Here is a 72,089-nt window from a genome sequence, read left to right on the forward strand (position 1 = left end):
GTCTTCTTGTAATGGTGAGTATGGTACCCCCCTGTGTGGCTTATATCATATGGAATATTAGTTTAAGGGACCAGCTGGGTCAGCGTGCCTAGCGGGTTGGCGTGGAGAGCATCAGTAATAACTACATCCAACATTGCAGCGTTGAAACGCCGGACAATACACCAAGCGTTGTCTCCCTTTAACTGCTACTCAACAGCAAGGCTAAAATATGCGTGTGTGAGTATGGTTTTACGCGAGGACACCAGAAATGGGCTTCACAAAAGTGTACCATGTGGGGAATCGAACCCGGGTCTTCAGCGTGACGAGCGAACGCTTTAACCACCAGGCTACCCCACCGCCTCCCGGTGAATTGGGACTGATGCAGGAAACGCTGTGACAAGCACTATGCCGATTATATCAATGTGGATACCTTATGCAAATCAGTTAGGCTAAAGCCATATTTGCCGAGCGGTCAGACTGAAGTGATTAAGTGAATAAGTGATTGTGCGAATAATTATTTTGGAGGAAAAGCTGGCCTTGGAGTCTAAACCGCTAAACTTCGCTTTTGCAGAGACTTAAACCTTTCATACATGAAGGACATTTGTCTCAAATCGATGAACATCAAGTCACTGGAGCACATTGGTTGAAAGATTGGTTGAATATTTGTGAAATGTCTGTAATCGATCGAAGTCTGCACGACGATCGCCATGTTGTTTAGGAACCAGATGTTAAACGTTAAGCGGTTTTGACTGGTGTATGCTAGTCTGTCTCACATTCCCTGAAACACATTATTTTCGCTACTGCCTAGTTTTCCTTGCAATGCTAAAGCCCTTAATGAAGCAAGTCTAGATTTCCTCAGGTTCTCTTCCATCTGGCAGGGGCTCCTATTCAATTTAAATGGGTTGTTGTTGTTTTTGTTACTATCAAATTTATATAAGCGTTAGTCTAGGTCTATGCATATACCCGTCAGTCCAGTCGAAATATAACTAAGAAATTCCAGCCTAGTTCGACAAGGATGGAAATTGGGCTATAATCCGTTAACTCCCTTGAATCGAGAGGACTGGCAAGACTACGAATACCTATAATAATCTGTTTGGGTCAAATGAAACCGATGAAGAACACTCTAACGCCTAATCGGTTCAGGATCAAACATTCATTTCAACGCAGAATGTAAGGAAAACATCAGGCCAACTCTGGAAAAATGTTTCATAACTTTTGTCTCCAAAATTTACTCAACAAACTATCATCATTTTCCGTGTGAAGTTTTACGAGGGTAGAGTAACTATAGTACTGTTGTAGGAACAGCCTCAAGGGCGGGAAGCACGTGCAATTGTGACATCACATCAAGCATAGCCAATTCCTAAACCCATTTGGAGTTAGATTGTGATTCATCAGTATGGCTGACTGGATTATAGGACTTAGGCTTGATTTTTTACTTCCACCGTCATACAGTTGGAACATTGCGGCGTTAAAAACGGTTTACCCTAAACTCACTCACTCACTAGTCACAACACTTTAGCGTACCCAGCTGGCCATGATGTTACATTTTACAGACGCTTCAGTTGTATTTTTAAAAGCTGCTATTCTGCGAATCTAGTCAAAAGGCAAATGATCGCATCAGGCAAGTACTAGTATCAGAATTCAGTTACAGACTGTGTAATTGCAACATTGATCGTCTCTTTTCAAGTACTAATGCGTAAGTTTAACTCTATATAACTCAGTAGCATTTTGACCCATACAGACTGTAGTCATCTTTGAATATGTTTTATAAAGATAAAACATACTCGTCGTTGGAAAAGTCTTCTACATTACATACAAAACATAGAGTTAAATTTACGCACTAGTACTTGAAAAGATAAGATCATTGTTGCAATTTCACATTCTGTATCTGAATTCTAATATATACTTCTGAAAAAGTTGCCTGATGCGATCAACACCGTTAGTGCTCCTTGATGGTAGCTCCTTGCGGGCTGCCAAGTCAGACTTGAATCACACCGTCAGTGCGCCAACCTGGTAACAACGTGCGACAAGTGGTGATATGTTACACTCACTACAACACTCAGCAAACCGAAAGGGGGCATCGTCATGATGCCTCGCTACAGCATTCAGCAAACCGAAACGGGGCATCGTCATGATGCCTCACTACAACATTCAGTACATGGTTACAGACACTACGCCAAGCTACAACATCATTCAAGAGACCGAAACGGAGTATTAGCCACGCTACAGCATTCAGGACATGGTAACGAGGCACTGTGACACACCACAGCATTCAGGATACGGCAACGGGACACTGTGACACACTACAGCATTCAGGACATGGTAACGGGGCACTGTGACACACCACAGCATTCAGGACATGGTAACGGGGCACTATGACACACTTCAGCATTCAGGACATGGTAACGGGGCACTGTTACACACCACAACATTCAGGACATGGTAACGGGGCACTGTGACACACCACAGCATTCAGGACATGGTAACGGGGCACTATGACACACTACAGCATTCAGGACATGGTAACGGGGAACTATGACACACTACAGCATTCAGGAGACGGTAACGGGGAACTATGACACACTTCAGCATTCAGGACACGGTAACGGGGAACTATGACACACTACAGCATTCAGGACATGGTAACGGAGCACTATGACACACTACAGCATTCAGGACACGGTAACGGGGCACTATGACACACTACAGCATTCAGGACATGGTAACGGGGCACTATGACACACTCCAGCATTCAGGACATGGTAACGGGGCACTATGACACACTCCAGCATTCAGGACATGGTAACGGGGAACTATGACACACTTCAGCATTCAGGACATGGTAACGGGGAACTATGACACACTCCAGCATTCAGGACATGGTAACGGGGAACTATGACACACTTCAGCATTCAGGACATGGTAACGGGGCACTATGACACACTTCAGCATTCAGGACATGGTAACGGGGAACTATGACACACTACAGCATTCAGGACATGGTAACGGGGAACTATGACACACTTCAGCATTCAGGACATGGTAACGGAGCACTATGACACACTTCAGCATTCAGGACACGGTAACGGGGAACTATGACACACTTCAGCATTCAGGACATGGTAACGGGGAACTATGACACACTACAGCATTCAGGACATGGTAACGGGGAACTATGACACACTTCAGCATTCAGGACATGGTAACGGGGAACTATGACACACTTCAGCATTCAGGACATGGTAACGGGGAACTATGACACACTTCAGCATTCAGGACATGGTAACGGGGAACTATGACACACTACAGCATTCAGGACATGGTAACGGGGAACTATGACACACTACAGCATTCAGGACATGGTAACGGGGAACTATGACACACTACAGCATTCAGGACATGGTAACGGGGCACTATGACACACTCCAGCATTCAGGACATGGTAACGGGGAACTATGACACACTACAGCATTCAGGACACGGTAACGGGGCACTATGACACACTCCAGCATTCAGGACATGGTAACGGGGACACACTAGCATTCAGGACATGGTAACGGGGAACTACAGCATTCAGGACATGGTAACGGGGAACTATGACACACTACAGCATTCAGGACACGGTAACGGGGAACTATGACACGGGGGCACTACAGCATTCAGGACACGGTAACGGGGCACTATGACACACCCAGCATGGACATAACGGGGTACTATGACACACTTCAGCATTCAGGACATGGTAACGGGGAACTATGACACACTACAGCATTCAGGACACGGTAACGGGGTACTATGACACACTACAGCATTCAGGACACGGTAACGGGGCACTATGACACACTACAACATTCAGGACACGGTAACGGGGTACTATGACACACTACATCATTCAGGACACGGTAACGGGGCACGATGACACACTACAGCATTCAGGACATGGTAACGGGGCACTATGACACACCACAACATTCAGGATCCGTGTAACACATCTTGCGCTGTTCAACAACACGAGTCGTTGTAGCGTACAAAGGGTGTGAGGTAGGGTGTACAATTTACACACATAGCCCGACAGATGCTATACCGGGGAAAGGCGGCGAAGTCAGGATGACACGTATTTATTATAATATAATAAATACCCCGTTTACACATGGACACATTTGCATACGTGAGTAAATTTACACACACGTGTATATTACAGTACAACCAGACATTATTGAGAATTTAAGATTGCAAAAAAATTAAAATTTTCACTCATTACTCACGTATTATTAAATGTGAATATTAGCAGAACATAACTCCAGATTCAAAGACAGGTGAACAGTTAATATTTTGTCAAGTCACCATGGGCAGCAATGCAGGCTTCAATGCGGCGGGGCATACTACTGATCAAAGAAGTTAGAAAGTCGTGGCCCATGCTGTCCCAGTATCGGACCACCTCTTCTTTCATTTCAGCAATATTTGTCAGATTTTTCTTATTGACACTTTCCTTCATAAGTCCCCAAACATTTACTATTGGATTGAGGTCAGGGCTATAGCTTGGCCAATCTAATAATGTCATATTTTGGGTCCGAAACCAGGCCTGTAAATGCTTTGAACGATGTTTTGGGTCGTTGTCCTGCTGGAAAATCCAAACATTTCCATAGAACACGTGAGCAGATGGAAGTAAATGTCCCTCGAGAATATCTGTGTACCGCTCACTGTTCATATGCCCTTCAAATACACAGAGGGGCGTTGCCCCTAACACAGATATGCCACCCACACGTTAAATTTCGGACTGTTCTTTGGGCGCTGATACAAAGGTTTTTCAGTTTGTTTGGTCCAGAATTTCAGTGTATTAGGAAACAGCCACACAGAACTTTCATCTGAGAAAATCACATTGTCCCAGTTAAAATGTCTATGCTGTAAGCACCAGTTAAACCTTCGCTCCTTTTGTTCAGGTTTCATGATCGGTGATGGAATTCCTCGACTTTTCTGCCAACCCATTGCATGCAGCTCAGTTCTAATTGTCTCCTTACAGACAGCCACAGTTCCTCTATCAATCATATCCAGCCTTAAGTTTTCTAAATTCCTTCGCCTACCTGCGCCTCCCTGGTGCTCAATGCCATATCCAATTGCAATATGTTTCAAAACATGATAAACAGTACTGGACAAAGGGATGCCTGTTCTACTTGAAATCACTTTAGCTGATCTGATGTCCTTGTTATAATACTGTAAAATCAACTTCCTCTTCTCTAAATCATCCATACTGAGGATCACTGAAAATGTCGTCTGCTAGCAAGTAAACAAAGGGGAAAACACTTCACAAACTAATGAAAAGAATTAATTTGAATGAAACCAAGCACTTGAAAGCTGGTCAAGGTTGTTGATACTAGAAATCCAATTAAACATATTCCTAAAATTCTCAATAATTTCTGGTCGTACTATATAACACATGTATGCAAATGCGTCCATGTAACTACTTGTAGGAGTAAATCTGTACTACCTCTAGAGGTGCAAAAGTATTTGTGAATATACATGTATGTAACTTTGTACCCTATGTAAATGTGTCCATGTAAATTATACACCTATGGCAAGTTTGTTGTCAACATCAAGGCGTTCCCTCACTGGAGTTGAGTCTTCATGCAGAAAGGGGTGAAGTTCTTCACAGAGAAGGTCAGATGTAACTTCAGACATTTGAAATTTCAATCCATTCAGTTTCTGAAAATGTCATTTTGACAGTGTTTTTCTACCGTTGACTTGATCTTCCAAACAATTATGTGTTTTCATAAAGCCAAAATAGGTAGAGAGTTCAGAAGCATATTTGGACGAGTTTGAAATATCTCGGACAAGTGTATACTATACGACAAATACTGTTTCACACTACAACATCCAGGAGACGGTAACGGGACACTATGACATACAATAACATTCAGGTCATAAGGATGGGGCTCCAGGCCACACCACATTTCTGACACTATGGCGAAATATTGTGACAATTCACAACAGACTTCACATCTTTAGTACCTTTCACCAGTTAATACCCTCCAAAACGCAACAGGAACTGTAACTTACCAGAATCAAGATATTCTGAAATGTGTTTAGGGATATATTTTTCTGTGAACATGTTTTAACTCTGTGTCATGTCGACAACTCAAACCCGCCATATTATACAATGCATCCAGGAGGACGTACTGGTGGGTAGCGGGGATATCACGAATATCATTTGAGTGTGTGCTCATCACACCTTCGCCAGACAGACATGAGTCACTGTGATTTGTATGCTGCTATGGCGGATCCAACTACGTGTACATACTTGATATCCCGGATTTGCCCCAATACTCCATGTGTTTGTTTGTGTTTCTTTCCAGTTGAAATGTTTTTATGTCATTACGATAGTATTTTTGTGTAATACATCCTGGATTCCTTAGCAGGGATGATCTTTCACCCAGCAAATTTCTAGCATTCTCCTTGACACCTCATCGTATTGATGAGAAATCTCAAATTCACTCACCACTTTGATGAGCTATCTCATCTCCTAGAGGAATTCACTCATGGTATTGATGAGCTATCTCGACTCCTTTAGGAATTCACTCAACGTATTGATGAGCAATCTCGACTCCTTGAGGAATTCACTCAACATATTGATGAGCTGTCTCATCCCCTTGAGAAATTCACTCAACGTATTGATGACCTGTGTCATCGCCTTGAGGAATTCATTCAACGTTTTGATGAGCTATCTCGTCTCATTGAGGAATTCACTCAATGTATTGATGAGCTATCAAATCTCCTTGAGGAATTCACTCAACGTATTGATGAGCTATCTCATCGCCTTGAGGAAATCACTCACATATTGATGAGATATCTCATCGCCTTGAGGAATTCACTCAACATATTCATGAGATATCTCCTTGCCTTCAGGAATTCACTCATTGTATTGATGAGCTATCTCATCGCCTTGAAGAAATCACTCACATATTGATGAGATATCTCATCTCCTTGAGGAATTCACTCATGGTATTGATGAGCTATCTCATCTCCTTGAGGAATTCACTCATGGTATTGATGAGCTATCTTATCTCCTTGAGGAATTCACTCAACATATTGATGAGCTATCTCATCGCCTTGAGGAATTCACTCATGGTATTGATGAGATATCTCATCTCCTTCAGGAATTCACTCATTGTATTGATGAGCTATCTCATCGCCTTGAAGAAATCACTCACATATTGATGAGATATCTTATCTCCTTGAGGAATTCACTCAACGTATTGATGAGATATCTTATCTCCTTGAGGAATTCACTCATGGTATTGATGAGCTATCTTATCTCCTTGAGGAATTCACTCATGGTATTGATGAGCTATCTCATCGCCTTGAGGAATTCACTCAATGGTATTGATGAGCTATCTTCATCGCCTTGAGGAATTCACTCATGGTATTGATGAGCTATCTTATCTCCTTGAGGAATTCACTCATGGTATTGATGAGCTATCTTATCTCCTTGAGGAATTCACTCATGGTATTGATGAGCTATCTCATCTCCTTCAGGAATTCACTCATTGTATTGATGAGCTATCTTATCTCCTTGAGGAATTCACTCATGGTATTGATGAGCTATCTCATCGCCTTGAGGAATTCACTCATTGTATTGATGAGCTATCTCTCCTATCTCCTTGTATTGATGAGCTATCTCATCGCCTTGAGGAATTCACTCATGGTATTGATGAGCTATCTTATCTCCTTGAGGAATTCACTCATTGTATTGATGAGCTATCTCATCGCCTTGAAGAAATCACTCACATATTGATGAGATATCTTATCTCCTTGAGGAATTCACTCATGGTATTGATGAGCTATCTTATCTCCTTGAGGAATTCACTCATGGTATTGATGAGCTATCTCATCGCCTTGAAGAATTCACTCATGGTATTGATGAGATATCTTATCTCCTTGAGGAATTCACTCATGGTATTGATGAGCTATCTTATCTCCTTGAGGAATTCACTCATGGTATTGATGAGCTATCTCATCGCCTTGAGGAATTCACTCATGGTATTGATGAGCTATCTCATCGCCTTGAGGAATTCACTCATGGTATTGATGAGCTATCTCATCTGCCTTGAGGAATTCACTCATGGTATTGATGAGCTATCTCATCGCCTTGAGGAATTCACTCATGGTATTGATGAACTATCTCATCGCCTTGAGGAATTCACACATCGTATTGATGAGCTATCTCATCGCCTTGAGGAATTCACTCATGGTATTGATGAGCTATCTCATCTCCTTGAGGAATTCACTCATGGTATTGATGAGCTATCTCATCTCCTTGAGGAATTCACTCATGGTATTGATGAGCTATCTCATCTCCTTGAGGAATTCACTCATGGTATTGATGAGCTATCTCATCGCCTTGAGGAATTCACTCATGGTATTGATGAGCTATCTCATCGAGGAATTCACTCATGGTATTGATGAGCTATCTCATCGCCTTGAGGAATTCACTCATGGTATTGATGAGCTATCTTATCTCCTTGAGGGAATTCACTCATGGTATTGATGAGCTATCTCATCTCCTTGAGGAATTCACTCATGATATTGATGAGCTATCTTATCTCCTTGAGGAATTCACTCATGGTATTGATGAGCTATCTTATCTCCTTGAGGAATTCACTCAACATATTGATGAGCTATCTCATCTCCTTGAGGAATTCACTCATGGTATTGATGAGCTATCTTATCTCCTTGAGGAATTCACTCAACATATTGATGAGCTATCTCATCGCCTTGAGGAATTCACTCATGGTATTGATGAGCCATCTCATCTCCTTGAGGAATTCACTCATGATATTGATGAGCTATCTCATCTCCTTGAGGAATTCACTCATGGTATTGATGAGCTATCTTATCTCCTTGAGGAATTCACTCATGGTATTGATGAGCTATCTCATCTCCTTGAGGAATTCACTCATGGTATTGATGAGCTATCTCATCTCCTTGAGGAATTCACTCATGGTATTGATGAGCTATCTTATCTCCTATCTATCTCATCTCCTTGAGGAATTCACTCATGGTATTGATGAGCTATCTCATCGCCTTGAGGAATTCACTCATGGTATTGATGAGCTATCTCATCGCCTTGAGGAATTCACTCATGGTATTGATGAGCTATCTTATCTCCTTGGAATTCACTCATGGTATTGATGATTATCTTATCTCCTTGAGGAATTCACTCATATTGATGAGAGTATCTCATCGCCTTGAGGAATTCACTCATGGTATTGATGAGCTATCTCATCGCCTTGAGGAATTCACTCATGGTATTGATGAGCTATCTCATCTCCCTTGAAGAAATTCAGGAATCATGGTATTGATGAGCTATCTCATCGCCTTGAGGAATTCACTCATGGTATTGATGAGCTATCTTATCTCCTTGAGGAATTCACTCATGGTATTGATGAGCTATCTCATCTCCTTGAGGAATTCACTCATTGATGAGCTATCTGATGAGCTATCTCATCTCCTTGAGGAATTCACTCATGGTATTGATGAGCTATCTTATCTCCTTGAGGAATTCACTCAACGTATTGATGAGCTATCTCATCGCCTTGAGGAATTCACTCATGGTATTGATGAGCTATCTCATCGCCTTGAGGAATTCATTCACATCATGGTTCACTCATGGTATTGATGAGCTATCTTATCTCCTTTGAGGAATTCACTCATGGTATTGATGAGCTATCTCATCTCCTTGAGGAATTCACTCATATATTGATGAGCTATCTCATCGCCTTGAGGAATTCACTCATGGTATTGATGAGCTATCTCATCGCCTTGAGGAATTCACTCATGGTATTGATGAGCTATCTCATCGCCTTGAGGAATTCACTCATGGTATTGATGAGCTATCTTATCTCCTTGAGGAATTCACTCAACATATTGATGAGCTATCTTATCTCCTTGAGGAATTCACTCATGGTATTGATGAGCTATCTCATCTCCTTGAGGAATTCACTCAACACTCATGGTATTGATGAGCTATCTCATCTCCTTGAGGAATTCACTCATGGTATTGATGAGCTATCTCATCTCCTTGAGGAATTCACTCAACTATTGATGAGCTATCTTATCTCCTTGAGGAATTCACTCATAGTATTGATGAGCTATCTCATCGCCTTGAGGAATTCACTCATGGTATTGATGAGCTATCTCATCGCCTAGAGGAATTCACTCAACGTATTGATGAGCTATCTTATCTCCTTGAGGAATTCACTGATCGTATTCATGAGATATCTCATCTCCGTGTGGAATTCACTTATCGTATTGATCGCCTTTGGAAATTTACTAATGTGTGTGCGTGTGCGTGCGTGCGTGTGTGTGTGCGTGCGTGCGTGCGTGCGTGCGTGCGTGTGTGTGTGTGCGTGCGTGCGTGCATGATCGCGTGTGTGCTAGCGTCAATATATGCATGTTTGTTCGCCGGAGATATTTATTCTACATTTATAGGTTCAGGTATGGTTTTGTTGTACTGATTATGTCCCTCTAACCAGAGATCATCTATTATATGCTAGCTGCCTGAGTGTAAACAAAGGCTGGGTTAAGTTTCACCACGTCCTCTGTCACAGCGAGCTTCCCCACATGTTGAAAGTGACACACATGGTTACCACACTTGACATCAGTAACACATTACAAGTAGCGGTCAAGTCGACGTGATTCATACACCCACGTGCTTGCTGGATTTGACCAATGGCTAGGCAGCTGGCCGCTGACACATTGTACACAAATTACGCAGCTTCCTGACACAATAACAACCTCAAACATTCTGATTGGACGAAAACAGAGACGCCATGTTGATTGGCGATACGCAGTTGTTGCACACCGTTTGAATAACTGATTCGTGTTGCTCGCCTTCCTAGTTGACCTTGTGCCCCGTCACTCTACTAGCTACAGGAACATGACACTTACCGTTTGTATACATAACTACAGCCAGAGGACCTTACAAGGATGTCGATAGGATCAACCATAGGTAAGCGTCTCAACAACGTTCTCTTTTTCGGAGAATTGTATAAGATAGGTTCTTATTATGTTACATAACAATATATGTATAATTATCTAATATCCCTATATTATGTCGATGTCATGATTATCATTTGACCTAAACATAAATATGACTGTGGTCTCTATAAACTTTCATGTGGTCGATGTACAACGTTATGCTGTCGTTTAAAGTAAGATCTTACCAACATTCAGTTTGGCAGATCTTTTTTCCATCACTTTATAAAAATGATAATTTTACACATATTTATTCACGTGTGTTGGTGAGAGTTATTGTGTGCACATGTGTGTGTATATTCATTCTTGTACATTTATAAAGTTATTTATAAGTACGTACGTCTGGATACGTATATAAGTTTATATATGGATATAGGTAACCAGTGATATGTATTGTGAGATGCCCTTAAGTTAAACGTGGCATTAAAAACTTAATTAATGCTGAATTCCTGAATTTGTGGGCCTCTTTTTTCACGCATTGTTGTTGTATGCCCTGCTTTTTCAACTGAGGGTCATTTACTAGGCATACAAAATGATTATTATGCTTATGTAGATGAAATCTGTCATTCTGTTTTGTATACTGCACTAAAAGGGCCTACATCTATTCCCAGCAACGATTAAACGTTATGTATGCCATTGGGGAAAGATTGCATGCATTTACTGCCAACTCCTATGAATATAGGAATGACAATAGGGTCTCTGTGTTCCAGTTAATTTCAGGAAAATTAGGTAAGTATTTAACCTCACCACTATTAATTATTAACGTAACCTAGGCATTGTATCCCTTATTGAACGCCTGAACTGGTCTGTTGTGTTGGTCAGACACAGACGAGGTCAGGTTGTACTGGTCTGTTGTGTTGGTCAGACACAGACGAGGTCAGGTTGTACTGGTCTGTTGTGTTGGTCAGACAAGGCATATTTTAACTTCTTATCAAGACGAAATGAAAATAAAAATAATATGGTGATTTCTTTATACATGTATTATACACGTTCTGTATTACATGAGTTTCACTGGACGAAGTCATTTCATGTTAGACATGTCTTTGAGTGCCAAATGTTTCAGAGATAGATCCTCTCGGAGAAATATGTGTCCAATATATAGATATATATATATAAATATTTGTCAGGGTTGAGATTGCGATCTGATCGGAGATTCTACCAGTAGAGACTTCGCAGTCTTTACCAGTATCCTACTAGTAGAGATTGAAATCGGATCCTACCTGTCAGATCCGATTCTACCTGTACAATTTCCAATTCAACTGGTAGAAACCCTGATTGTTCTGTAGGCAAACAGCACTTTATTTGCTGAACAATAATATTCATTTGTTATGCATGTTATTTTAATATGTGAAAAATGTAAAGAAATTCAAATAATTCCATATCAATGTATCTCACTTTAATACAAATTGCATTAATTGATAATGTCCTAATCATGACCATTTTGTTGATACAAACTATGGTTCAACATTCACATATGAAAAAATCATATGTAGGATCAGAATGGAGCTTCCACTGGTAGAGATTACAATTGCATAGGTTATTCTATATAATAAGTTTCTACCACTACAGACTCCGCTTGCAATCTACCCTGGCATATACATGTATATCATCTCTCTATATTTACATTGTATATAGTTTAGTTGAATGAATTCATGTATTCAAATCATTGAAGGCTTATTATTAGCATATATTCTGAACAACATGAAAAACCCTCAGTCTTTTCCTATAAATATAAATACATTCAATATGTTTGGACACATACTAGATACATAATAACAATGTTTGATCATTTACATATTCCTAGAAATGCATCCATCAACACGCTCAACATGACCAGTGTACCGAACTGAGATGATAAACAATACCTAAGCGACAATGTATCACTGTTCAAAGTGACAATACCCGAGAAAATCTAATTGTTTTCACACCTGATAATTGGTTGTTTATGGGCTGTCCATATAAGCGGCCACCGTCCCGGTTCGGTTGTCCCTGGTGGCTGCAGCAATTAACAATTGCGTAATCCAGAGAGCGGCCACTCAGGGAAAACACCAAAACAATGTCGGGCGGTGCCGCGTGGACAATACACGTCTTTTGGGTTCTATCCAGTACGTTTTGTCGGTTCAGTTAAACACCAGATGATGATATTTTGTTGATTGTAGGAAGACATTAACAGAGAATTTTGTAATGAAACATACATTGGGCCCGCACATTTAATTTTCACAAGTTATAACTTAATAAATATTCTCTTTCATGTAATCAAAATACTTTTTTTTCTAAACGATGCATAGTTTGATAATTTATCCATGTATATTGTGGTATTACACATATATGATATTAAGCAGCATGCGCAAACATATTTAAGTCATATGTCTGCACCCCCAAGTACTTACAATGTCGTATCGGAAATATTCATTGTCCTGCAGCAACAACAGGTGTGCATTGTCTGCCGATTTCAAATAACAATATCAACCGGCATACCATGCAGATTTTATGTGGTACAGGAAAAGGTAGGCAACGGCTCAGTGTCCAAGCAAATATTTGTTGTCACAAAAATTTCACGTGACTGAAATAACTAAGATACGAAAAAAAAAGAATTATATGCATGAATGGGAGGCTGGGTGATCTACGATAAGGGTTACTTTAATTCATTGCAAATGACAAAACTCTATTAGAGAGGGGGTAATCATAATTATCAAAAGGAGCAGGTGCAGGTGTCTGCACAGATTAGACTTTACAGGGATTAAGTAAAACAACATGTAGGCGTGCATCAAAGGGATTAACAGCAACAACTATAGGATAGTGGTAATAAAGCAGTGACAACAGGAGGAAGTCAAATGTCCAAGAGGTAGAAAATATACATGGCTGGAATGCTCCGCTAAGTTGTTGCTATCAGTTCATTGTATTACCTGAAGAGATATTTTCATAAGCAAGTTTTTCTCTTTTACTGATCCAATTTATAGGTTGTTTATTGCAACGACAGTGTTAGGTAAACAAGAGATGTGGATGAATGAATCATTAGGACTGGTATATTTTCAAACAATTTAACACGATATTTTGTAGGAATCCTGGGTGACTAACATCATTAAAAAAAATCAGTGGCGACTCGACATTCACAATTGTCTCTAATTTCCCAGGAATGCCAGGACAGCATAATTGCTAATAAAGCATACGGTCTTTTTGATAGCAACTTGTTAATTGCATAGAGCAACGTTTCTGTGTAGGTTCTCACACCATGTTCAAGCTAAGGTGACAAAAACCAAGTGATTAGAATGATCGAATGCTGTGACATTCACATCGTGTACTTAAACAACAAGGGGTAGATAATTGGACGAGGCCAGGTGGGAAGTAAGAACAATAAATAGCACAGCCATGAAGCCAACAAGCAGGACGGATTAAGTTGTAAAACAGTCATAAAAAACGGGTGCTGATTGAAGTAGTACCCTTCGTCAGTCACTACATTCACAGCGCTCGTCACACGTTGCTTTATGCAATGAACAAGACGTTGCTATTAAGAAGCCGCATGCTAGAATGCCAATGAAACATACAATCATAATTGCTGTTCATAACGTTGTTGTATAATTTGTATATATATACAACCTACTTTATCTGACCTCGTACACCTGAAACATAGTGTATCGAATAGGTCCAACACAGAACTGAACCAAAACATCTAATGTCATGTCTAATGTCATGATGATATGAATTGTATAAATTCCTCAAACCGGTCTTGGAGGTAATAACAGAAGTGTATATAGTTTAGTTTCCTGATCATGAATCAGTTATTGTCATTCTGATGCAAATACCCCAAACCCAACAAGATCAGATCCAGATCAGTTGATCACACTGATTGTTAATTACCTAGAATAAACAAGAAGTGGCCCACACGCAGGTGTCTCATAAATTATCTGATACAGGTGAAAGGACGTCAAATACACACTCTCCCAAATAATTAGCCATTACGAATATTTACACAGGATGGTATTTGTCGGGATCGTTTATTACTGCTGTCTAGAACACATGTTTTCTACACGCATTACGTTATTACACAAACTTTTCACAACATAATGCAGGATTTGAAGAAGTGAAACATTTATACAATTTTATACAATATGTATATACATGCATCCCTGTCTCAGTTCACAACATTAAAATATTGTAATCTGAACCCTTGACCTGAACAATCACCACTTGCCTACTACCTATGGAAGATTCGTTCTGTTAGTTCATTCCCAGAATGTTGTACTGGTCTGTTGTGTTTGCAGACACAGGCAACAGAGTAGCCGTTACAGACAAGGTAAGGTTGTACTGGTCTGTTGTGTTGGTCAGACATAGGCGACACAGTAGCCGTTACAGACAAGGTGAGGTTGTACTGGTCTGTTGTGTTTGTTAGGCACAGACGAGGTAAGGTTGTACTGGTCTGTTGTGTTGGTCAGACACAGACAAGGTCAGGTTGTACTGGTCTGTTGTGTTAGACAGACACAGGCAACACAGAAGCCGTCACAGACAAGGTCAGGTTGTACTGGACTGTTGTGTTGGTCAGACACAGGCGACACAGTAGCCGTTACAGACAAGGTCAGGTTGTACTGGACTGTTGTGTTGGTCAGACACAGGCGACACAGTAGCCGTTACAGACAAGGTCAGGTTGTACTGGTCTGTTGGTCAGACACAGGCAACAGAATAGCAATTACAGACAAGGTCAGGTTGTACTGGTCTGTTGTGTTGGTCAGACACAGACGAGGTCAGGTTGTACTGGTCTGTTGTGTTGGTCAGACACAAACGAGGTCAGGTTGTACTGGTGTGTTGTGTTGGTCAGACACAGGCAACACAGTGGCCGTAACAGACAAGGTCAGGTACAGACAAGGTCAGACACAGGCAACAGAGTAGCCACTACAGACAAGCAACAGAGTACACAGACAGACAAGGTCAGGTTGTACTGGTCTGTTGTGTTGGTCAGACACAGACAAGGTCAGGTTGTACTGGTCTGTTGTGTTGGTCAGACACAGGCAACACAGTGGCCGTTACAGACAAGGTCAGGTTGTACTGGTCTGTTGTGTTGGTCAGACACAGGCAACACAGTAGCCGTTACAGACAAGGTCAGGTTGTACTGGTCTGTTGTGTTGGTCAGACACACGCAACAGAGTAGCCGTTACAGACATGGTCAGGTTGTACTGGTCTGTTGTGTTGGTCAGACACACGCAACAGAGTAGCCGTTACAGACAAGGTCAGGTTGTACTGGTCTGTTGTGTTGGTCAGACACAGGCATCGCAGTAGCCGTTACAGACAAGATTAGGTTGTACAAACATTCTGAGGAGGCTTGCTCCTTGGTAAATAAGGTTAGTCTGCTTTCACTTTAAAATCTAGACTATAAGGCAACAACACTAACAGTGACGTTAATTACGTCCGTTATGTAAAAGTATTTGCCGGTTCGGACTTGTCAATGAGGGTCGCGTTTGTTCATGGCATAGACATTGTATAACAATTCAAATATTCAGGGCTTATTTGTTGTTTTGCTATTTATGCTGGTCAGGAGCCAAAATCGGTGAACAGAAAGGGTCAGATTCGTTGGATCCTTGTCTCTGCACGGCTACATGATATTGCAATCGGATAAAGTTTGAATACTTAATAATTTGTCATATGTTGCTGTCATACAAGTCGGAATATATGTTACACACTGCAGTGTGTGTGTTAAGATGTACCTGTACTGTAATGCAAAGACATCCCGAGCGATAAAGTCATCAATGAATTACTCCTAATCCCGACATTCCCACATCCTGAACACGGATAAAGCCAACTGAAAAGATGTAACCAGTAATAACCTCCCAGACTGTGGATTTCGCGGATTAACTGAGTTCGGACTGAGGAATCATCGCTGATGAAACTGACAATAGTGTAATTATCGTACGATAAGATATTAATACCTTGTGGTGATATTATTATAAAAGCATTTTATAACTCTAGTGTTATAGCATGGTTCGTGTTTGTGTCATAAATCAGTGCTGACGACTGCTCCTTGAGGAAGGGCGCTCGTGACAGGTACGAGTGAATCAGACATTCATATACAGTATTCTTTAAAAATATCAAGATTTGCACCCACTCTCTGATTGTATATAGCCCCTGCTACATTTTTGAGTTCTATCCAGTACGTTTTGTCGGTTCAGTTAAACACCAGATGATGATATTTTGTTGATTGTAGGAAGACATTAACAGAGAATTTTGTGATGAAACATACATTGGGCCCGCACATTTAATTTTCACAAGTTATAACTTAATAAATATTCTCTTTCATGTAATCAAAATACTTTTTTTTCTAAACGATGCATAGTTTGATAATTTTATCCATGTATATTGTGGTATTACACATATATGATATTAAGCAGCATGCGCAAACATATTTAAGTCATATGTCTGCACCCCCAAGTACTTACAATGTCGTATCGGAAATATTCATTGTCCTGCAGCAACAACAGGTGTGCATTGTCTGCCGATTTCAAATAACAATATCAACCGGCATACCATGCAGATTTTATGTGGTACAGGAAAAGGTAGGCAACGGCTCAGTGTCCAAGCAAATATTTGTTGTCACAAAAAAAAATTCACGTGACTGAAATAACTAAGATACGAAAAAAAAAGAATTATATGCATGAATGGGAGGCTGGGTGATCTACGATAAGGGTTACTTTAATTCATTGCAAATGACAAAACTCTATTAAGTAAAACAACATGTAGGCGTGCATCAAAGGGATTAACAGCAACAACTATAGGATAGTGGTAATAAAGCAGTGACAACAGGAGGAAGTCAAATGTCCAAGAGGTAGAAAATATACATGGCTGGAATGCTCCGCTAAGTTGTTGCTATCAGTTCATTGTATTGCCTGAAGAGATATTTTCATAAGCAAGTTTTTCTCTTTTACTGATCCAATTTATAGGTTGTTTATTGCAACGACAGTGTTAGGTAAACAAGAGATGTGGATGAATGAATCATTAGGACTGGTATATTTTCAAACAATTTAACACGATATTTTGTAGGAATCCTGGGTGACTAACATCATTAAACAAAATCAGTGGCGACTCGACATTCACAATTGTCTCTAATTTCCCAGGAATGCGACAGCATAATTGCTAATAAAGCATACGGTCTTTTTTGATAGCAACTTGTTAATTGCATAGAGCAACGTTTCTGTGTAGGTTCTCACACCATGTTCAAGCTAAGGTGACAAAAACCAAGTGATTAGAATGATCGAATGCTGTGACATTCACATCGTGTACTTAAACAACAAGGGGTAGATAATTGGACGAAGTACGAACAATAAATAGCACAGCCATGAAGCCAACAAGCAGGACGGATTAAGTTGTAAAACAGTCATAAAAAACGGGTGCTGATTGAAGTAGTACCCTTCGTCAGTCACTACATTCACAGCGCTCGTCACACGTTGCTTTATGCAATGAACAAGACGTTGCTATTAAGAAGCCGCATGCTAGAATGCCAATGAAACCTACAATCATAATTGCTGTTCATAACGTTGTTGTATAATTTGTATATATATACAACCTACTTTATCTGACCTCGTACACCTGAAACATAGTGTATCGAATAGGTCCAACACAGAACTGAACCAAAACATCTAATGTCATGTCTAATGTCATGATGATATGAATTGTTTAAATTCCTCAAACCGGTCTTGGAGGTAATAACAGAAGTGTATATAGTTTAGTTTCCTGATCATGAATCAGTTATTGTCATTCTGATGCAAATACCCCAAACCCAACAAGATCAGATCCAGATCAGTTGATCACACTGATTGTTAATTACCTAGAATAAACAAGAAGTGACCCAAACGCAGGTGTCTCATAAATTATCTGATACAGGTGAAAGGACGTCAAATACACACTCTCCCAAATAATTAGCCATAACGAATATTTACACAGGATGGTATTTGTCGGGATCGTTTATTACTGCTGTCTAGAACACATGTTTTCTACACGCATTACGTTATTACACTTTTCACAACATAATACAGGATTTGAAGAAGTGAAACATTTATACAATTTAATACAATATGTATATACATGCATCCCTGTCTCAGTTCACAACATTATACTCTGAACCCTTGACCTGAACAATCACCACTTGCCTACTACCTATGGAAGATTCGTTCTGTTAGTTCATTCCCGGGAAGACGACAACTGTGATGTTTAAAGCAACAAATCAGTGGAGCATGCAAGGATTTTCAAGTCGACTGCCCCTGGAGAACAACGGAGGTTCTGTGTGATTTTAAGCAGATGGATGATACTAAATTGTTAACCGGTAAATAAATGAAATACTCCCACGAACCATTATTTACACCCCTTAAAATACATATGACATTTTTATCCGTGACCAGTTTATCGATAAAAAATAATTTATATACATTTGAATGTCATCATTCAACTGTAGAAATAGTTTAAGTGCAGTTCCTATCTAGGCACATCCATGATATCCGCGATGCAGCATTGCGTTTGCGACTCACTCTAAACATGTATCCATCTATACAGAGATACCTTCCTCCGTGAAGTTGGAATGAACTTGTACTCTAACTGCTGATTTGCCATTTCGAAAGTGATGCATTGGATTGCGGATAAGCAGGATATATACCCATAATAACTAGTGAGTAAATATCAACAAATAATATAGTGAATTAAAATCAGTGTCAAAGGCAATCAGTAGTAGTGAGTTGAAATCAATCAATGTCAATCAATAAGCAGTGAGCTGAAATCAATCAATGTCAATCAATTAGCAGTGAGCTGAAATCAATCAATGTCAGTCAATAAGCAGTGAGTTGATACCAATGGAAATCAACAACCAGTGAGTTGATATCATGTTCATATTACAATGTGAGTTGATATCATGAAAATGAACACCGATTTCGTTGTGCAGTTCAGTTTATAGTATAACCCACCTCACTAATCCATTAAAACAACATGAGTCTACCTCGGCGAAACATCAAAGGATTTTCACTGTAATACCAAATGTCGTCTTAAGGGGAAGACACCTAGTCCTGATTGGATTATTGCAAGACTGTTTGAAAAATGGCTTCATTGTGGTTTCAAGAGTACACATCTGCCATATACAATTCAGTGTTCCACTGTACAGTTCGAGTGACTATACAAACACTAGAGATACATAAACCATACCAAAGGGACAACGGGACTCATGTCAGAGATAACATTACTGCAACTTAGCGCAATGAAACTCATGTAATACAGAGTGTGAATAAACGATGTATTAAGAAATCACCAAATTATTTTTATTTTCATTTCGTCTTGATAAGATGTTAATATGCCTTGTAAGATTTGTGCGGCTATCTACTTCTGGGAACCATTTCCCCTCCCACTTGAAGTTGTTTACAGGAGAAAACAACATCATTTGAAGAAAGTCCATATTGAATTATCCTAAAATGGTGTCTAATCATTTTCAATTAAGACAATTCTGGTAGTGAAATGAAAAGTTCTGCCAGAAATTTCTGCGGGAAAAAAACATTCTGCCAGAAATTTCTGCGTTAAAAAAAAATCTGCCAGAAATTTCTGCGGTAAAAAAAAAATCTGCCAGAAATTTCTGCAGAAATGCATTTTCAGAGCCCATTTGTGAGCTTATGAACACGTGCGCGCACTGGCACACGAACTTTTTGGGTTCATCTCCTCGAGATCTTTCCAATGATATAAATTATGTCTTTGTAGCTCGCTTCCTTCTGTGTGTCAAGTTGTGTTGGTCAGACACAGGCAACATCCTGATCCAGAATTAGGCTAGGTTGTAGTGATTTAAAAGCACACCTATTTGACAGATTCCTGATTGATGATCCCACTTGTCCATGTGGCCATAACAGAGAAGATGCTATCCATTTTTTTCTGTCATGTCCCCGCTATGCCCAGTTTAGACCCGACAAATACTTTGTCCTTAACCACCTCAGCATATATACCATACTTCACGGCAATGACGACTTATCTCCTCTAGACAATGAAAACCTAATAAAATCCGTACAGAATTATATAACTGAAACTAACCGCTTTACGGAATTCAAGTAACAACCTATAAACATAAAATGCACTTGGTATCTTGTTCTTTATTTTCTTTTCTTTATTTTTATTTTGTTTTGATTCATTCATTAATGTTCTATTGTCTGCTCCATACAATTAAGTCACGGTAATAATGAATTATATGCGGAGAAGCATTGACATAGGCCATATGGCCTGTTTGCTGATCCTATTTCCATTTTCTTATGTTGTGTACTCTGAAAAATGTAAACATTATTGGAAATAAAATACTGTTTAAATCACACAGGCAACATAGTAGCCGTTACAGACAACGTCAGGTTGTACTGGTCTGTTGTGTTGGTCAGACAACGTCAGGTTGTACTGGTCTGTTGTGTTGGTGAGACACAGGCGACACAGTAGCCGTTACAGACAAGGTCAGGTTGTACTGGTCTGTTGTGTTTGCACAGACAAGGTAGCCGTTACAGACAAGGTCAGGTTGTACTGGTCTGTTGTGTTTGCAGACACAGGCAACACAGTAGCCGTTACAGACAAGGTGAGGTTGTACTGGTCTGTTGTGTTGGTCAGACACAGACAAGGTCAGGTTGTACTGGTCTGTTGTGTTAGACAGACACAACCAACACAGTAGCCGCGACACAGTAGCCGTTACAGACAAGATTACTGGTGTTGGTCACACAGGCGACACAGTAGCCGTTACAGACAAGGTCAGGGTGTACTCTGTTGTGTTGGTCAGACACAGGCAACACAGTAGCCGTCACAGACAAGGTCAGGTTGTACTGGACTGTTGTGTTGGTCAGACACAGGCGACACAGTAGCCGTTACAGACAAGGTCAGGTTGTACTGGACTGTTGTGTTGGTCAGTCAGACACAGGTTGTACTGGTCTGTTGTGTTGGTCAGTAGCCGTTACAGACACAGACGAGGTCAGGTCAGGTTGTACTGGTCTGTTGTGTTGGTCAGAACACGCAACAGAGTAGCCGTAACAGACAACAGAGTCAGGTTGTACTGGTCTGTTGTGTTGGTCAGAACACTGGCAACAGAGTAGCCGTTACAGACAAGGTCAGGTTGTACTGGTCTGTTGTGTTGGTCAGACACAGGCATCGCAGTAGCCGTTACAGACAAGATTAGACAAGTTGTACAAACATTCTGAGGAGGCTTGCTCCTTGGTAAATAAGGTTAGTCTGCTTTCACTTTAAAATCTAGACTATAAGGCAACAACACTAACAGTGACGTTAATTACGTCCGTTATGTAAAAGTATTTGCCGGTTCGGACTTGTCAATGAGGGTCGCGTTTGTTCATGGCATAGACATTGTATAACAATTCAAATATTCAGGGCTTATTTGTTGTTTTGCTATTTATGCTGGTCAGGAGCCAAAATCGGTGAACAGAAAGGGTCAGATTCGTTGGATCCATGTCTCTGCACGGCTACATGATATTGCAATCGGATAAAGTTTGAATACTTAATAATTTGTCATATGTTGCTGTCATACAAGTCGGAATATATGTTACACACTGCAGTGTGTGTGTTAAGATATACCTGTACTGTAATGCAAAGACATCCCGAGCGATAAAGTCATCAATGAATTACTCCTGATCCCGAAATTCCCACATCCTGAACACGGATAAAGCCAACTGAAAAGATGTAACCAGTAATAACCTCCCAGACTGTGGATTTCGCGGATTAACTGAGTTCGGACTGAGGAATCATCGCTGATGAAACTGACAATAGTGTAATTATCGTACGATAAGATATTAATACCTTGTGGTGATATTATTATAAAAGCATTTTATAACTCTAGTGTTATAGCATGGTTCGTGTTTGTGTCATAAATCAGTGCTGACGACTGCTCCTTGAGGAAGGGCGCTCGTGACAGGTACGAGTGAATCAGACATTCATATATTCTTTAAAAATATCAAGATTTGCACCCACTCTCTGATTGTATATAGCCCCTGCTACATTTTTGAGTTTCATCCAGTACGTTTTGTCGGCTCAGTTAAACACCAGATGATGATATTTTGTTGATTGTAGGAAGACATTAACAGAGAATTTTGTAATGAAACATACATTGGGCCCGCACATTTAATTTTCACAAGTTATAACTTTATAAATATTCTCTTTCATGTAATCAAAATACTTTTTTTTCTAAACGATGCATAGTTTGATAGTTTATCCATGTATATTGTGGTATTACACATATATGATATTAAGCAGCATGCGCAAACATATTTAAGTCATATGTCTGCACCCCCAAGTACTTACAATGTCGTATCGGAAATATTCATTGTCCTGCAGCAACAACAGGTGTGCATTGTCTGCCGATTTCAAATAACAATATCAACCGGCATACCATGCAGATTTTATGTGGTACAGGAAAAGGTAGGCAACGGCTCAGTGTCCAAGCAAATATTTGTTGTCACAAAAAAATTCACGTGACTGAAATAACTAAGATACGAAAAAAAAAGAATTATATGCATGAATGGGAGGCTGGGTGATCTACGATAAGGGTTACTTTAATTCATTGCAAATGACAAAACTCTATTAGAGAGGGGGTAATCATAATTATCAAAAGGAGCAGGTGCAGGTGTCTGCACAGATCAGACTTTACAGGGATTAAGTAAAACAACATGTAGGCGTGCATCAAAGGGATTAACAGCAACAACTATAGGATAGTGGTAATAAAGCAGTGACAACAGGAGGAAGTCAAATGTCCAAGAGGTAGAAAATATACATGGCTGGAATGCTCCGCTAAGTTGTTGCTATCAGTTCATTGTATGCAGATGGGATGAGATATCCTTCATCTCTGTTGATGGAGGGCTTGTGTCCGCGGATTTGAACTGCTTAATCCATGTTGATGTATATATAAGTCTGCTACAGCACCTCAGTCTCGCTTGACAACGGTATAAGAATCTATACTGAAACGCCGCATCCTATATAATAAAGACGACGTCATCCATGAAGCGAAAATGTGTTGAAAGAACGATATGAATGTAAGTCACTAACGTGAGGCTCTAAAATCATATGGTGGTGTGCAAATCATATGCGTTTAATTCGTGATTGGTATATTTTCTCATGATATTATTGTATGAATAATCGTTTCCTTTCACACTCGTATTACAACACAAATCATAAAATAGATAAGATCTATATATTATGATCTCGGTAGCAACAGCATGGAGCGTGTTGTTCAGTGACAAAACAATGTGAAAATTCATCGAGGAGACTTACGCAATGGATTGATAATATATCTAAACGATATCAAATACAGAACATCATATAACATATAGTGTAGTATTTATGTACTAAGCATGTGTTTCAAGAGGAGGTGCTGCTTAAAAACTAAATCCATGTCTACATCTATTAGCCATTGTCAGACGAATCCAAATATAAATATTTTAACTACCAGTCCTATGTTCATTGAAATATATTTGGACTTTGGACCGTAGCCTGGGATGTTGAAACGCTTTACAACAGATTACGTGAACACCCAGTGGGGCGTGGACATCCGTGGAGGGAGGTGTGGGTGGTCGTGTACACCATTGTGTTTGTTTTGCAACGCCAATAACCTTTCTCAATAAGGTGTGCAAAAATGGTGTGTATGGTGTAATGTGCAGATTAGCCAAGAAGAACGCGTTGTTCATCCTGCAAGACCGTTCAGGCAGACGATGAAAATATCTCTATTCGTTAAGTCGGCAAATCACAGATACATGTTACTGTGAGTACTTGATAACTAAACAGCACCTCGTCTGATGAGCTGCAACGTCGCTGCAATGGGTGAGAAGAATTTCACTTTATCATCGACACCACAATACTGTATAAATCTCGAACAACCTCTGCGTTTTGCAGGTATATATCGTAGCTCTTTCCAAACGTATTCATCAAGTTTCATTCACCATTTTATCTAAGAAAATTTTCACTGACTTCAAAATACTGACTTTATGCATTTCATTTGTGCAATGGTACATTATGTTTAGCACTATCTATGTGCACAAACCAGCCGTTTCAACACATTACCTGAAGATATATTTTCATAAGCAAGTTTTTCTCTTTTACTGATCCAATTTATAACTCTAGTGTTATAGCATGGTTCGTGTTTGTGTCATGAACAATTATACAAACGTAGTGGAAACGTCGCACTGAGGAATTGTATAAAAATGTCTGTCTGTGAAGCATCATATCTGACAACCCAGTGACAGGCATCATAAGCATTGACGCGGCCTCATAAAAGTGGATGTTCTTTGTTTCCCAACGTTTTATATATGTATGCCTAATTTTAGATGACTTATAGTGAGCTGTCTGGTGCCAAAATCGCGTTCTTTCTACAAAACTGTAACTGTAATTTTAAGTCTGAAGGGGTAATGTTTTTCTTCGTTTGGTTAGTATTAATTGAAATCTTTCTACATAAGCGAATACATTTCCTCAACTACTGCTGAAGAAGACATGCAGTTATTTGATTGACATTGGTATACTGTCATGTTTATTTCATATTTTCAGATATCAAATGAGGTGTTAGCGACTAAGATCGGAGCAATCGACACGTGAAAGAATACATTGTCAGCGATGTCGACCCAATCCTTCCAGTTGCTAATCGTTGCTTTAGTGACACAAACAACTAATGCATATTCCAACAGCAGTAGCCCTTTAGGGTGGTCAAACATGTGTCAGTCCGCCAGTAATGATTCAAATGTAGTCATTTCCTGTCACGTGGGTGTTGATGATACATGGGATTTAAATCACTTCCGGAATTGGTCCGCCATATTGGATAATGGCACACGTGTGTCTCTTGAAGTTATTTGTGAACCTGGAGCCAGTGTCTGTCTCCCATGGCCGTACCGAGCCAGACATCTGGACACTCTGAAGGTCAAGGATTGCATTAACAGGTGCTACTTCTCGGACTTCAACCGACCGGAAGTCCTCGAAATTCCCGACTCGCTGAGGGTGTTTGAAGGATACGGTGTTACTGAACAGTTTAACGTAATGGATATGTTGTCTGTTGACCTGAAGAGTCTCTCTCCTACCTTGGAGTGTGGGCCGCTGTTCTTGGAGGTGTTCATCTACAGGAACACTAAGACAGATTTAATTTTCCCAGAAGGTTTTATGCCGAAGGGGAATGACGAGATCACTGACGACTTCGTACAAACTGCGCGTGATGTGAACAAACTTAATCACGTATGTAACTATGAAAATATGAAGGTCTACGACGTAAGTCAGAGACAGGACTCGTCGTCTGCTAGTATATACGCCACGTTTATAAACTCCCGCTACCCGAAGCTTACAATGCTGAACTTCTCGTCCACGGAGATCCAGACATTCCCTTCAATTTTATTAACATGGAAAGGACTTAAACTTGAAAAACTACAAGTTCTGGATCTGTCCCACAACAACATGTCCCGTTTTGACCTCAGGGGAGGACCTCAAAGTTATGACGCACCAATCAAAGTTATAAACCTGACCTACAACTCCATTGAAACAATAGCAGAGGCCGAGATCGCTTCGTTTCTGTCACCCGTTGCACAAGTTGTGGACGTGAGGGCATAATCCCCTGAAGTGCGACTGCGCCATGGCTGACTTCGGTGACTTCCTGAGAAGACATCCGACACCAAAGGACGCAGGTCTGAGTCTTGACTATGAATATCTTTGGGATCTCACATGCGTTGCTCCAGTCAGCAAAAGAGGAAAGCTCATTAGCCAACTGTCAAAGAAAGCGCTTTGCTACAATGACGTCGTGAATGCGTCAGCACACCAAGTCTACGTCGCCGTTTTAGCTGTTGTTGTTGTCATTCTTGTCGTCTTACTCTTAAGTGTCCTTTGCAGAGATAATATCAAATTCCTCCTTTTTCGAAACTGCCAAAACCTGTGTGGCCGGTCAGACGATTCCAAGAAAAATATCAGTGATGGACGACATAAAGACGAATCCTTAAAATCTACTCAGGAGAAATGTTAATAAATAACCATTTATCTCGAGTGCTTATAGGAATTCATAGTGCTTGGGACGACTTTATACAGTCTTTTTGCGGAAATATGCGAAATATTTCTAAAGCCTTTCCCTTCATATATACACTTCTGTAAAAAGATGAAATAATCAGTTGGAATAAACAATATCAACTCAGGAGACTGATGGTTGATTGTTTGTTTTTCAACAGTGCACTCAGCAGTATTCCATTTATATGGCGGCGGTCTGTAAATAATCGAGTCTGGACCAGACAATCCAGTTATCATCAGCATGAGCATCGATGTATGTAATTGGGATACGATGCCATATGTCAACCAAGTCAGCGAGCCTGACCAGCCGATCCCGTTAGTCGCCTCTTACGACATGTATGGTTTACTGAAGATCAATTCTAACCCGGATCTTCACAGGTATCCAGATACTGAAACCGAGGGAGGAAAACAACACAAGTTTAAACTTTAAAAACACAAACATCCGTGTCGTGTCTTTTGGTGTGACGAGCGAGCGATTTTAACCTCTATCCCACTGCCTAGTTTAGTTCAAATGTAATGGTGCCACCATATTTCTTCATGTATGAAAACGGGTATATTCATGAATTCAAAAGCACAAATAGCAATGTATACTGGACAAAAATAGTTAGGGATATATGTAATTTTTGAAATTATGAATAATGATCTATTTATTCATTGACACACTGATAAAATATCAATCATAAAAATACCAATATCCCTAACTTATTTTGTCCAGTATAGCATAAAACTACACAAATCTGTACTGGGTCATGTTCAGTGATTCTACAGAAGTTCTGTATAAGTTATCTCTCAAACACTGACTGAAATAGCTCCACATTGTCCTCATATATACCTGTTCTGTGATGTAATCATCTGTTATAACTTCAATCAATTTGACCACATGTGAATTGAAGTGCAGGATGAAGATGACCTCTACTTAAGGATGATGTCTGCTGGCATGATTTTGTGTCCACTGCGCAGCTCGAACTCTCGTGTTTCAGAAGTCTTTTAATGTTGTCTTTTGTTGCAGTAAACAACATTTCAGCCGAGCTACATGGACCAAAATCACCTCAAGTCATTTTATAGGAAATAAAGTGTTACTTAATCGTGACTTTGTAATTGGTCGTGTGTTGCTTAATGCAAACATGAATGACGTTCAACAACTCTCATGTCGCTGCATTGTACCTGTACATAATTCCATGACACCATAAGGGGCACAGGTGAAATGTGGCTGCACACTGGGAATAAGAAAATACATATATATATATGACACTTCTGCCTACTGAAATGTTTTCTTGGAGAGGAATGTTTTATCCATATGTGGTTACAATCATTACCTAATTAGGTTAAATGATATTAATGGATAATACTTTTTAAACCGTTAGCATCATGAATAATTCTCACTCAAGTATAAGGATGTATGTTGCGAAGTGTGTGAGTGAGTCATATCTGTGTAAGTGTATCTTTGACTGTATTCATGAATGAGTGTGTGTGTGTGTGTGTGTGTCAGTGAGTGTATCTGTATGTGTTTTATTACAGTATATATGTGTGTGTGTGTATGGGTGTGTGTGTGTGCATATGTTTGTGGGTGTCCGTGCGTTTGCTTGTGAATCTGTATGTGTTTGTTTGATACGAAAAATGTATGATTTACAGTAATCATAAGTTATCATTTTATTCCCTTTTGTCAAAAGGCCAGTATTCACCATCTCAGCCACATCTCCTCTTCCAGCAGTACACCTCCTCCCTATTGCCACGTATATTCCGAACCCGGATGTTGTGTGGCTGGAAGTGAGATCTCGCATGTCTACTCCCGTGTGGCCATGACATCGCAAAATGAACACACTTAAAGGTTTACATACATCAGCACGGAACGTGTCATAGAGAATGACTTGCAGAAAAAGTCTCATTGTGAAGCATAAACATTTTTAAATAGGACAGAAAACATTAAGTAAACTTATATTTACACATCACTGATACTTATGTTTATGCAGGACCAACACAATATAAAAGTAATGCTTGGTTGTCATTCTAATTTCAAAAAATAATAATTCATTAGTGGTTCTTTTGAATTATTTAATTAAACAAGGAACTACGTTTATATGTATGAAATATATCATTGTCGTCACGGTAAATTGTCTCTGTCTCCTGAGCTGGTAAATATAGCTGCCTACATCCTGCTCAGGTCATCTGTCATCCGGGTCACTGCCGTCAACATCTCTGTACAATATGTACTACCTGTCAGTTCTATACGACCGACCTGTGTAAGCTGCGGAATAAGAAGTTAATATTAATGTTCATGTTTCATGTTCACGATGTTTACGAAAACAGTTCTCTTTCATCTGACGTGTTTTCTACAGATGCAGGTAATGCACTTACACCCTGTGTGTCATACAAACAATGTTTAAGAATTAATAGATTTTTTTAATATACAGTCATATACAGTCTCTAGTTTAAAATTAGTGGTAGAATCTGCCGCTTGTATCCAAATTGTTGTAGGGGATGAGAATGTTTCAAAGCATGACTGAGGTTTGTAACAACATAAACTATTAAAAGTCTTACTTATACCTTGGTTAATATGTCCTTTTGGTTTTGAAAGCAGACAAATGTAAACCCCACAACCAGTTTCAATTTTCAAACGAAACAAATTCCAACATGCGTAATGGGCGAAATAGCAGTGACAATTATCACTCGGTCACTGAAAGGCAGTCATGACACAAGGTTTGGTTGAAAATGCTAAAAATAGGTCTTGCCCTAACAGTAGCACCACCAGTTATACAACCTGCAGTAAAACATGTTTGTTGCCTGACATCGCACAGAAGAACCCCTGCCATGTGTGTCGTGCTTATGCGATTGCACGTCTTAATGGGTAATGATTTTCGTGGAGACATTGAAATGACTTCGTACCTTGTCAACAAGTCACTGCCTCTTCACTACAGGAAATACTTTGTAAAACATGTACCCATACAATTTGCCCTGTTTCATGTGGTACACACATAGGCGGATCCAGAGGGTGTGTGTGTGTGTGTGCAGGGATGCGCATCCCCCCCCCCCTTTGTCCAATGAAACTTTGGTGGAAACGGGTGAAAATGAACTGTGCAAACCCCCCAGTGTGTGCGCGCGCACGCACACGCGCGCGCACACACACACACACACACTCTCTCTCTCTCTCTCTCTCTCTCTCTCAAACGGCTGTACCCGCCCCTGCACACACGAACGTGAAACTGAAAGGGGAAGCCATACACAGTCATTGCGTTTCTTCTCACACATCTGCATACTTGATTTGCAAAAGAAAGTACACACCCATGATTGCTTGATGGTCGCGGAAACTCAAACAAGCGTTAAATGGTTAGTTAGTAGTGATGTATTTGACACAGGTATACTAGGGTTACTTCATAGGGCGGCATTGCATGCATCATATCAATGGATTTCTCAAATCAGGCAAATTGCTTCAGACAAGTAACTTTTGTTATTTTTATTATAATTTTGTCCAAATCCCATTTTCAACTGTATACTTTCGTTTTTTTCCGGCAGTTTATTTACGTGAACACGGACCTAGGATTGGCCAAAGTGGAATTCAAGTCCATGGAGGACATATGCAACACTGAGTTGGGGTTGATTTTAAAGGTTTTCACTAAGAGGATTGTCATCAAGTATTTGTTCACTAAACATGAACATTTCGACAAAAATATCTTCTGTTTGGCTTCAAAGTCATTTGAAAGCAATGCAACGATTTCAGCCTCAGTAGAACACGCTTTGGTCTGAGAACACTTGACTGTGGTACTGTCGGTATATTTTGTAATCGTGGATCTCATTTTAGGCTTAAGAGATAAAACTTGAGAAATATGATCGAATGTAACATCGACTGTCAGCTTTTTCAAATTACTGACACTGACATGAAAACATGTCTGTCGTACGTGAAACAGCATTTAGCTTTTTATCTATGGTGTAATTACCTCAGCTATGTTCCTACTGTACATGACTGTATGTGGATGTGAAGGAAACAACATCTCCTGCTTCAGTTGTGCGAAGCTGCGTGCTGTGTTGTTATTGCAAGATCTACAACTACTAAGTCTGCTGCCAAGGCAACGGGGACAGTTGGGTAGCTATAGCCTAGTGGTTAAAGCGTTCACTCGTCACGCCGAATACTCGGGTTCGATTCCCCACATGGGCACACTCTGTGAAGCCTATTTCTGGTGTCCCTCCGAAGTGATATTGCTGGAATATTGCTAAAAGCGGCGTGAAACCAAACTCATTCACTCACTCACTCACTCCAAGGCAATGTTTGATGTTGCTTCTGCAGCTGACATAACGTTGTCTGCAGAAGCATCTTCAGGTGTAGTAAACCTGGTATGTGTGTATCAACTCACTGTCTTCTTTATCCAGAGCGCCTCATGCAGCTTTTGTTAAGATGAAGATGAAAACTTGTGCCATGTTTACTGGGAATGTAGTGAAACTAAGAAGTTTTGGAAGGATCTTCAAATTTGGGTTAACACTTATTTGATGCAAAAAGTCAATTTGACAAAATATTTGGTGTATTTTGGCTCCTTAAGTAAAAACCCATTACTTAATCATATAATCATTTCAGCAAAAAGACAGATCTATGTCTCTTCTTTGAAAAACAACATTCCAAAATGCGATAACTTTATAAAGACTTTAAAAGATATTTTTTCTGTTGAAAGCTTCATTGCCAAAAGGAAGAATAAAATGAAGATATTTGCTAATAAATGGCATCCAGTATTCCCAGTATTCAAACCTGACATGTGTATGCAGCAACCGCGTCTTTTGTAAAATCTTGATCTGTTTCCCCTTTTGAAAAATTATCTTTGTTTTAGTGATATATTGACTAGTTAGTTAATGGCACTGGTGTAACTTTGGGAACACATATTATAGGTTGGATATATGACACAATATACAACACAATAAGTCGGATGTTGCGCAATATATAACACAACACATTGGATGTGACACAAGACACAGCATGACATGTCAGAATAATTGTGGCACTATATACAACATATGTTAGATAGGACATATTTACAATGTATATCAGATAACACACTATGTACAACACGATAGATTGGCCGTGACACTATATACAATATGCTATGTCGGGTGTTGCACTATATACAGTATGATATGTCAGATGTGGTGCATTATACAACATGGTATGTCAGATGTGGCGCCGTATACAACAAAATATGTTGAATGTGTATGCAATATACAACATGATATGTTGGATGTGACACAATATACAGCTTGATATGTCAGATGTGGTGCTATAAACAATATGATATGTTCATATATGATGCTATTTACAGCATGACATATGGGATGTAATACTTTATACTTATGATATATCAGATATGACATTATATACAACTTATTTTGGAAGTTGCGCAATATACAACATATGTTGGTTGTAACCCATATACAACATGCTATGTCTGATATGAGGCCATATACAACACTGAATACAGCATGCTGCGCACGTTGATAAAACATGATATGTTGGATGTGGCACTATACACACAAACTGTGTCACCCTATACACCATTATATATCGGAGGTTTAACTGTGTCACAGCCTGATATGTTGGATGTGGCACTACACAACACCCTATACACCATTATATATCGGAGGTTTAACTGTGTCACAGCCTGATATGTTGGATGTGGCACTACACATTATATATCGGAGGTTTAACTGTGTCACCCTATACACCACACAACACCCTATACACCATATATATCGGAGGTTTAACTGTGTCACAGCCTGATATGTTGGATGTGGCACTACACACAACACCCTATACACCATTATATATCGGAGGTTTAACTGTGTCACAGCCTGATATGTTGGATGTGGCACTACACACAACACCCTATACACCATTATATATCGGAGGTTTAACTGTGTCACAGCCTGATATGTTGGATGTGGCACTACACACAACACCCTATACACCATTATATATCGGAGGTTTAACTGTGTCACAGCCTGATATGTTGGATGTGGCACTACACACAACACCCTATACACCATTATATATCGGAGGTTTAACTGTGTCACAGCCTGATATGTTGGATGTGGCACTACACACAACACCCTATACACCATTATATATCGGAGGTTTAACTGTGTCACAGCCTGATATGTTGGATGTGGCACTACACACAACACCCTATACACCATTATATATCGGAGGTTTAACTGTGTCACAGCCTGATATGTTGGATGTGGCACTACACACAACACCCTATACACCATTATATATCGGAGGTTTAACTGTGTCACAGCCTGATATGTTGGATGTGGCACTACACATATACGGAGGTTTAACCTATACACCATTATATATCCATTATAACACCTTCTATACACCATTATATATCGAGGTTTAACTGTGTCACAGCCTGATATGTTGGATGTGGCACTACACACAACACCCTATACACCATTATATATCGGAGGTGTTTAACTGTGTCACAGCCTGACCACTACACACAACACCCTATACACCATTATATATCGGAGGTTTAACTGTGTCACAGCCTGATATGTTGGATGTGGCACTACACACAACACCCTATACACCATTATATATCGGAGGTTTAACTGTGTCACAGCCTGATATGTTGGATGTGGCACTACACACAACACCCTATACACCATTATATATCGGAGGTTTAACTGTGTCACAGCCTGATATGTTGGATGTGGCACTACACACAACACCCTATACACCATTATATATCGGAGGTTTAACTGTGTCACAGCCTGATATGTTGGATGTGGCACTACACACAACACCCTATACACCATTATATATCGGAGGTTTAACTGTGTCACAGCCTGATATGTTGGATGTGGCACACTACACACCCTATACAATATCGGAGGTTTAACTGTGTCACCCTATACACCATTATATATCGGAGGTTTAACTGTGTCACAGCCTGATATGTTGGATGTGGCACTACACACAACACCCTATACACCATTATATATCGGAGGTTTAACTGTGTCACAGCCTGATATGTTGGATGATTATATTCATGTATTTGTATGTGTCATTATGTAACGAATGTTATGATGGAAGACTTTATTTTTTCATGAAAATAAAAAAATAAAATAAAAACCCAACTCTTTTATCAACGTATCGCTTTAGATCTGGTCAGTGGGTATCATCGCACTGTTGGCCAATTCATGGACATGTTACCTCAGCCGCGGTTAATGTCTCCCGTGGCACAGTCTGCTCCTCATGCTTCTACATGTAGCATGACACCTGCTTAATTGTTATTATAGCATGTCTATCCGCCTATGTCATAGTGCAGACTGACGTGTGTCTCTAGAGTTCTCTCTGAACAGGATGTAGTTTCTCCGTGTGTCTGGTAACGCCTTCGAAACCAATATTCTCGCATCAAAAACTACACTCCCAGGGGCGTACCCACCATTAAAATAAAATGCCCAGGCTTAAACATAATTGTTGCCAAAAGGGTTGGGCAAGCCCTCAATACTATCTAACTATAAAGCTTTGCAACCTATCAGGCGTACACGAAAAAAACTGGCTTGCTACGCGCCTGTCTCCCTGGGGTGAGCTATCCGTGCTTGTCTGTCAATGACGACTGGATTGATTAAGTTAAGACTAGGTTGGTTGAATGAACACTAGGCTGAAAATAAATCGCCTACCGCATGACCTCTAACAAATTTGGCAAACATAAGATGCTTAAGATAACCATCGTCAGTTGTGTCTAATGAATGTTTTGCATTTTTTAAAGGTTAGAAATCAAAATCTATCTTTAAAATGCATAAAACAAACATGAAGAAATATTCTTCTTATTGAGTGCTGACTAGGCGACAGTATCGCTCATGTTTTAATATTATATCGGCAACTAACGAACTAAAGAAATTTCCAACTAAAAATGACATATATGATAAAATGAACTGAGAGGTATAGTGTATTTAGTTCTCTTGTTTAGGGCAGAACTTTCACGAACGCAGCGATTATCACATAGCTCATTTTAACTCGAGTGCATCGTGACTCGTAAGAATTTCCCATCAAAAAACGAAAATAAATACAAGCAATGTTTATTCTCACAAACGTATACTAGGAACATTGGTAAATAGGATATACATATTGCAAGGTTAGGGTATTTCATGGCGCTGTTTATATTTAAGCTCAGCTAAATCCCGTGCATTTCAGTTAACAAAAGTTCAATTTGTCGGCCGCTAAGAACAAAGAGTAACCATGGTTACATGGTCTTTGTTGATTCAAGAACCATATTCCAATACTTTTTGCTGTTGTATTAAGCACGTTTTTAAAATACATGATGCTCAATGACACATTTAGACATGGCGCTCATATATATTTTTATGCACCTACCTATAGTGGTAAAACAATATACTGTTTTCACCTTCTGACAAAGTCACTACCCTTTGCTCTTGGAAGAAAACTCCAATAATATAAAATATCAACATCAGAGACTCATCCATCACGATTATCTGTTGGGATATATTTCATTGGCCGCAAAAGCAAAATCGTCTGAACTATTGAGATCAGTCATGGTATCGGATGCTCTAGATCAAGGGCGGCGCCAACTGCAAAGTCTCGCTGGTGGAAGACACAACCGGAAGTTATTCCATACATAGTCAGATATTTGCACCGCTCTCCAGTCGAGGGAGGAGAGTTTGCACGACCCACCCTCTGAATCCATATGACTGTAGGCCACAAATGCGTCGTACTTTCTATCCCAAAACAGCTTGTCAGAGATGTTATCGCTCAACGTGCTTCATCAAATGTCTGACACGGGAGATGTTTCTTCTTCTCTAGGATGTTGCAGCGTGTGAAAGTCAGGATTTGTATTTCCTTTCTATATCTAACACAAAGTATCACGAAGATCAAGAACATGATCACAATTACACAAATAGCTGCTATCTGAGAAATGTAGGCTGTCATATCACTGGAACATAACATCTTTCGTGTGAACTCGACGATCTTTCTCCCTCGAAACCTGTTTGGTGTGACACATTTTAAGTCCCAGAGGTATGCATAGTCCTTGTTTAAACCACATTCAGTTGGACTACCATACCTCTGAAGATATACGCTGAAGTTTCCCATGGCGCAGTCACACCGAAATGGATTGTCTCTCACGTTAATCACAACTCCGTCAACTTTTGAAAAAGATTCAATTTCATTTTCACCAATTGTATGAATGTCATTAAACCTGAGATCTACCATACCAACATCTTGGGAGAGAAGGCTTGCGTCTCTTAATTCAAACCGGGATATGTTATTATGAGAAAGGTCCAAAATCTGCAGTTTGTCGAAGCGACGCCTCCAGACTGAAAGAATTGGGGGGAATACCTGCAACTCTGTATCTGAGAAGTTTAGTATTCGAAGTTCAGGGAATCGTGAGTTGACTACACTTGAATAGATAAGGGTGGACGAAGCTTGAATCCGTTGACTTTTATCAAACACTCTCAAATTTTCATAGTTGCATACGTAGTCAAGATCATCCATATCGTGTATGTTCTTCGTGATCGTGTCAGTGATATTCAGGTCCAAAAGATCTGGGTAATCTTCTCTATCCTCGTCAAATAGGATTTTAAGCCGCCTGTTTCTATAGATAAAGACGTCCAGGTGCATTGGAACACACACCATTGGAGCCGGTAAACTCTTTATGTCAATGGACAAGATATCTAGCAATTTCTTCTCCTCTGTCACATCATAACCTTCAAATATCCTCAGTGAGTCTGGGATATCTAACACTTCCGGTCGACTGAAGTCCGAGTAGTAGCATGTGTTCGTGCACCTGTTGACCTTCAGCGTGTGCAGGTGTAAAGCTCTGTACGGCCAGGGTAGACAGATCCGTGCTCCAGCCTCACAGACTATATCGAGGGACACAAGGGTGTCATTATCTAACACAACTGACCAGTTCCGGAAGTGATTCAAGTCCCATACATCCTCTTCATTTACGTGGCAATATATGGAGATATATGATATGTTAGTCTTGTCGCTTCTGGTCTTGCACATGGACTTCCATTGATCTGGCATGTTCGTATTTCCGCTGAACACAGGAGAGGGAGGAATATCAAGGGGAAAGAAGTTTGTAAGAGCAACAACGTCAATCAATGACCAAGTAACTGTAACCATTGTCCAAAATCTGAAATATCTTTGTGAGAGCATTGTGATATTCTTTGTTAGTTTCACTTCTCTTTCGGTGCAATCTGACGTCTTTCAACACAACCTTAACACTGTGCAGGTCTTCTTAGGTCATCAGAATCTTCATTCAATGTGATGAAGAGGGAATATTGATATAAGAAATCGGTCTCACAAAGACGACGCTGCCAGGGTGCGTCTGAAGGATCCAGATATTTCGACGTCTTCTATGACTGTAAAAATATATAGAAGGGCGTAACAGTACGAGTAAAACGTTTTACCATGATATCTTTCTCATATGTATCTATACACCTCATAATAGCTGCCAAGAATTTGTAGTTCTGACGAGAAGTGTAATGCACTCATGTTTTCGTTTACGCTCCTCGGCAGCATGAGCACAGATAGACGTTATAATTAATGTCATGAATCACCAGCCAAGACCTTATAGTAATCAGTGTGGAACTGAGACATTGTATGTGTGTATTTAGTGTCATCAATATCCATATGCATCATAATAAACAATCCATATTTTGACTGATTATGATAAAACTTGCTTGAGCTAGAGATGGGCGCGAGTTTAGTCCAATAAAAACTTAAACGTAAATATTTTTTCCAGCTAGTTCTATTGTTAGCAAAGATTTACAAAAATCAATGAAAACATCGACTGAGTGAAATCACCAGAATTCTTACCTGTTTCATTGAATGTAAATCCTCTAGCCTGGTGAAACCAGCAGAGCTGGAGTGTACTGAATCTTGATTTCAGGTTTCGGGGTAAACATTTAAACGAGTTGGTTTGGTCAGCCTGACATGCAGAGGCTGGCTAAACAGGATGAACACCTCTGTATATATAATGCAAAACAGGCTTCCTCTGTCACAACAGTTTATCATGTACCTGAAACATTTCGTGTTTGTGACGTCGGCTGTCGTCCCCGTCAATGTTTTTTTGTTTGTGGCTAAAGATAATACTAGGTGTTTGGTAAATCTACTTGCAGACCATGCTGTAATACTATATTCTCCTTTATGAACTGTGGAATCTTATATGTTTCAAGGTCATTATTTGATTGCAATATCTAACATTTACAGAGTTACAAACTTCATACATGTAGATTGTTAGTGTGATATTTAGAATTTAGAATATACAAGAATCTGTAAACGTCACACATACGAAATAGAAGAATATGTTATCCATAAAATTTGTCATTAATAAGTACAGAAATATAGAGCCATGAAGTATTGCACGCATTCTAGTAAATCATAACAGTGACGTTTATCGCAGCTTTCGGGTATTCAGTTACCGTGAAATATAGCATGAGTGAGTGAGTTTGGTTTCACGCCGCTTTGATTGCAATGGTCCAGTTACATCACGGAGCAGCATGACTTTGCAGTACAGCATGACAATGAAGTATCTCATGACCATGACAGATGAAGCAATAGTCCAGCATAACCGTGTAATCAGACCAGGATTTATACCATACCCACGGACTATCACATGACCATGATAATGGGTGCAATGACCACTGCCATGACCACTAAGTGTAGTATAACCATAAAGTATTGCATGACCTTGACTTATACCATACCCACGGACTATCACATGACCATGATAATGGGTGCAATGACCACTGTCATGACCACTAAGTGTAGTATAACCATAAAGTATTGCATGACCTCGACTTATAGCATACCCACGGACTAGCACATGACCATGATAATGGGTGCAATGACCACTGTCATGACCACTTAGTGTAGCATAACCATAAAGTATTGCATGACCTTGACTTATAGGATACCCACGGACTATCACATGACCATGATAATGGGTGCAATGACCACTGTCATGACCACTAAGTGTAGTATAACCATTAAGTATTACATGACCTCGACTTATAGCATACCCACGGACTAGCACATGACCATGATAATGGGTGCAATGACCACTGTCATGACCACTAAGTGTAGTATAACCATAAAGTATTGCATGACCTCGACCTATAGCATACCCACGAAGTAGGGCATGAATTTGAAATACAGCACACCCATGAAGAATAGCGCGCTTGCTTGATAACGAAGAATAGCATGATCACGAAACATATTACAATCGTAAGGCCAGATGAAGTTGAAACAATTTTATTGAGAAAGCTATAGATACGACAAAACTTAATAATGACCATTTTCTGGCTCCCGAGGTCTGCAATGTAATGACAACAGACAACGTATTTTCAGTGTGTGTATGAAAATTCGCCCCTTCATAGCAATAAATAACGTTGATATCGGTATGTGTTTTGTTTATCAGCCTGTCTATTTCATCATATAAAATAGTTGTCTGACTAATGCGTAACTATGATGACATGCGTCTCTGTGGAAGTCCGTCAATGCTGGGACATGACGACATGCATCAGTACGGACACATGGTGATGTGCGTCAGTAAAGCCCAATTCTCACTAGAGAACCATCGCTGTACGAATGCATGATTTAGGCATCGTGTTGTGAGTGTGTTATGATCCTACAGTGATTATGTTGATCGTGTTCTCAGCTCAGCACGATTATTCAATTTTAAAACATGTTTTAAAGTTATAAAAATCGTGGTGCGATCGTGTCGATCGTGTAGTCATTGTATAGGTATCGTGTAGTGTCCGTGTAGTGATTGTGTTGATCGTGTAGTCATTGTATAGGTATCGTGTAGTGTCCGTGTAGTGATTGTGTTGATCGTGTAGTCATTGTATAGGTATCGTGTAGTGTCCGTGTAGTGATTGTGTTGATCGTGTAGTCATTGTATAGGTATCGTGTAGTGTCCGTGTAGTGATTGTGTTGATCGTGTAGTCATTGTATAGGTATCGTGTAGTGTCCGTGTAGTGATTGTGTTGATCGTGTAGTCATTGTATAGGTATCGTGTAGTGTCCTCGTAGTGATTGTGTTGATCGTGTAGTCATTGTATAGGCATCGTGTAGTGTCCGTGTAGTGATTGTGTTGATCGTGTAGTCATTGTATAGGTATCGTGTAGTGTCCGTGTAGTGATTGTGTTGATCGTGTAGTCATTGTATAGGTATCGTGTAGTGTCCGTGTAGTGATTGTGTTGATCGTGTAGTCATTGTATAGGTATCGTGTAGTGTCCGTGTAGTGATTGTGTTGATCGTGTAGTCATTGTATAGGCATCGTGTAGTGTCCGTGTAGTGATTGTGTTGATCGTGTAGTCATTGTATAGGTATCGTGTAGTGTCCGTGTAGTGATTGTGTCGATCGTGTAGTCATTGTATAGGTATCGTGTAGTGTCCGTGTAGTGATTGTGTTGATCGTGTAGTCATTGTATAGGTATCGTGTAGTGTCCGTGTAGATATATTTTTAGAGCATAACACACATTTGTGGCAAAATAGAAAGTTCAATAATATTTGAAAAATTCAACAGAACATAAAAAATCATAGCTCTTGGCAACAGATGATCACTGGGCAATATGTACAAAGCATTGCATGCTATTCTTATAAATACAGAATGCTGGCTAGGTTCCATGCACTGATGCGTTTTGCAATAATGCTCATGAACCTAGCCCAGCTATCGAGAGTCATGTCCTGCACAACCGGAGTAATGGAACCAAGGTATGTGAGGATTTTTAACCTCGTCTTCAGCATCTTCGAGTCTCATATACGTGTCAAGAGACACGTTATCAAACAGATGCTCGCTCAGTGCGTTCCTGTTTTCTACCAGCTTGTCACAGTATAGGAGTTGATGTTTTTTACAATGTCCTCACTTTCAGTCTCGCATATAAGACACAATCCAAGTGTGACGGGCAGTATACCCAACTTTATCAGAGCATAGACAGGAGGGTGGCCATGTTATACCACAAACACAGGTTCCAGAGACGATGAGGAGAGAGGCGCGTATGAATGGCACCAAATCTCTGCATATTTGGACGCTCTTGGGTTTATTTCTCCATTCAGTGTGTTCGTGGTGGCATATAGCCTTCTGTACCATGGAATTCCATACATTTTGCATGGAAATTCTCCTGTTGTCATGAAGGTGTCAATGATATCTGAAAATCCATATTTGTGAGCTGCATTCAGAAGTCATGGGCAATCGATCTTGTACTTTTACCACAGTAGACATATATTCCGCGAATCTCAAATACATGATAGGCTTCACAATACTGGTACTGGCTGAGCGACAGAGTCGGCCCCAAAACAGGAGTTTTGATTTATCTACTCTGCCTTGCATTGACCATAGCCCTAGTACCTGAGCTGTAGCAACTGTAGAAGATCTCTTGTGGAGGTTCTGGACTCTTCTAGCAAAGTAGCGCTGGACAATTTCCATTTCATTCATCTCAGTGCTGCTGAGATTGCTCCATAGCTCACATGCGCGTAGAATGCAGAAGGAAAGATAACTCTTTGCCAGATATTGGACGATGACACAGGGTTTAATCCACCAGCTCGTAATCCTACATCTCGGAGTGAGTTTATTGCTCTTCTCGCCTTGGCACATGCACGTGTTGTCCTTTCTCTTGCTTTCTCTGTATGCATGATGGATCCCGCATACACAGTGTTGGATTTGATTGGCAGTCCGCCATCCCCGACTCTGAAAACGGGTTTGTTGAGATATTTTGTAGAATTTGTGAAGGACAGGACACAGCTCTTACTGGCGTTGTATGTCATTCTCGAACGGCAGGCATATTGGTGGATCTTGTTAAGAGCCACATTGAGATAATGTACAGTAGTACTGACGACTGTGGTGTCGTCAGCAAGTAGAACTGTCGGGATGTGATAGTGTAGTATCGGTATCGTGTAGTGTCCGTGTAGTGATTGTGTTGATCGTGTAGTCATTGTATAGGTATCGTGTAGTGTCCTCGTAGTGATTGTGTTGATCGTGTAGTCATTGTATAGGTATCGTGTAGTGTCCGTGTAGTGATTGTGTCGATCGTGTAGTCATTGTATAGGTATCGTGTAGTGTTGTGTCGATCGTGTAGTGATTGTGTCGATCGTGTAGTCATTGTATAGGTATCGTGTAGTGTTGTGTCGTTCGTGTAGTGATTGTGTCGATCGTGTAGTCATTGTATAGGTATCGTGTAGTGTCCGTGTAGTGATTGTGTTGATCGTGTAGTCATTGTATAGGTATCGTGTAGTGTCCGTGTAGTGATTGTGTCGATCGTGTAGTCATTGTATAGGTATCGTGTAGTGTTCGTGTAGTGATTGTGTCGATCGGGCTTCATCTTCTGGACAAGACTCCACCACGAACACAACACGATCAAGAAATGTGTCGTGTTGCAATCGTACTGCTATCGTGCTCCTGTTAAGTTTAATATGAGTTGTGAACACGATGGCTACTCGATCAGTACAGGAAGTCAACACGAAGATGTACGATGACTATACGATCGAAGTACGATCAAAACACGATAGGTGGACTTAGCTTACACCAATCAGAGCACTTCCCGCCCAAAGGTTTCCAACACATGGTGACATACGTCAGTACTTGGACACTTGGTTACATGCGTCAGGACGGACACATAGAGAAGTGCGCCCGTAAGGGCATATGGCAAGGTGCGTTAATTCAGGGACATGGTGACATGCGCCAGTAGCAGGAAGTGACGACATGTGTAACTACTTATGCATTATGACATGCCCCATGGCATAACTATGCAGAGTAACATACCATTTGGTGTGGGACAGGAGAGATTGTTTCAAATTTCATTGGCGTGATCCACAATGGCAATAAGTGAGCAAAGCGCTGGTAAAATCCTGAATGCTGTCGTGGCATTATTTTAAGAGGTTTATATTAAAATAACGACGAAGTGTATCATATCCATTTCGTGTTTCGTCTAAACATATTAGAACTATCAACTGTATCATACCATTAAAGTGTATAATAACCTTGAAGTGTATCATAACCTTCAAGTGTATCATAACCTTCAAGTGTGTTATAACCTTCAAGTGTATCATAAACTAGAAGTGTATTTGTATTATAACCTTGAGGTGTATTTATAACCTGTAAGTGTACCATGCCTTCAAGTGTATCATAACCTTGAAGAGCGTTATAACCTGGAAGTGTATCATGCCTTCAAGTGTGTTATAACCTGGAAGTGTACCATGCTTTCAAGTGTATCATAGCCTTGAAGAGCGTTATAACCTGGAAGTGTATCATGCCTTCAAGTGTATCATAACCTTCAAGTCTATTATAACCTGGAAGTGTATCATGCCTTCAAGTGTATCATAACCTTCAAGTCTATTATAACCTGGAAGTGTATCATGCCTTCAAGTGTGTTGTAACCTGGAAGTGTATCATGCCTTCAAGTGTATCATAACCTTGAAGAGCGTTATAACCTGTAAGTGTATCATGCCTTCAAGTGTATCATAACCTGTAAGTGTATCATGCCTTCAAGTGTATCATAACCTTCAAGTATATTATAACCTGGAAGTGTATCATGCCTTCAAGTGTGTTATAACCTGGAAGTGTATCATGCCTTCAAGTGTATCATAACCTTGAAGAGCGTTATAACCTGTAAGTGTATCATGCCTTCAAGTGTGTTATAACCGGGAAGAGCGTTATAACCTGGAAGTGTATCCTGCCTTCAAGTGTGTTATAACCTGGAAGAGCGTTATAACCTGGAAGTGTCTCATGCCTTCAAGTGCATCATAACCTTGAAGAACGTTATAACCTGTAAGTGTATCATGCCTTCAAGTGTATCATAACCTTGAAGAGCGTTATAACCTGTAAGTGTATCCTGCCTTCAAGTGTATCATAACCTGTAAGTGTATCATGCCTTCAAGTGTATCATAACCTTCAAGTCTATTATAACCTGTAAGTGTATCCTGCCTTCAAGTGTATCATAACCTGTAAGTGTATCATGCCTTCAAGTGTATCATAACCTTCAAGTCTATTATAACCTGTAAGTGTATCATGCCTTCAAGTGTATCATAACCTTGAAGAGCGGTATTACCTGGAAATGTATCATGCCTTCAAGTGTGTTATTACCTGGAAGTGTACCATGCCTTCAAGTGTATCATAACCTTGAAGAGCGTTATTAACTGGAAGTGTATCATGCCTTCAAGTGTATCATAACCTTCAAGTCTATTATAACCTGGAAGTGTATCATGCCTTCAAGTGTGTTATAACCTGGAAGTGTATCATGCTTTCAAGTGTATCATAACCACGAGTTTTGCTTTGAATAAAGCCTGTCGTGTGAGTACCCGTGTCCGGATGGAGCCTGCAGAGTAACCCATCTCCTGTGCTAATCATGTAAATAACAATGCCATGAATGAATAGTTTGTTTAATGAACACATTGACAATTAATTGTTTAGTGATATCGTCGAGCAAGTACTTTATAATTCACACTGACACACTTCCGTCGAAAATTGCTCCCAAATCATGACAGGTCCTCAGTCTGCATTTATTCATAGCCTGACTCTTCGAATCAAAAATCAGTTATTTGGTCAGCTGTCTTCGATTCGTTTTCAATATACAGACAGAGATCATATTGTTCTGGTAACTTTATGCTGACATTATTACAAGAGTCACTTGTCGGAGTTGTGTGCGGATTGTTTCTGTCAGAGCGTTCTGTATTTGCATTGGCTGATTTCCTTTTTTGATCTACTTTTGTCTGTCAAGGAATAAACAATTCTATCCCAAAACAGCTTGTCAGCGATGTGAATGTACGTCCATGTCTGCATACAACGCCGGAAGTCCGCGTCCAGCTCATCCACAGGGATGTCCTCGAGAAGCACTAGAATCAGATGTTTCTTCTTCTCTATGAGACTCTGGTGGAAGGCTGTGCGGAACTCCATCAAACACCACTCGCTCTCCAGAAACTTCCTGGTTAACACCAGGATAGTGTGTCTGCTTGCCTCAACACTCTGAACAATGTTGTCAGCAATAGCGGCGCCAACTGCAAAGTCTCGCTGGTGGAGACACAACCGGAAGTTACTCCCGTCGGGAGCACCGTTCTCCAGTCGAGGGAGGAGAGTTTTCACAACCCACGTTGTGTCATGGTGACTATAGGCGACAAAAGCGTCGTATGTCTTATTGGTTGAGTCCTCAATCGGTTGACATGGAAGAGTAATATTGAAACGCGTGAAAGCAAGAATGGTTATCTCTTTCCTGTATCTTGTCATGACTATGATAGTGATCAACAAAATGATTACGACAACGCTAAGGACTGAGATCTGAGCGATATAGGCTCTCGTATCCGTAGAACACAGCATTTCTTTTGAAAGGTCTCTGATCGTTCTTCCTTGAAACTTTTCTGGGGTAACACATTTTAAGTCCCGAAGATAGGTGTAATTCATATCCTTATCTACACCCAGTAATTTGTTCATGTCCTTCTGGAGGTAGTTACTAAAGTTTGCCATCGCGCAGTCACATCTAAAAGGATTGTTTCTTATATCAATTACAGCGCCTTTCGTTTTTGAAAAAGAATGTATTTCTTGGACGCCTATCGTGCGAATGTTATTGTACCTTAGGTTTATGAGACCAATATCTTGAGAGAGGAGACTCATATCTCTCAAATCAAAACGAGAGATGTTGTTATGAGAGAGATCCAAAGATTGCAGCTTCTCAAAACGGAGTCTCCATGTTTCCAACATTGAAGGATAAACTTGTAACTCTGTGTTTGAGAAGTTTAGTGTTTTTAGCTCAGGAAATAGAGAGTTGATGATAGTGGAATATATTATGGCTGCCGTAGTATCTGTCCTTTGACTCAAATCATAAACCTTCATATTGCTATAGTTGCATATGTGTTTAAAGCTGTTGATGTCCCGCGTCGATTGTACGAAGTCGTCAGTGATCTCGTCATTCCCCTTCGGCATAAAACCTTCTGGGAAAATTAAATCTGTCTTAGTGTTCCTGTAGATGTACACCTCCAACAGCAGCGGTCCACACTCCATGGCAGGAGAGAGACTCTTCAGGTCAACAGACAACATATCCATTACGTTAAACTGTTCAGTAACACCGTATCCTTCAAACACCCTCAGCGAGTCGGGAATTTCGAGGACTTCCGGTCGGTTGAAGTCCGAGAAGTAGCACCTGTTGATGCAGTCCTTGACCTTCAGAGTGTCCAGATGTCTGGCTCGATACGGCCAGGGGAGACAGACACTGGCTCCAGGTGCACAAATAACGTCAAGAGAAGCACGAGTGTCATTATCCAACATGGCGGACCAGTTCCGGAAGTGATTTAAATCCCATACATCATCTAGTGTCACGGTGCAAGTAATGGATACCAAAGAAGGGTTTAGATGTGTGTCTGACCTACACATGGTCTCCCACCCAGTCGGAAGGTTCTGCCTTGTTCCCAGGGATGACACGTTGGCCGGCAAATCCCCAGTTGACATGCCATATGATAGTTTTGAGACATTTAGAAATGCCAAATATAAAATAATGAACATTAAACGGGACGACATTCCAGTGAGATCTTGATGGTGAAAAACTGTCGCCATTGTCAATCCTGCTTCATCATTTGGTCATTCGATCGTTGACACAACCCCTGGTCACTGGCAGTGGGTTACTATTGGTCATTGGGAGGTTCGTACCATTGTCTGTCGTTGCTGTCGCTGATGCTCTTCGGTGTAACATCTGCCTTTTAAGGTGAGACCTGAAAGCATACAAAGACTATTAATTTAAGTAGAGTGTCGAAAGAGACGGCGTTGGATGGTGTTCATAACGGTAATCACTAGTCTGTATATTACAGGCTGGATTCTTCAAAGACTGTCGCAAATTACCTAAATAGTACTTAGTAAAGCAACATGCAGCATGAATGCCAAAACGAGAATTTAAACACCGGACCAATAAATCATAAGGATTGAGAATAAGTACCATAGTTCAACGCCTTACAACAAACAGGAAAAAACAACAAAACCTATTCCATTTGACGAAACTTATCTTACGAAAGATGAATATCGGTGTATAAATAGAAATTACTAAACGAGGGTCTGTCAGATACCATTTATCTTACAACGAGTTGTTTCAAAACGTATTTAACTCGCTTTTGCTTTAACTACGTTTTGAAACAACAAGTTGTAAGATAAATGGTATCTGACAGAGTACAGTAATCTGTTTCTTACACACCATAAAATCGCACCATTTTATGGTCGAATATATTTAATTTTCATATTTTCTCATCGTAGTTGCGCAATAATACACAACACAACGTTTATGAATGAGTGACGTCACTTGGCTTCCTAATCACTACTCATTCCCAAAGTGACCCTCCACAAAAAAGTTTCTACCACATCTTCGCGTCATCAAGGCGATAATGACAATGCAAACTAGATAACATCACAGAAAATTGATTACACACTCTATAACGATAATGTTACCATGTAAATATGGATGATTTTAATTCTTGCAAGCATAAAATATTTGAACGTGTAACGTCATCATTATCGTTTGGTGGTTGTCGTCATCGGAAGATTGTTTGGATATCTCTGCACATTGGGGATTTGTACTTGTGTACCAGTTTACGTTCAATGTTCTCCATCGACTAATCAGAAGTACAGATCCCCAATGTGCAGAGATATCCAAAACAATCTTCCGATGACGACAACCACCAAACGATGACGATGACGTCACACGCTCAAATATTTTTTGCTTGCAAGAATTAAAATTGTACACATGTACATGGTAACATCATCGTTTTAGAGTGTTTAATTAATTTTCTGTGATTATCTACTTTGCATTATCACTGTTGCCTTGATGATACGAAGATGTGGCAGAAACTTTTGTGGAGGGTCACCTGAGCATGAGTAGTGATTAGAAGCCATGTGACGTCACTCGATTCATAAACGCTGTGTGTCGTGTATAATGCGCAGCTACGATGAGAAAATATGAAAATTGATCTATTCGACCATAAAATGGTGCGATTGTATCGGTAACAAGAAACTATTATTGTAATGTCTATCAGATATCATTTTATCTTACAACTCGTTGTTTCAAAACGTATTTAACTCGCTTTCGCTCGTTAAATACGTTTTGAAACAACTCGTTGTATGATAAATGATATCTGACAGACACTCGTTGAGTAATCTCTTTTGACACTGGTTATGTTTCACCATATGGATAATAATAGAAGATAAACTATCAACTGATCAAACGAAAGTATAAGAAAGCAATACCTGGACCTCAGGCATTATTGAGACCGCGACCGTGGTGAGGGAACGATGGGTGACGGATGCTATGTGACAATGGGCAGATGAGGAGAACCAGCAAGGGAAATATAACACTAAAAGCCCCGGCTGACAACATGCACTCCACGTACACTCGTGATAGATGTGTTTATATATACATGTATATATTGCGCAATGTTTTGTTCAGCTATGTTTGGATATAATGAAAACTACTTTGTTAAATTATGACATATAAAAATATGGCCTTTGATATTTACTTTCTCATATATTACTTATCTTCTGTCATGTGAGTGATTTCTAGAATAGTGACATTTGTACACAGGACAGGTCACAGGTGACGGTATTAGATACCTACACTGCATGTGTAAACAGCACATTAAGTGGCCAAACAGGATACATTGGAAGACGACATGACAGATCTTGCTATGATTGATGTCACAAGGTAAATTTCATTGCAACACATGTTTTCTTTGAAATCTCTACCTGAAAGATGGAGTCAATTACTCAAGATATATATATACATACATCTCACGCGTGTCGTCGAAAATCTAAAGACCCGTGGAGATCTGGGTTAGATTGGGTCTTCAGCAACCCATGCTTGGTGGGTTAGACTCGCTAACTTGGTAGACACATGCCTTACATCCAAATTGCGTAGATCGATGCTCATGATGTTGGTCACTGGATTGTCTGATTATTTACATACTGACGCCATATAGCTGGAATATTGCTGGTTGGGGCGTTAAACAACAAACAAGCAATCAATCGTTAATCTAAAAAATGTTATGATAAACGAATACCCAGACTTTATTACATATTTTGTTGAGACGTTGTAGGTAATACTATACACATGTGATACACCAGTGTCTGTATAATCCAGACCGCGTGTGAGCCGACTATAAGGAGCGTTATGTTCTGGAGTAGGTCTCCTAACGAGTGGATGAGCTAGAATCGAAAAACATGCCTTGGGGCCAAGATACAACCCGTGCGTGGTGCAAGGTGGCACAGTCTTTGTTGTACTGACTTGATGCAATCAGTGTTTTTGCTACCACTATTTCACTCCCAGTGCAACATAGTGGACACCTAACTCCCAGTGCAACGTTGTGGACACCTGACTCTCAGTACAACGTTGTGGACACCTGACTCCCAGTGCAACGTTGTGGACACCTGACTCCCAGTGCAACGTTATGGACACCTGACTCCCAGTGCAACGTTGTGGACACCTGACTCCCAGTACAACATAGTGGACACCTAACTCCAAGTGCAACGTTGTGGACACCTGACTCCCAGTACAACATAGTGGACACCTAACTTCAAGTGCAACGTTGTGGACACCTGACTCCCAGTACAACATTGTGGACACCTAACTCTCAGTACAACATTGTGGACACCTGACTCCCAGTACAACGTTGTGGACACCTGACTCCCAGTACAACGTTGTGGACACCTGACTCCCAGTACAACGTTGTGGACACCTGACTCCCAGTACAACGTTGTGGACACCTGACTCCCAGTACAACATAGTGGACACCTGACTCCCAATACAACATAGTGGACACCTGACTCCCAGTACAACGTTGTGGACACCTGACTCCCAGTACAACATTGTGGACACCTGACTCCCAGTACAAAATGGTGAACATGTGACTCCCAATACAACATTGTGAACACCTGACTCCAAGTGCAACGTTGTGGACACCGGATTCTCAGTGCAAAATGGTGGACACCTGACTCCCAGTACAACGTTGTGGACACCTGACTCCCAGTACAACATTGTGGACACCTGACTCCCAGTACAAAATGGTGAACATGCGATTCCCAATACAACATTGTGAACACCTGACTCCAAGTGCAACGTTGTGGACACCGGATTCCCAGTACAAAATGGTGAACATGTGACTCCCAATACAACATTGTGAACACCTGACTCCCAGTACAACGTTGTGGACACCGGATTCCCAGTACAAAATGGTGAACATGTCACTCCCAATACAACATAGCGAACACCTGGCTCCCAGTACAACGTTGTGGACACCGGATTCCCAGTACAAAATGGTGAACATGTGACTCCAGATACAACATTGTGAACACCTGGCTCCCAGTGCAACTTTGTGGGCACCGGATTCACAGTACAACATAGTAGACACCCGACTGCCAGTACAACGTTGTGAACTCCCGACTCCCAATACAACACTGTAGACACCTATGAAATACACAATGCCATTTTAGAAAGTGGTCAAATGTAACGTATGTTATATTTAGGATTACACTTTCTTAGTAAAGTACAGATTCTAGTACTTTTGGGGGGTTGAGTACTAGTACTAGAAAGTACTAGAGGAAAATAATAAAACAAAGTACTAGAATCTGTACTTTACTAAGAAAGTGTAATCCTAAATATAAGATACGTTACTGTAGACACCTCACTCCCAGTACAACTGAACCCAGTACACAATGTGGACGCTTGCTCCTAATGCAAAATTGTTGATATCTTACTCCCGACGTTGTGAACACTGGACACCCAATACAGAATCGTGAACACCTTACTCACAGTGCACAATTGTGAACACCAGACTTCCAGTACAATGTTGTGAACACCCTACTCCCAATACAACATCGTGAACACCTGACTCCCAGTGCACAATTGTGAACACCAGACTTCCAGTACAATGTTGTGAACACCCTACTCCCAATACAACATCGTGAACACCTTACTCTCAGTGCACAATTGTGAACACCAGACTTCCAGTACAATGTTGTGAACACCCTACTCCCAATACAGCATCGTGAACACCTTACAGACTTCCAATTGTACACTAGACTTCCAGTACAATATTGTGAACACCCTACTCCCAATACAACATCGTGAACACCGTTGTACATAACTGAAACACCTGACTCCCAGTACAACAGTGCACACACCGGATTCCCATTACAATGTTGTAAAAGCATCTGTTGTAGAGCATTTGTGTCCAAATCCTGATTCTACTGCGTCATATCTACAACGTACGTTCACTATAACAACAGCGGAACACTAACGCCTTTGTCATGATCCTGGCTAGAAGAAGCATGATAAATACAGTTTGTGTTTTTGTCAGACAGGGCATTTAAGACCACAAATTTGATAGAATAAGAAGATCTCGGCACACATTGTCCACTGCAAAGGATAACAGTGTTGATATATAGAGGTACCTAACATCACAACATCACATACTTCAATACTTCAAGACCCTATCAACAGTATTTCCAACGGAGCATAACTACCCCGGCGTTTAATATCAGTAAAACAAATACTTGAAAACGCCATATTTGACGTAGAAACAGATTGCGTTTCAAACCTAAACTTAAATACCAGTAGGGTGTCGATGACTTTCTTACACAACCTACACTACAACACACCAGAGGGTCCCAGCTTCCGATATACGAGTTGCAGCATTGCTATAAGCACACGACGTCACGACATCACATTGACAAACAAACATTTGTTTAAGTTAAGTAATGAGACGTGCTCGTCGCAAGAAAAAAGCTAGTTATTAAAAACTCACTTGGTCGTGACCGGCGGACAAATACTGGCCTCGCAGAACATCTCTCGCATGTAGCCTCTCATGTGTACTCAGTATCCTCAGAGGAGGCTGTTGACGATGTGAAATATAGGTCACATCCACGTGTGTTGACTCGGTTCATGGAAAGGGGAGTCATTTTCTGGCCGCTCCCTACTGAACAATGGGGAAGCCTGGTTCTTGTGTTACTCGTAACGGGGTCTATTATAGTTACAGCGTGTTGTTGATCCTGTAATCTTGTAACTGTTAGCTATTATGTAGTTCGTTCAACATACATACATACATACATACATACATACATACATACATACATACATACATACATACATACATACATACATACATACATACATACATACATACATACATACATACATACATACATACATACATACATACATACATACATACATACATACATACATACATACATACATACATACATACATACATACATACATACATACATACATACATACATACATACATACATACATACATACATACATACATACATACATACATACATACATACTGATCATGGAACATTTATACATACTGATCATAAGTTTTATACATACATACATACATACATACATACGTACGTACGTACGTACGTACGTACGTACGTACATACATACGTACATACATACATACATACATACATACATACATACATACATACATACATACATACATACATACATACATACATACATACATACATACATACATACATACATACATACATACATACATACATACATCAAAACGTCCGTACGGCACTCGTAATCCTATGTGATAAACTATAGAGCTATGACAGGTAGCAACGTTACGCTTTGTGGATCGGGACCCTGAAACTATACGCATGGACCTAAATATTAATCCATAAGCAGATACAGAGGGGGTTGGGGGGTGGGTGTGTGCGTCCCCCACCCCACACCTTTTTGTCCTGGAAGTTTGATTGAAACTCTCTTGAAACCGGATGAAACCAATTCTGCTCTGCCTTCCCAAGAATACATATGACTCCAGTGAAACCTGTCACCGTCCTTATGATGTTAGAACACTCGCGATTAGACTAGCGCTTCTTTTAAGTCTCTGAATATATACAGTTTTGATATTAACACATACACCCATTGAGACTGAAAAGGAGCCGAAGTGAGATTCAGAACCTGAGGAAATCTAGACTTGCTTCATTTACAACTTTAGCATTGCAGGGAGCAGGGCTACCAGGAGGGAAAATAATGTGGTTCAGGGATTGTGGGGCAAGTCGTGATGGACACTTATTCCGTGTCAGTGAGACCGACGTAATGTTCATAAACGCTACACCCAGAGGACGAAGTGCGTTCAGCAATCACTTCACACCAGACACTGTTTCCTCAGTAGACACTTCATTTTTCCGATAGACACTCCCGATCTGATTCACCAATGCGTTAGTTTATATCATGTGCTCTTTCAATTTTAATTGACACAAAGAAAATTGTTTCAAATTTCACACGTCGTATCATGGTGACAACGTTATCCATGCCTGACCATTGACTTTATATTGGAGAGCCGTATTCAGTGTCTGCCCACCCCTTTCACACCAGCCTCCTCATGTTTGGAGATAAAGGTGCCCGAGAAACATATTTAATGCTGATTAACAACTGTAGATTTTAATGGGCCTCTTTATCCTCCAGTTATCTGCCTCAATGACCTGTTACCATCTGTGATCACTGAACCAGAATCACTAACCTGACCTATTTCCTCCGTTTATGACTTAGTGAGTTGAGTTTAACACTACTTTGATAGTAGCCTAGCGGTTACATCACTCTGAAGATCCGGGTTGAAATCCTAACATGCGTACAATGCGTGAAGCCCATTTCTTGTGCCCCAACCCCACCACCCAAACACACATACACACACACACACACACGCACGCACGCACGCACGCACACACATCACTACCAACACCCCCTTGATATTGCTGGAATAGTGCTAAAAGCGGCGTAAAACCCAGCCTTATCATGCGAGATAGCTTCAAGTACGTATTTCCGACTAATCTGTGGGCAGTGACAAGCGTATATACAATACATGATGAAGATGGATGAAACAGTCATCCTCACATTGCCACATTATGTACCTAATGCTCTTCATGTCCTCTGAAGCAAGGCCCAAGGTCTCGGGTTCACCATACAGGATGGGAGTGTGGACAAAATATCATGGTGCTGTCAGACACTCATCCTGCTCAGATCGCTCCTCCATCAGTCAGTAATACATAGGCAGATCCAGAGGTGGGGTGCAGGGTGCGCGCGCACGCACTCACGCACGCACGCACGCACTCACGCACTCACACACACACACACACACACACCTTTTTTTGTCCTTAAAGTTTATTAAATGACCATTGAAACTGTCGTGAGAACGGGTGAAAAAGAACTGTGCACCACCCTTTCTGAAGTTCGTTCAACATGCATGCACACGCGCGCGCACACACACACACACACACACACACACACACACACACAATATGGAATATTGCTTCAATAAAGGACGACAACTATCTGAGAATAATAAGGGAGTGTAGTCTGTCTCCCAGAATATCCCAACTTAAGTCTGGAATGATTGGGCAAGTCTAAGTTGCTCATCTCCTATTGTTTCTGGGTTCCTTTTGGATTTCATTATTATTTTAGATATACAAGTTCAAACACATAACTTTTTTCTGACATTAAATGTCAGGCTAGGGAAAGTGCTGTTGGCAGAATTATTACAGATCTAACGTTGAATATTTGTTTATTAATGTATAGTTTAACTGGCATCAGATATGACTGATAAAACTACGATGCCGAATATTACTGGAAACTGACTGGTCAGAGATACCTCAAAACCCTCCAGTCAGTCAGATATGAAACATGCGCAATCTGCACGACTAGTTTCTTGTAGACCCCACACGTCGTGATTTGTTAAGGCCAGTCTCCCCGAAAGCCGCGGGAAAGGAAATTGCTAAACCTGACTAGCATGAAATATGATTAGTCCCTTTTCACATTACATGGATGCAGTGGAAATAAAATAGTACAATATGAGCAATTATATATATGGTTGTTCTATAGTGCAATCTACACCATCACACTCTATTTAAAACCTCATAGAAAGTCAGATAAAACAGCGTTTCATGTCCGGCGGGCAGTTCAAAAATATTATTTCGTACAAGGGACTAGAGTATTATACGGCATTATGTTTTGTAAACTTTTGAAACAGTGAACACAAATAAATGCAATTAATCTACCATGAATAAACTCAAGTCCAAATGTGAAGACATGTTCAAGCATTCATTAAGTGATTTTCATACATCAAATAACCAATAAAGAACATGCAGAATGGTCAAGTCATCTACAAAACTCGAGAATTATCTATTCCATTGTAAAATCAAAGTTCATAGATCACATTTCTAAAAACTACGGTTAATTAATCATAAACTCAAAATTGAAACTGGTGGATATACAAAACCTGCAACCTGCAACCCCACTAGAACAACGTCTCTGTGAAATGTGTAATGTCTTAGAAGAGGAGAAACACCATGTAATATCCTGTACAAAGTATGGCGAAGAAAGAGAATCACTTCTACAAACAATCCTTAATCGTGATCACGAAGTTGCTACACAAATATATTATCCATCTTATCTTATCTGTTATTCTAAGGATAAAAATAGACATATGAGTTGAACATAGATGTACTTGTCAAATATTATTTCATATAGTCAGTGATGAACGGAAGTCATCATTGAACAAACATGTTAAAGAGCGGTACGATTCGCAAAAATCGAAAATTTATATAAATAAAAGAATGAATGATTTGAATATAAACACCGTATAATATACTAGCAGGGTACGGTGCTGGGAAACTTGAACATCTAGCCGGGGCAAAGGATATGAGAAAATAAGTCTCCATGTTTATAAACATATGAGGGCATTTTGAACTGCTTTATAATGACAGATAACGTTCTCAGTGCGTGTTTCCGGTCCATGACGAAGTATTTCACTTTTGACACACGATCACGTTACAAGGGTTGCTCATGAACAGGGCGAACAACACAATGTTTCGACTCTACCTTGATTATGATTGGTCGAAATCATCCAATCAAACTTTCTTCCTTGAAAAGGTCAAGTTCAAAGCATTTGCCATTCCCAGTTCAATGCCTTAGCGTGACACATAAACTTTTGCCGATTCCCTTGGCAACGGTGGAGCATACGGTTATGTGTCAAGTTATTTTGTATTTATATTATCTATTCTTAGGATGTAAATTGTAGACTATGTGTATCGTTCTTATTAATATTAACGTTCTGTGTCACTTCATATGCATACTGGGCACAATGTGTGAAGCCCATTTCTGGTGTCCCCCGCCGTGATGTTGCTGGAATATTGCTAAAAGCTGCGTAAAACCAAACTCAGTCAGTCAGTCAGTCATATGCATACACATGTACCGTTAAACATGAAATATATACGTATATCTAATCTGTCTCACAGTCCCTGAACAACACTATGCTCCATTCTGCCCAGCCCTTTCTGCAAATATATATGTATATCTAGTCTGTCTCAAAGTCCCTGAACCACACTATGTTCCATTCTGCCAAGCCCTTTGTGCAATACTAAAGCCGTTTATGAAGCAAGTCAAGGGTATAATAATCACAAATATCATGTTTGTTTCATTTTTGCCACCATCAGGCATAGCAGTATAATTCCCTTTGCTTGGCATTTCAGTTTGTAGGAAGCCAACAATGAAATGTGTTTGTTTGTTGTTGCACTCAGCAATATTTCATTGATATAGGCGGCGGTCTGTCAATAATCGAGCTACGGGATCAACAACATGAGCATCGATCTACACAATGGTGATACGATGTGTCAACCAAGCCAGTGAGCCTGACCACCCGATCCCGTAAGTCGTCTCCGACAAGCATGGGTTGCTGAAGATCAATTCTAACCCGGACCATTTCTGGTGTCCCTCTCCGTTATATTGCGGGAATATTGCTAAAGCGGCGTAAAATCATACTTACTCACTCTAACCCGGATCTTCACGGGTACCAACAATAACAAGATATTTATGAGTCAAGGAAATGAATAAAGGTAGATTGTTCTGGTGATTGTGCGATAAGCTCATCAGTGGAAGGGCTGATCACGCACATGTCATGGGTATTGTAACTGACAGAACTGAAGGTAATCAGCACACTAATTATAACAAAATACCGACAGTATGTATGTATGTATGTATGTATGTATGTATGTATGTATGTATGTATGTATGTATGTATGTATGTATGTATGTATGTATGTGTATAGCTTGTCATTCTGAGGCACGACGTTTGAAAGTCGTTTGAAAAACAAAGTACTTTTAATGCTTTTCCTCTAAATTGCAAAGTCATGAACCTAATAACGTCAAAACACATTTCCAACTCAAACGCGTAGCCGGATATATCCTGCAGGTGTGTAGCCAAGCGACAACTTGATACATCTATTACCTATACGGATTTCCTTCTCGTATCATCTCGACCGAACAACTTGACCCCATTTGCATTATAAGATCCTTATCGTTGCTTTATATTATATACTACGACATAAACAATATTTCATTGCTGTCACGTGTATTTTATACAAAGAAATTGTAAGGAATTTCACTATCAAACTACACTCTATCACGAAATAGATGTTATCAGCAAAATGTAAGGTAAAAAAGAGCCTGTTCATAAATATAAGGGTAATTTCGTGCGGGAAAGCCGGAAGGAAAACCTCAGGCTAAATAAATGTTGATCGGCATTCTAAAACTTGGTGAGTCAAAACAAAAATGAAGAATATGACGTCATGAATAACAACATTTTTGTTTATTGAACAGAGCGACGTTTCAGTGTACATTCTTAGCTTTTAGCTTGATAAATGTGTAAGAATCTACACCGAAACGTTGCTTCATTTTTCCTCAGGCTACCCCTGCTGATGACAGTTGTAAATGCACCTGCACTTCCCCAAGATCAAAGATTTTGTTCAAATCGGATTTGGGGTAGCGGCGTGGTGGCCTAATGAGTAAAATGCTGAAGACCACGGGTTCAACTCACCACAAAAGTATAATGTGTGAAGCCCTTATCTGGCGTCCCATCCATGACATTGCTGGCATATTGCCAAACGCGGCGTAAAACTTCACTCACTCACTCACTCACCCATTCATTCACTCACACACTCATTCAAATCCGATTGGGCTTTGGGTGTCCAAGTCAGGTTCAGGGCAAGATGGATAAACTGGACCTCAAAGATATATTATACGACTGCTTCATAAACAAACTGCGTCATTCTCTCTTGAATTCAACTAAATGTAAACTTGAATGCTATTCGCAGTTCAAAGCTGAATTATATATCAAATTATGCCACATGTAAGGTCAGTATGTTAATAGAGAGAAAAGTCAAACATAGAACTCCACTGCAAAAGAGTAGCTGTTCCCGGTTTCCACAGATGTGAACATTACACGAATAGATCGCTGAAAATCAGTGATGACACCAGGTGTTCGCGATATAATCATATCCTGCCCTCCCGGTAGCATCCGCTAATCGCAAAATGTGCCTAAAAATGGAAGCATATTTTGCCTGACGCATCAGTACAATAATCAATTCACTTGGCTCTGAAGCTTGAAGACATGTCTTTTTCCCTTTTGTGCCAGATTCCACAGATAACAACATAAATCTACGCAAAGAGGTATATATTGTCGGGTCCAGCAATCGCACCTATAAATCCCTATCCCAACGTTCAGTGAAATGTATAACCAATGTGAATTCTCCACACTAGAAGGATTTCCTGAAAGTTACAATTTCAGGAACAAGTCAAGGAATAATTTACTCAGTTGATCAAACCAATTCCCCTTTTCCACCAATGCACACCCACGCTACCTGACCTGACCCAATCCGACCTAACCCGACCTGACCTGACCTGACCTGATCTGACCTGACCAATCACGCGTTGTAAATCAGCATCCCCTGTGTCCATGCACAATAAATTAATCCGTACTGGTGAGTCTATTTTATAGATTTGTATCTGAGGATAGTCATGATCGGGTATTCTTTTCAACTGACGTTCTATATTTATATACCAAGACCATACAAAATATGTACTACTGTGAAGATAGCTGTAGCTTCGGTTACGGAAAGAAACACTGACTTTATGATGAGGAGTTTAAGATGATAAAGGGCTGTATCTTGTATCCAGAAGTTGTGATATGTCATATCAAAGGCTGGAGCTGCTGGAATATTGCTCAACAAGCAAAAGATGACTGTTGTTAAATATAAATCATCTCTCTTGTCATAAAGTTTTAAGAGATTGCTAATCACGTCCTTCCTATTTTAATCTTAAGTAAACCGTAAGACACTGGGTGACAGAGTTTATTGGTCAAGTTAATGCAAGTACTCGTGATTTTTACGTAGGGAACAGAATATCATAACGTTCATCGTGTTTCAGTTGTGGAGAAATATATGTTGTTTTATAAAGAAGAACAAGACGTATTGATATTAAGCCTCAGTACAAAACATAAACACATTCTGAGGACATGTGAATCGGTATAAACTAGTTGAACACCTGGGAGGGGGTGGGAGCGGGTAGATACTCAACTGGAGAACATCGCTCAGTCACGTTATTCATTTCATACACGGAGTAATTAAGATCAAAATAACCCGGGCACCATCTGGTTGTAAAGCATCGACCATACTGGTTCAGGGCAAATGTCACACATCCGGGCAATGAGGTACACCTGCTTGCGCAGTCGCCAGTAGGATTCCCCTTGATTCTTCTGATTGCTCTGATCCCCCTGGAGCCGCTTCCGGTAAAACCAGTTCCAACCTGGGTCTTCAAGCAGAACTTCCACGACCCCGTCTCTGGTAAGACTCGGAAGTTCATGGATGAAGACGTTTCCGGGTAGCAGGGTGCTGAAAGAAAGACTATGTCTTTAGACGTCACAGCTGCTAACGTACATGCATGAGAATAGAAACATCCATAGAAAGGAGTGATTAGGCTGGCATTAACTCCTCTTTGAACACTATTGTAGTTACACGAAGGCAAGATGCATGCTATTGATGTTGACCAGAAAAAGAACACCGTTGAGACGCATTTAGGATCGGAGGCCACGTGCAGCTTGCATTACAATTCTGACCATGGCGATGTGACATACTAAATTAGACCACTTGACCACATGTTTGTACTCCTAGAAACTGACAGATGCACAAATACATAGTATACCTTCTTCCATAGGCTCTTGTAGAAGTCTTCCTTGCTCTGTAAATTGAGAATTACAGGATATAATGTATATCGCTCTGAATGGTGATTGAATTATAAGCACATTAGTCACTGAGAGGGAAGTAACATTAGCACTTGTTTGTTAGAATGGACAGGAGAGGAAACTTAATATTAGCACTTGCCACCATGCTGGAATGAACAGGCGAGGGGAGCGTAAGAGTGGCACTTGCCAGGCTGGAATGGGCATGAGAGAGTGGGAACATAAGATTTGCACTTGCCATGTTGGCACGGAAAGAACATGTTAGTACAGGCTTCGTCTACCACTGGACCACATGTTATACTCTTACAAACTGACAGATAAACACATAGAGTATACCTTGTTCCACGAGTTCTACTAGACCTCCTCTTCCTTGGTCTGTAAATTGAGAATTACAGGATAGTTATCAGTTATTGCTAGTAGAGGCAAAAGACCCCGAAAGAAATACATCCAACACAGATCATACAGATCTATAATATTTGGCAAGACAAGAATCTTCTGCATGGGGGAGAAAGTCGTCGAATTTTCACCTTTTTCATAAAAACAAAATTTGGTAAAATACGTGTTCATGTCAGAGAAAACATGTTAGTCTTCTTCAGTAATATACCCCTTTCTGGCAGATCTATTAAACCTTCTCTTACTTGCACCATGAATTGAGAATTACAAAATATGATCTATATATCCCACTGAAAGATGAGTGAACTATTGGCACCTTAATCATTCTGGTAGAATGAAACTTGTAAAATTGGTTTAAATTGATTTAAATGGGAATAATGCATTTAGAACTTTGGTAAGCATAGAAATGGGTTCTCAAGCGAGTGTTATGTTTGGTACTAATAATCACAGTAAAGATAAACCACTAATATTTGGTGAATTTGGTCCAAACACTTCAGAGAATCCCAACAGCAGTGATTCATATGAAACAAAGTTAAACACCACATAATGCCTTAAATACATCAGTAATATAGTTATTACACTCAATACTCTCACACTCAAGGCAACATACTTACCAAGTAGGATGAGAAAAACATATACAAGTAACGACGCCATGGCCAGCTGATATTGCCTGTTGAAGGTGCTCGCCCGGCCTTGTGTGAAGCACTGCACGATTGCCTCTTGAAGGTGCTCGCCCGGCCTTGTGTGAAGCACTGCACGATTGCCTCTTGAAGGTGCTCGCCCGCCCTTGTGTGAAGCACTGCACGATTGCCTCTTGAAGGTGCTCGCCCGCCCTTGTGTGAAGCACTGCACGATTGCCTCTTGAAGGTGCTCGCCCGCCCTTGTGTGAAGCACTGCACGATTGCCTCTTAAAGGTGCCCGCCCGGCCTTGTGTGAAGCACTGCACGATTGCCTCTTAAAGGTGCCCGCCCGGCCTTGTGTGAAGCACTGCACGATTGCCTCTTGAATGTGCCCGCCCGGCCTTGTGTGAAGCACTGCACGATTGCCTCTTAAAGGTGCCCGCCCTTGTGTGAAGCACTGCACGATTGCCTCTTGAAGGTGCTCGCCCGCCCTTGTGTGAAGCACTGCACGATTGCCTCTTGAAGGTGCTCGCCCGCCCTTGTGTGAAGCACTGCACGATTGCCTCTTGAAGGTGCTCGCCCTTGTGTGAAGCACTGCACGATTGCCTCTTGAAGGTGCTCGCCCGCCCTTGTGTGAAGCACTGCACGATTGCCTCTTGAAGGTGCTCGCCCTTGTGTGAAGCACTGCACGATTGCCTCTTGAAGGTGCTCGCCCGCCCTTGTGTGAAGCACTGCACGATTGCCTCTTGAAGGTGCTCGCCCTTGTGTGAAGCACTGCACGATTGCCTCTTGAAGGTGCTCGCCCTTGTGTGAAGCACTGCACGATTGCCTCTTGAAGGTGCTCGCCCGCCCTTGTGTGAAGCACTGCACGATTGCCTCTTGAAGGTGCTCGCCCGCCCTTGTGTGAAGCACTGCACGATTGCCTCTTGAAGGTGCTCGCCCTTGTGTGAAGCACTGCACGATTGCCTCTTGAAGGTGCTCGCCCGCCCTTGTGTGAAGCACTGCACGATTGCCTCTTGAAGGTGCTCGCCCGCCCTTGTGTGAAGCACTGCACGATTGAATATGCTTAATGACAGAACAAATTTATAACACGTTTTCTTCTTTGTCAACATGATCACAGAAGATATGGATGTTTCAGTTGGGCTATTGTTTGTATATTGTGTGATATTGAGTAGCCTCACCAGTGTCTGCAGGAGGACATAACATTGATTATTGACCAACCGAGAACGTTTTATACAATGGTTCATATCCTATATTTGATAGAACCTTCCACATTGACGTGATAGGATGTAATGTTTGAATTCGATAGTGTATCTATTTCCTTAGAGGATCAGACAGATGTTTTTGTAATGTTAAATGTCCCTTCTATCTATGACCATCCGGCTGATAGGTCTCACCGTCTCACATCTATAGTGCTACCAGACAGTGTGTCAGTACTGTTTTAAATATTACACCGCTCACTTTGTTGTCTGCTATATGTGCTTTCCCTGTATCATGTAGGGCTACAGTACATTTGTGATAATAGAAGCGTCTCCATGTCTCCAACCGCCTACTACGGCTACTGTCCCTCCTGTGTTGTAAAATACACCCTTTAAAAAAAGCCATTTTTAGAAGGAATTTATTGCGTTAGTTTAAGAGCAATTATTTCATGTAATTTCAGTGGTAAACAGGTAAAAACTCGACACAGACTGGATAAGTGGACGTAGTCGCTCTTGCGGAATTCATCCCCACTCTTCCTGCAATGTGATGGCCAGTTGTGGAAGTGCCTGAGGCGTGTTTTGAAGTTGCCGTACACGTCGATGGAGTTCATCCCATAGGTGTTCTATCGGGTTTAGATCTGGTTATCGGTGAGGCCATGGCAAGACATTGACGTTAGAATTGGCAAGGTAGCGGACCGTGACGCGTATTGTATATGAAGTAGCCTTGTCATGCTGGAACAACCCCCCCCCTGTCGGTCCATAATCGAGAGCATGTGACGTGCTAGGACTTTGTTCATGTACCCATTCAAGAGGCAAGATCTATCAGTGACGTTTCGTATTTTATATCAAGACGAAACACTAAAGTGAGTGAGTTTAGTTTTACGCCGCACTCAGCAATATTCCAGCTATATGGCGGCGGTTTGTAAATATTCGAGTCCCGACCAGACAATACAGTGATCAACAACATGAGATCGATCTACACAATTGGGATACGATGACATGTGTCAACCAAGTCAGCGAGCCTGACCACCCGATCCCGTTAATCGCCTCTTGCGAGTGAGTGAGTGAGTTTAGTTTTCCACCGCACTCAGCAATATTCCAGCTATATGGCTGCGGTATCTAAGTAATCAAGTCTGAACCAGACAATCCAGTGATCAACAGCATGAGCATCGATCTCCGCAATTGGGAACCGATGACATGTGTCAACCAAGTCAGCTAGCCTGACCACCCGATGCCATTACTTGCCTCTTACGACAAGCATAGTCGCCTTTTGTGGCAAGCATGGGTTGCTGAAGACCTATTCCACCCCAGATCTGCACGGGTCTTGTATGGCTTCTGACCATGTTGGGATGTGAGATATGTAAATATGGCTCCATCTGTCTTGTATGCCTTCTGACCATGTTGGGATGTGAGATATGTAAATATGGCTCCATCTGTCTTGTATCGCTTCTGACTATGTTGGGATGTGAGATATGTAAATATGTCTTTTTCCCTTTTGTGCCAGATTCCACAGATAACAACATAAATCTACGCAAAGAGGTATATATTGTCGGGTCCAGCAATCGCACCTATAAATCCCTATCCCAACGTTCAGTGAAATGTATAACCAATGTGAATTCTCCACACTAGAAGGATTTCCTGAAAGTTACAATTTCAGGAACAAGTCAAGGAATAATTTACTCAGTTGATCAAACCAATTCCCCTTTTCCACCAATGCACACCCACGCTACCTGACCTGACCCAATCCGACCTAACCCGACCTGACCTGACCTGACCTGATCTGACCTGACCAATCACGCGTTGTAAATCAGCATCCCCTGTGTCCATGCACAATAAATTAATCCGTACTGGTGAGTCTATTTTATAGATTTGTATCTGAGGATAGTCATGATCGGGTATTCTTTTCAACTGACGTTCTATATTTATATACCAAGACCATACAAAATATGTACTACTGTGAAGATAGCTGTAGCTTCGGTTACGGAAAGAAACACTGACTTTATGATGAGGAGTTTAAGATGATAAAGGGCTGTAGAAAGTATCCAGAAGTTGTGATATGTCATATCAAAGGCTGGAGCTGCTGGAATATTGCTCAACAAGCAAAAAGATGACTGTTGTTAAATATAAATCATCTCTCTTGTCATAAAGTTTTAAGAGATTGCTAATCACGTCCTTCCTATTTTAATCTTAAGTAAACCGTAAGACACTGGGTGACAGAGTTTATTGGTCAAGTTAATGCAAGTACTCGTGATTTTTACGTAGGGAACAGAATATCATAACGTTCATCGTGTTTCAGTTGTGGAGAAATATATGTTGTTTTATAAAGAAGAACAAGACGTATTGATATTAAGCCTCAGTACAAAACATAAACACATTCTGAGGACATGTGAATCGGTATAAACTAGTTGAACACCTGGGAAGGGGTGGGAGCGGGTAGATACTCAACTGGAGAACATCGCTCAGTCACGTTATTCATTTCATACACGGAGTAATTAAGATCAAAATAACCCGGGCACCATCTGGTTGTAAAGCATCGACCATACTGGTTCAGGGCAAATGTCACACATCCGGGCAATGAGGTACACCTGCTTGCGCAGTCGCCAGTAGGATTCCCCTTGATTCTTCTGATTGCTCTGATCCCCCCTGGAGCCGCTTCCGGTAAAACCAGTTCCAACCTGGGTCTTCAAGCAGAACTTCCACGACCCCGTCTCTGGTAGGACTCGGAAGTTCATGGATGAAGACGTTTCCGGGTAGCAGGGTGCTGAAAGAAAGACTATGTCTTTAGACGTCACAGCTGCTAACGTACATGCATGAGAATAGAAACATCCATAGAAAGGAGTGATTAGGCTGGCATTAACTCCTCTTTGAACACTATTGTAGTTACACGAAGGCAAGATGCATGCTATTGATGTTGACCAGAAAAAGAACACCGTTGAGACGCATTTAGGATCGGAGGCCACGTGCAGCTTGCATTACAATTCTGACCATGGCGATGTGACATACTAAATTAGACCACTTGACCACATGTTTGTACTCCTAGAAACTGACAGATGCACAAATACATAGTATACCTTCTTCCATAGGCTCTTGTAGAAATCTTCCTTGCTCTGTAAATTGAGAATTACAGGATATAATGTATATCGCTCTGAATGGTGATTGAATTATAAGCACATTAGTCACTGAGAGGGAAGTAACATTAGCACTTGTTTGTTAGAATGGACAGGAGAGGAAACTTAATATTAGCACTTGCCACCATGCTGGAATGAACAGGCGAGGGAGCGTAAGAGTGGCAGTTGCCAGGCTGGAATGGGCATGAGAGAGTGGGAACATAAGATTTGCACTTGCCATGTTGGCACGGAAAGAACATGTTAGTACAGGCTTCGTCTACCACTGGACCACATGTTATACTCTTACAAACTGACAGATAAACACATAGAGTATACCTTGTTCCACGAGTTCTACTAGACCTCCTCTTCCTTGGTCTGTAAATTGAGAATTACAGGATAGTTATCAGTTATTGCTAGTAGAGGCAAAAGACCCCGAAAGAAATACATCCAACACAGATCATACAGATCTATAATATTTGGCAAGACAAGAATCTTCTGCATGGGGGAGAAAGTCGTCGAATTTTCACCTTTTTCATAAAAACAAAATTTGGTAAAATACGTGTTCATGTCAGAGAAAACATGTTAGTCTTCTTCAGTAATATACCCCTTTCTGGCAGATCTATTAAACCTTCTCTTACTTGCACCATGCATTGAGAATTACAAAATATGATCTATATATCCCACTGAAAGATGAGTGAACTATTGGCACCTTAATCATTCTGGTAGAATGAAACTTGTAAAATTGGTTTAAATTGATTTAAATGGGAATAATGCATTTAGCACTTTGGTAAGCATAGAAATGGGTTCTCAAGCGAGTGTTATGTTTGGTACTAATAATCACAGTAAAGATAAACCACTAATATTTGGTGAATTTGGTCCAAACACTTCAGAGAATCCCAACAGCAGTGATTCATATGAAACAAAGTTAAACACCACATAATGCCTTAAATACATCAGTAATATAGTTATTACACTCAATACTCTCACACTCAAGGCAACATACTTACCAAGTAGGATGAGAAAAACATATACAAGTAACGACGCCATGGCCAGCTGATAATTGCCTGTTGAAGGTGCCCGCCCTTGTGTGAAGCACTGCACGATTGCCTCTTGAAGGTGCTCGCCCTTGTGTGAAGCACTGCACGATTGCCTCTTGAAGGTGCTCGCCCTTGTGTGAAGCACTGCACGATTGCCTCTTAAAGGTGCCCGCCCGGCCTTGTGTGAAGCACTGCACGATTGCCTCTTGAAGGTGCCCGCCCGGCCTTGTGTGAAGCACTGCACGATTGCCTCTTGAAGGTGCCCTCCCTCGCCCTTGTGTGAAGCACTGCACGATTGCCTCTTGAAGGTGCCCGCCCGGCCTTGTGTGAAGCACTGCACGATTGCCTCTTGAAGGTGCTCGCCCGCCCTTGTGTGAAGCACTGCACGATTGCCTCTTGAAGGTGCCCGCCCGGCCTTGTGTGAAGCACTGCACGATTGCCTCTTGAAGGTGCTCTTGAAGGTGCCGCCCTTGTGTGAAGCACTGCACGATTGCCTCTTGAAGGTGCTCGCCCGGCCTTGTGTGAAGCACTGCACGATTGCCTCTTGAAGGTGCCCGCCCGGCCTTGTGTGAAGCACCGCACGATTGCCTCTTGAAGGTGCTCGGCCTTGTGTGAAGCACTGCATGATTGAGTATACTTAATGACAGAACAAATTTATAACACGTTTTCTTCTTTGTCAACATGATCACAGAAGATATCGATGTTTCAGTTGGGCTATTGTTTGTATATTGTGTGATATTGAGTAGCCTCGCCAGTGCAGGAGAACATAACATTGATTATTGACCAACCGAGAACGTTGTGTACAATGGTTCGTATCCTATATGTGATAAAAACCTTCCACATTGACGTGATAGGATGTAATGTTTGAATTCGATAGTGTATCTATTTCCTTAGAGGATCAGACAGATGTTTTTGTAATGTTAAATGTCCCTTCTATCTATGACCATCCGGCTGATAGGTCTCACCGTCTCACATCTATAGTGCTACCAGACAGTGTGTCAGTACTGTTTTAAATATTACACCGCTCACTTTGTTGTCTGCTATATGTGCTTTCCCTGTATCATGTAGGGCTACAGTACATTTGTGATAATAGAAGCGTCTCCATGTCTCCAACCGCCTACTACGGCTACTGTCCCTCCTGTGTTGTAAAATACACCCTTTAAAAAGCCATTTTAGAAGGAATTTATTGCGTTAGTTTAAGAGCAATTATTTCATGTAATTTCAGTGGTAAACAGGTAAAAACTCGACACAGACTGGATAAGTGGACGTAGTCGCTCTTGCGGAATTCATCCCCACTCTTCCTGCAATGTGATGGCCAGTTGTGGAAGTGCCTGAGGCGTGTTTTGAAGTTGCCGTACACGTCGATGGAGTTCATCCCATAGGTGTTCTATCGGGTTTAGATCTGGTTATCGGTGAGGCCATGGCAAGACATTGACGTTAGAATTGGCAAGGTAGCGGACCGTGACGCGTATTGTATATGAAGTAGCCTTGTCATGCTGGAACAACCCCCCCTGTCGGTCCATAATCGAGAGCATGTGACGTGCTAGGACTTTGTTCATGTACCCATTCAAGAGGCAAGATCTATCAGTGACGTTTCGTATTTTATATCAAGACGAAACACTAAAGTGAGTGAGTTTAGTTTTACGCCGCACTCAGCAATATTCCAGCTATATGGCGGCGGTTTGTAAATATTCGAGTCCCGACCAGACAATACAGTGATCAACAACATGAGATCGATCTACACAATTGGGATACGATGACATGTGTCAACCAAGTCAGCGAGCCTGACCACCCGATCCCGTTAATCGCCTCTTGCGAGTGAGTGAGTGAGTTTAGTTTTCCGCCGCACTCAGCAATATTCCAGCTATATGGCTGCGGTATCTAAGTAATCAAGTCTGAACCAGACAATCCAGTGATCAACAGCATGAGCATCGATCTCCGCAATTGGGAACCGATGACATGTGTCAACCAAGTCAGCTAGCCTGACCACCCGATGCCATTACTTGCCTCTTACGACAAGCATAGTCGCCTTTTGTGGCAAGCATGGGTTGCTGAAGACCTATTCCACCCCAGATCTGCACGGGTCTTGTATGGCTTCTGACCATGTTGGGATGTGAGATATGTAAATATGGCTCCATCTGTCTTGTATGGCTTCTGACCATGTTGGGATGTGAGATATGTAAATATGGCTCCATCTGTCTTGTATGGCTTCTGACCATGTTGGGATGTGAGATATGTAAATATGGCTCCATCTGTCTTGTATGGCTTCTGACCATGTTGGGATGTGAGATATGTAAATATGGCTCCATCTGTCTTGTATGGCTTCTGACCATGTTGGGATGTGAGATTGGGATGTGAGATATGTAAATATGGCTCCATCTGTCTTCTATGGCTTCTGATCATGTTGGGATGTGAGATATGTAAATATGGCTCCATCTGTCTTGTATGGCTTCTGATCATGTTGGGATGTGAGATATGTAAATATGGCTCCATCTGTCTTGTCTTCTGACCATGTTGGGATGTGATGGCTTCTGTCTTGTATGGCTTCATCATGTTGGGATGTGAGATATGTAAATATGGGATGTGTATGATATGTTGGGATGTGAGATATGTAAATATGGCTCCATCTGTCTTGTATGGCTTCTGACCATGTTGGGATGTGTATGATATGTAAATATGGCTCCATCTGTCTTGTATGGCTTCTGATCATGTTGGGATGTGAGATATGTAAATATGGCTCCATCTGTCTTGTATGGCTTCTGATCATGTTGGGATGTGAGATATGTAAATATGGCTCCATCTGTCTTGTATGGCTTCAGATCATGTTGGGATGTGAGATATGTAAATATGGCTCCATCTGTCTTGTATGGCTTCTGATCATGTTGGGATGTGAGATATGTAAATATGGCTCCATCTGTCTTGTATGGCTTCAGACCATGTTGGGATGTGAGATATGTAAATATGGCTCCATCTGTCTTGTATGGCTTCTGACCATGTTGGGATGTGAGATATGTAAATATGGCTCCATCTGTCTTTGGGATGTGAGATGGCTTCAGATCATGTTGGGATGTGAGATATGTAAATATGGCTCCATCTGTCTTGTATGGCTTCTGACCATGTTGGGATGTGAGATATGTAAATATGGTTCCATCTGTCTTGTATGTAATATGTAAATATGGCTCCATCTGTCTTGTATGGCTTCTGACCATATGTATGGCTTCCTGACCATGTTGGGATGTGATATATGTAAATATGGCCCATCTGTCTTGTATGGCTTCTGATCATGTTGGGATGTGAGATATGTAAATATGGCTCCATCTGTCTTGTATGGCTTCTGACCATGTTGGGATGTGAGATATGTAAATATGGCTCCATCTGTCTTGTATGGCTTCTGACCATGTTGGGATGTGAGATATGTAAATATGGCTCCATCTGTCTTGTATGGCTTCTGACTTGTTGGGATGTGATATATGTAAATATGGCTCCATCTGTCTTGTATGGCTTCTGATCATGTTGGGATGTGAGATATGTAAATATGGTTCCATCTGTCTTGTATGGCTTCTGATCATGTTGGGATGTGAGATATGTAAATATGGTTCCATCTGTCTTGTATGGTTTCAGATCATGTTGGGATGTGAGATATGTATATATGGCTCCATCTGTCTTGTATGGCTTCTGACCATGTTGGGATGTGAGATATGTAAATATGGCTCCATCTGTCTTGTATGGCTTCTGACCATGTTGGGATGTGAGATATGTAGATATGTAATGCGTCTTGTATGGCTCCATCTGTCTTGTATGGCTTCTGACCATGTTGGGATGTGAGATATGTAAATATGGCTCCATCTGTCTTGTATAGCTTCTGACCATGTTGGGATGTGAGATATGTAAATATGGCTCCATCTGTCTTGTATGGCTTCTGACCATGTTGGGATGTTGGGATGATATGTAAATATGGCTCCATCTGTCTTGTATGGCTTCTGATCCATGTTGGGATGTGATGTAAATATGGCTCCATCTGTCTTGTATGGCTTCAGATCATGTTGGGATGTGAGATATGTAAATATGGCTCCATCTGTCTTGTATGGCTTCAGATCATGTTGGGATGTGAGATATGTATCTGTATGGCTCCATCTGTCTTGTATGGCTTCATCTGATCCATGTTGTGGATGTGATATATGGCTCCACCTGTCTTGTATGGCTTCTGACCATGTTGGGATGTGAGATATGTAAATATGGCTCCATCTGTCTTGTATGGCTTCTGACCATGTTGGGATGTGAGATATGTAAATATGGCTCCATCTGTCTTGTATGGCTTCTGACCATGTTGGGATGTGAGATATGTAAATATGGCTCCATCTGTCTTGTATGGCTTCTGACCATGTTGGGATGTGAGATATGTAGATATGGCTCAATCCGTCTTGTATGGCTCCACCTGTCTTGTATGGCTTCTGAATGTAAATATGGCTCCATGTTGGGATGTGAGATATGTAGATATGGCTCAATCCGTCTTCTGTCTTGTATGGCTTCTGACCATGTTGGGATGTGAGATATGTAAATATGGCTCCATCTGTCTTGTATGGCTTCTGACCATGTTGGGATGTGAGATATGTAAATATGGCTCAATCCGTCTTGTATGGCTCCATCTGTCTTGTATGGCTTCTGACCATGTTGGGATGTGAGATATGTAAATATGGCTCCATCTGTCTTGTATGGCTGTGTTGGGATGTGAATGTAAATATGGCTCCATGTCTTGTGTGGCTTCTAATCATGTTGGGATGTGAGATATGTAAATGGCTCCATCTGTCTTGTATGGCTTCTGACCATGTTGGGATGTGAGATATGTATATATGGCTCCATCTGTCTTGTATGGCTTCTGACCATGTTGGGATGTGAGATATGTATATATGGCTCCATCTGTCTTGTATGGCTTCTGACCATGTTGGGATGTGAGATATGTAAATATGGCTCCATCTGTCTTGTATGGCTTCTGACCATGTTGGGATGTGAGATATGTAAATATGGCTCCATCTGTTTCTGACCATGTTGGGATGTGAGACTACAAGTGTGGGGTACTGGGGACCTATTGTTACCCTGAATCACTCATGACAACCATCCAACCCCATCTCACCATCATTTCACTGAGGGTTAGACTATTCAAGTGTGGGTCTAACCTATTCTTACTGAGGAGCCCAAGGAGATCTACCTTTAACCGATCAAGTCTTGTCCTGGTATTCTTATAAATACTTAATAATACAAGAAAGAGTGTCGGAATGTTCTTAAGTGTTTATAATAATAGCAGATCAAGGAAGTTCAATATTATGTTGTCCACCTGACAACATACCCAATGACAAACGGGATGGATCTATTTCCGATCAATCACACCATTTCTCTTCTCTATTGAAGTAAAAAGGACAAGCGTTCACTCGTGTTATAGTATTGTAGAACTCCTATATCTTTATGATAGGTTTTGACGGTCATTGGAGTACACTTGCAACGTCTTTCTTGTGTTGATTTTCACTATTTTAATGTGTGTAGACATTAGTCCGGTTCTGAGTTGGGTAAATGCGTCTGTTTTCCCCGAGGCAGAATCACATATTGAACCACACTGGTATCGTTCATCGTATTCCAATTGATCGATACTCATGAT

General features: G+C 40.8%; 3 protein-coding genes across 3 annotated transcripts; 1 reads left to right on the top strand and 2 right to left on the bottom strand.

Annotated features, from left to right (window-relative positions):
- Nucleotides 1–10,802: 10,802 nt before the first annotated feature.
- LOC124271993 lies at nucleotides 10,803–26,709 on the top strand. The gene is made up of 2 exons (XM_046707167.1): nucleotides 10,803–10,984; nucleotides 25,528–26,709. Exon 2 carries the CDS (start codon nucleotides 25,594–25,596, stop codon nucleotides 26,569–26,571), a length of 978 nt encoding a protein of 325 aa, XP_046563123.1. The 5' UTR covers nucleotides 10,803–10,984; nucleotides 25,528–25,593; the 3' UTR covers nucleotides 26,572–26,709.
- Nucleotides 26,710–35,643: 8,934 nt separating this feature from the next.
- LOC124272565 (toll-like receptor 8) lies at nucleotides 35,644–37,961 on the bottom strand. Its single transcript, XM_046707775.1, is given in 4 exon segments — nucleotides 35,644–35,694; nucleotides 35,697–35,774; nucleotides 35,777–37,386; nucleotides 37,844–37,961. Coding segments are annotated over 3 exon segments (1,533 nt in total). The 5' UTR covers nucleotides 37,181–37,386; nucleotides 37,844–37,961.
- Nucleotides 37,962–44,386: 6,425 nt separating this feature from the next.
- Nucleotides 44,387–51,916, bottom strand: LOC124272003 (protein toll-like). The gene is made up of 2 exons (XM_046707177.1): nucleotides 51,789–51,916; nucleotides 44,387–46,718 (listed from the first exon to the last, which is right to left on the bottom strand). The coding sequence occupies exon 2, from the start codon at nucleotides 46,561–46,563 to the stop codon at nucleotides 44,680–44,682; it is 1,884 nt and encodes a 627-aa protein (XP_046563133.1). The 5' UTR covers nucleotides 46,564–46,718; nucleotides 51,789–51,916; the 3' UTR covers nucleotides 44,387–44,679.
- Between the last annotated feature and the right edge of the window lie 20,173 nt (nucleotides 51,917–72,089).

The sequence above is a fragment of the Haliotis rubra genome, unplaced genomic scaffold, assembly GCF_003918875.1.
Source record: "Haliotis rubra isolate DU_JTF1 unplaced genomic scaffold, ASM391887v1 Scf103, whole genome shotgun sequence".
Taxonomy (NCBI): Eukaryota; Metazoa; Mollusca; class Gastropoda; order Lepetellida; family Haliotidae; genus Haliotis; species Haliotis rubra.

Bases quoted from the DNA above. Each gene is read 5' to 3' on its own strand.
- LOC124271993 (XM_046707167.1), top strand. From the start codon at position 25,594: ATGTCGACCCAATCCTTCCAGTTGCTAATCGTTGCTTTAGTGACACAA.
- LOC124272003 (XM_046707177.1), bottom strand. From the start codon at position 46,563: ATGGCGACAGTTTTTCACCATCAAGATCTCACTGGAATGTCGTCCCGT.